Here is a 72,089-nt window from a genome sequence, read left to right on the forward strand (position 1 = left end):
TGATTCGTCAAAACATTCATATTGTGATTCTTCAGAGGACTCAATTATTTAACCGTTAACGTTATTTCTGGAGAGAGTTTTAAACGTTGCTCAAAATGTGCAAGTCAAGATACCAGTAGAACAAAGAAATAAGCGTAGTCACGAAGACGTTTTATGCTATGTTATTTATATATGTCTGCTGTTTGTTTAGACTTTTGTTTTTATTTTGGTCGATTTTCTTTCGGCAACGGTGGAGTCTTTTTTTTTTCTTCTTCGGATTATGAATTTTGATAGTCTTCTTGGTATCGTTTCCTCTTTCTTTTAAATAAAAGTTACTGAAGTTGCATTATACATGCATACTACATTAGTTATGAATTCAAAGCAAATACCATTGATGTTTCGTTTGAATATTCTTGAGCACCTATGAGTATCTTTTAAAGTAAAAATAATGTTAACGTTATTTGGCAAGAGCGTCACGTGTTTCGTCATGAAGGTCTCCCAATTACGACCTTCATAAATATAATCTCAACCTAATCGGTTTTCTTGATTGCTTACGTAGTTTCCCTATCGAAGCTTTTATTTTTTCCAATAACTGAACATGCTGCGCACATGTAAAATCCATCTCCAACTGAAGTCACATCATAGGTCGCATGCATATGTATGACCTCGGATGAACTGAGGTCAAAATGGAAATAACATGATCGATTTGATGTGTCCGAAAGATCTTTTTTTTATAAATTACCTCAGGACTGCTCAAACCTAAAACTTTGACGACGTCTTTGACAGCCAGTGATATATAACTACTAGTACTTGAATACGTGAGGTGCTTATGTCCAAAAGAAATCTGAAAAGAATAGCCAAATCTATCTAAGGTCAGCTTGACCTGAGGGAGTTGGACTTTTAAGTTAGTTTCTTAATTAATTCTCCAATCAAAGGCAAATTTTAAGAAAGGTGTTAAGACAATATTGCATCAACAAATTTTTGTTTGGGTTATTTTGAAAAATTGGACCAAACTTGCTGCTTATAGGGATTTATCATAGAATTTAGAAATTCTTGAAAATGTTAAAATCAAAAACTATACTCAAATTATAATGTCAAAATCATAACTCATACCGATTTAAGGCTAACGCTTAGTCTTGTCTGTTTTATTCTGGTGGTACTTTATCCTTGGTTTCAAAATCATTTTTTTTTTTACATTAGAAAGGTTGTTAAAATTTGTCGGACTTAAACTACGGTGTTTGTACACAACTCTTTTCCTTTTTTATCTTGACCAGTGGAATAACGAAAGATGAATAAAAGAACTTACGATTAAAATTTGTTCTATAATTCGCTTAACTTTACAATATGAGTATTATAAATTTCAAAATACGCTAGTTACGCTGGCGCAAGATTTGAAAAATGCTAGTTACGCTGGTGCAAGATTTGAAATACGATAGTTACGCTGGTGCAAGATTTGAAATACGTTAGTTACGCTAGTGCAAGATTTGAAATACGCTAGTTACGCTGGCGCAAGATTTGAAAAACGCTAGTTACGCTGGTGCAACATTTGAAATACGCTAGTTACGCTTGTGCAACATTTGAAAATAATTTGATAGAACGAGATGATATTTGGACCGATCGTAACGGGCATATTAGTTCACGTGTTGGCGTCTTTCTGAATTTACATACAGGTTTTACGTCACAAAAAGGCAAGTCACGATCTTTTCCATAAAACGATGAAAGTACAATTTAAAATGATGCTAGATTTAATATCAAAAACAATTTTAAAAGCGTCAGCTCAGTTTTAACGTACACTACAAAATTATACAAAAAGTTAACACAATAGTTAAGGAAAGTATCTCCAATCTAGATCTGTCGATGAACTTGTTCTATGACAAAAGATTTTTTTATCGAATGGAATCTACGCTTTTAATTTTTTTTATCTAACGAAGAAGAAAATGACGACGTTTATCTCATCAGTATCCTATAACAGACATGTATGAAGTTTTAAAAACACCCAGAGGGTATTAAGGTTTAAAGTCGGGGACGATATTGAGGTGTGAATTGACCGACGTCACGACTCACTCTATATAAAACAGTTAGAATTAACTTTTTCTTACTTTTGGAATAAAAATGAAAGCTTTGACAGTAGTTGTTGCTTTCATTGTAACAGTTTCTGTATGTTTCAGTTATAGTTACAAAGGTAAGAGAAATTATTTCATAACATTAATGTCGTAATAGATTTTTTATAAATAAATAAAATAAACACTTTTTAGATTCCGTGCGTTGTAATGTTGTATTATATATCATTGAAATATGAGACTTAAATAAAATATTAAATTGAATTGCTTCTAAATCTTTTTTCTGTATTAACCTTCAACATGAATGCTCAAACCTAAATTATTGACTTAAAATCAAAGGGAATTGTTCATACAAAAGTGTTTCAGCTCAAAATATTTGATTTTATGTCGACTTGTGGTTTAAATTATTTTAGATTTTTTTTAAGACTGTGGGACTTGTGTGCATCTCGTTTATACATAAACGATAACAAATATTTGAGAAAAACAAATGTCTAAAAAAAATGTGAAACATCTGACTATTAAGACTATATAACTTTTAAATATTATCTTTTGTTTTACGTATAGTACTAATACAAAAATTTACATAACAAAAAATTATGAAAATGTCGTAACTATACCTGTTGGATCAAGATTAAGAAATGGACACATGTTTATAACGATCGTGACGGCACAAATATCTTGAAAGAAATTTTGAGAAGAAGAAAAAAAAGCAGGAAAATGCTTCTCCGTGTTTGGCAGGGTTGGGACCGCCTTGACTTTTTTCCATGTTTATGTTTAGTTGATGAGAGAAATCTTAGTTTAAGTGAATATTGATATACTTAATTCTGTATTTCACTTTAACTAAGAAGGTTATTTCGAGATATGTAATGTGCTGTGTACACTGAAGGTATTTTGATGTATATAGATGATTGCTGTCTACCAGTTTTATAGGAAATTGCAGGAGCAATGCTTTTTACTTTTAAAACGTTCAGGGTTGGCACCTTCACACGTGTTTAAGCCCACCACATTCTTTATGTTCCTGCCCCAAGTCAGGAGACTGTAGTTCAGTGGTTGTCGTTGGTTCATGTCTATTATATTTGTTTTCCGAAAATTGTTTTGTTATAAATTATGTCGCTAGTTTTCTCAATTAAATTGTTTTCATGTCTAGGCCTTTTATACCCGACTATACGGTATTGGTTTTTCTCGTTGTTCAAGGCTGTACGGTTGATTTAATTGCTAACATCCACTTCATTTGATATTTGGTGCACAGTTGTCTCTTTGGGAAATATACCACATCTCCTTATTTTTATATCTGTATTTGAATTTGAAGCACACATGCAATTACCCCTATAGAAAGCATTTACCTGCTATATCATAAAGTTTTCGGCAGGTTGTATAGGGCTATCTGCACGATGATCATCGTTTTTCTGTTTTCTGTTAGGGTGAAGGTTGGCGCCTGTTAAAACGTTTAAACCCGCTGCATTTGTTTGCACCTGTCCTAACTCAGGAACCTGCTGTTCAATGGTTATAGTTTGTTGATGTGGTTCATAAGTGTTTCTCATTTCTCGTTTTATATATATATTAGACATCTTCTTATTTCTTTGTGGTATGAGTGCCAATGAGACAACTATCCACTCAAGTCACAATGTATAAAATGTTAACAATTATAGGTCAAAGTACGACCTTCAACACGGAGCCTTGTATCACACCGAACAGCAAGCTATAAAGGGCCCCAAAATGACTAGTGTAAAATTATTCGAACAGGAAAACCAACGGTCTAATCTATATTAAAACCGGTAACCCTAAGTAAACATAGCATAGACTGACATTGAAACTCCTTTATTTATGAGGATAGAACTTCAAGGTGAATTAGTAACTCTGATTTGTTTTGGAGATGTCATAGTTCTCTGGCTGATTCTGTCGAGTAAACGTAGAACAGACTGACACTGAAACTCCTTTATTTCCGAGGAGAGAAAGTGAATAAGTAGTTGTGTTTTCTTTTGGAGATCTCATAGTTCTCCGACAATGCTCATTCACTGACTTGTTTCTACAGAAATTCATTTAATGTCATTTATGATTATATTCCTTATAGCCTGATTGACCACTCAGATTCTATGATTTATTACATGTGAAAATATGTATGTAGTTATTATACAGGCCAAGAATATTATTACCTTATTTGTATCTTTTATAAAATATTTCCGTGAGCGTTAATTGATTGTGTGTCCCTTTTAATGTAAATTCAATTCAAACGAATTTAAAGAATTTTAACACTAAGGATTTAAGTGGATTTATTCATTCATTCATTACTTTTGTTACAAAAAGAGTAATTTCGACAGTATTGAAAATAATAATGCCAATTGCATAAAAAAGTATATAAATTCACACCTCATTCAAACCACTTCTGAGCTTGATAAACATTATTACTTTTTAGCTGTGACAAATCTCATTGACAATTCTACCACATTTTATTATTTTTATATAATAATTACTTTTAAGTGATTTAATTGTATTCCATAAAGGCTTTCTATGGGAAACATTGGAAACTGGATTTTTTATTGAATGTCTGAAATTCAGGAAATAAAATATTGCAAGTGGGGGTTCAAAGTTCGTGGGTGAAAGCCCATCGAGATTTCATTGAGAAATTGAATACAGTAGGTATTACTGCTCATGACAAACACAAATGGTTCAAAAGTTACTAATTTTTGTTAAATGCTCCATAAATAGCATACTAGAGTAGATACTGCAGTTTCTTGCATTTGCTGAAACGATTAAGAACAATAATTTTACTTGTGGGATGTAGCACATTATTCCATATGAAAACCCACGTTAGAATTTAGAAAAAAAAAATGTTCTCACGAGTTAAAAGCATAAAACGCGCAAACTTATTAATATATGATGCTCATTCAGTTTATGTGTGCGTTTTTTTCTTTTACGTTCTCTGTTGGTCCAGAAATGTTTTCAAAGAAATACTGAATAAGGAAAAAAAAGTAAATAAAACCAATAAGTAAAAATGATGAATCAGTATATTAAGATACATATCAAAGTAATATGACTAAAAGTAGATTTGTTAATTATGATTACTTAAGACTGAAACCCTAACAATACAATAAACCAGTCCTCTTTCACCCCTTCCATTTCCATGAAAATACAGGTATTAAGGTGGAGTTTTTAAACATATAGCATATAGCGTTTCCATTCAAGCGACAATTGGATGGAAACTGTGAGAGTATACTTATCTGCAGATATCAGGTTTTTTTTGGCCAGAAGAATCAAAGTAACTACACAATGTAGGCATCACCACTCCATTTAACCTTATGTAAAATTGTTTACCATAGTTTGAGTGAGTTTGGCGTGCTACATATCTGTAAGTTGAGAAATTATTCAATAAAGCAACTGTATTTCTAAATGCTCTATAAGGAAAACTAGGACGATTTCATCAGTTTTTTGTTAAAATTCTGATGTAATAATATTATATTTATCATTACGTAAAAATGTTCAAAAATCAATATTTATAGAAAGCAATTGTTTACTTTGAATTGTGGTATCTTTATTGAATTAGACAACAATTGCATATATATTTTGTAGATAAAAGTGTTGATGAACAAATAAAGACCACATTAAAAAGAATATATCAGGAATTTAGACATGGTGAGGTATGTATGCATTAGTCGTAAACCCAACGATTTTTATATCTTGCATTACATGATAAACTAGAGAATAAAAAGAGATAGAAAATGCTACAAACGGCGATTGTACAAAAAATAGGTATAAAGAAAACGTACTGAACTCAGTAAAAACGTATAAGGGGAAAACAAAAACACAACTACGCAGGCAGCCAAAACAAAAATAAGCAATGCACCTCCTTTTTAATTTGTTTGTTCAGACTTATTAGCATTCTAATTTTGACCTAACTTAATAACTTCTGTTAAATTGTCAAATTATTCTTTTTCTGAAATTTTATTTATTTATTGAAATATGTAAAAAATTAAAAAAATGAGAATTGAAACTGAAACACACGCGTATTTTCTTAATTTTCTACAACACAATAACCGACTAAAGCCGAGAAATAGACAACACAATAATCGACTAAAGCCTAGAAATAGACAACACAATATCCGACTGAAGCCGAGAAATAGACAACAACACAATAACCGACTAAAGCCGAGAAATAGACAACACAATAACCAACTAAAGGCGAGAAATAGACAACAACACAATAACCGACTAAAGCCGAGAAATAGACAACAACACAATAACCGTCTAAAGCCAAGAAATAGACAACACAATAACCAACTGAAGCCGAGAAATAGACAACAACACAATAACCGACTAAAGCCGAGAAATAGACAACACAATAACCAACTAAAGCCGAGAAATAGACAACAACACAATAACCGACTAAAGCCGAGAAATAGACAACACAATAACCGACTAAAGCCGAGAAATAGACAACAACACAATAACCGTCTAAAGCCAAGAAATAGACAACACAATAACCAACTGAAGCCGAGAAATAGACAACAACACAATAACCGACTAAAGCCGAGAAATAGACAACACAATAACCAACTAAAGCCGAGAAATAGACAACAACACAATAACCGACTAAAGCCGAGAAATAGACAACACAATAACCGACTAAAGCCGAGAAATAGACAACAACACAATAACCGACTAAAGCCGAGAAATAGATCAACACAATAACCAACTAAAGCCGAGAAATAGACAACAACACAATAACCGACTAAAGTCGAGAAATAGATCAAGACAATAATCGACTAAAGCCGAGAAATAGACAACACAATAACCGACTTTAGTCGAGAAATAGATCAAGACAATAATCGACTAAAGTCGAGAAATAGATCAACACAATAACCGACTAAAGTCGAGAAATAGACAACAACACAATAACCGACTAAAGCCGAGAAATAGACAACACAATAACCAACTAAAGCCGAGAAATAGACAACAACACAATAACCGACTAAAGCCGAGAAATAGACAACACAATAACCGACTAAAGCCGAGAAATAGACAACAACACAATAACCGACTAAAGCCGAGAAATAGATCAACACAATAACCAACTAAAGCCGAGAAATAGACAACAACACAATAACCGACTAAAGTCGAGAAATAGATCAAGACAATAATCGACTAAAGCCGAGAAATAGACAACACAATAACCGACTAAAGTCGAGAAATAGATCAAGACAATAACCGACTTAAGTCTAGAAATAGATCAAGACAATAATCGACTAAAGTCGAGAAATAGATCAAAACAATAACCGACTAAAGTCGAGAAATAGATCAACACAATAACCGACTAAAGCCGAGAAATAGATCAACACAATAACCGACTAAAGTCGAGAAATAGACAACACAATAACCAACTAAAGTCGAGAAATAGATCAACACAATAACCGACTAAAGTCGAGAAATAGACAACACAATAACCGACTAAAGTCGAGAAATAGATCGAGACAATAACCGACTAAAGTCGAGAAATAGACAACACAATAACCGACTAAAGTCGAGAAATAGATCGAGACAATAACCGACTAAAGTCGAGAAATAGACAACACAATAACCGACTAAAGTCGAGAAATAGATCGAGACAATAACCGACTAAAGTCGAGAAATAGACAACACAATAACCGACTAAAGTCGAGAAATAGACAACAACACAATAACCGACTAAAGTCGAGAAATAGTCAACACAATAACCGACTAAAGTCGAGAAATAGACAACAACACAATAACCGACTAAAGTCGAGAAATAGACAACACAATAACCGACTAAAGTCGAGAAATAGATCGAGACAATAACCGACTAAAGTCGAGAAATAGACAACACAATAACCGACTAAAGTCGAGAAATAGATCGAGACAATAACCGACTAAAGTCGAGAAATAGACAACACAATAACCGACTAAAGTCGAGAAATAGATCAAGACAATAACCGACTAAAGTCGAGAAATAGACAACACAATAACCGACTAAAGTCGAGAAATAGACAACAACACAATAACCGACTAAAGTCGAGAAATAGATCGAGACAATAACCGACTAAAGTCGAGAAATAGACAACACAATAACCGACTAAAGTCGAGAAATAGATCGAGACAATAACCGACTAAAGTCGAGAAATAGACAACACAATAACCGACTAAAGTCGAGAAATAGATCGAGACAATAACCGACTAAAGTCGAGAAATAGACAACAACACAATAACCGACTAAAGTCGAGAAATAGATCGAGACAATAACCGACTAAAGTCGAGAAATAGACAACACAATAACCGACTAAAGTCGAGAAATAGATCGAGACAATAACCGACTAAAGTCGAGAAATAGACAACACAATAACCGACTAAAGTCGAGAAATAGATCGAGACAATAACCGACTAAAGTCGAGAAATAGACAACACAATAACCGACTAAAGTCGAGAAATAGATCGAGACAATACAGATAAAAGAAGAAACAGGTTCAAGAAAGTAAAGGAATACAAATTACTTTTTGACAGAAAACAGTTCAGTTTACATCATTTTTTAAACGGGGCCACGTGTAGAGCAGGATCTTTTTATCCTTCTAAATAACATGAGATAACCCCCAGTCTTTGATGGGGTTCGTGTTGCTCAGTCTTTAGATTTCTATGTTGTGTATTGTATATTGGTGTTCATCTTTTTTTTTTTCCTTTTTTTTTTTCTTTTTTTTTTCTTTTTTTGCCCTGGCGTTATCAGTTTTTATCCTGCAATCGACCTTTCTACTATACTGATACAGGTGAACAGATAACACGAAGCGATAAACGTATACTAGACGTATACAGTCTCCTGGTATCCTGCTTCTGTTGCGAGCAAACGGTTATGTCAAATTACTGTTTACGTCACAGTTCAATTTGGGGTCCTCATTGCGGTCCGCGTTTAAGTCATGTATATCGATTTCTTAGAAAAACAAATTCAACAATTGGGATGGAAAAAAAATGTACAAATTTAATTGCAGGATAAAGACAATAACTGTTTAGTGTCTTTAAATATCAGCTATATTTGTACTCGGTTCGAAACAGGAGTTATAGCTCGCTGAAGCTCGCATTACACCTGTTTCTTAGCCTCGTACAAATACAGCTGATATTTAAAGACACTAAACAGTTATTGTCTATGTTTTCGACTTATGTTTTAAATGTCTGTTTGGTACAGTTTGCCTCTTCCTTAAAACTAATAGTAATTGAATCATAGTTATAGACCATATGACTGAAATTGACTGATAAAAGAATACTGCAGACGAAATTTATCCATTTCTAAACTTTATTTCAATACAAATTTTTTTTTATATAAGCCTCAATGTTTTTGACACTTTAAGGGGAACGAAAAGAGAAGAAACCATTACAGAGAAGTTTTAAAGACTCTTACAAAAGTAGGTATTTGTAAAAGTTAAAACATAAACAACATAAAAAGTAAGAAAATATCAAGGAGATATCAAATACAATAATTCGGGAAAAACAGACAACAATACTGCAAGACAAACAAGTATAATTGCATGTATGTTTCATTGGAATTCGTAATTCTTTATTTGGCTGACAACAGTCATGATGCCTTCCGTATGAAATACAACAGCTATGACTGCACATGTTTTCTGTGCATAGAAAAATAACTAAAAAGCTTGATATAACTCTTAAAATTATTATTGTAGCATTAAAATGTAATCATAAGAATTGAATGCTTGTTTTTATAATTTTATAGGGTTGTTAAAGCGTTGATAGTGTGTGCTTCGGTCAACGCTTTTTTGCACTACAATAAAATTATAATGAAAAGAAGCATAACACACCATACGGAAAACTAAAGATAGCATATAACAAAAAAAGAATTGAATTCATGTGTTCAGGAAGCATTTTCTGCTCCACTACTGGCAACCGTCGTGTTGCCAATGACGAGCAACAATTCGATGATTAATCGCAGTCAGTGATATCATAAACGAGGAAAGGAGGATGTGATTGTGGCTGAACATTGTAATTTGTAATTAGATATTCTACAACGGCCAACCAAATAATGATTTCAGCAGTAAAACTTTCGAAGAGAGGATTGTAACTTTACAATTAGTAATCCTTGTTATAATAGCTTCCTCGTAAAAAGCTACTTTTCTTAAAAAACATACGTTATGTTAATATTTAAAAATGTCAACTACCTATTTTTGCACAAATTGATAGAGATTTACTGTGGAAGTATGCTTCTTCTTTCAGTAATTCATGAATTGTCCATTCAGTCTTTCTAGTTTAAATGATAACAAGCTAATCAATCTATCGTTCTTTTTCGATCGTACGTTTGATATTTATTTTTGGTGATCAACATCAAATCTCTCTTCATTCAAAGTTTGAAACATGACTAAAATCATTTTGTTTTTTAGAAAATTGAAATTCTGTACAGGTTTGTTCTGGGTATTACATTTTTAAGTCTTCGTGTACTGTTAACAACCTTGCGTAATTAAATCTGCTGTGAAGTGGGTTTTTCTTCAATGGAGAAGGTAGTGTTTATGGCATGTACTTGGTATACTTCGATTTATTCATTCACATGTCTAAGAATGGGCTATTTAGAGCTTGATACTTGTATAAACATATCTCTATTGTTGAAGAGTGCACATTTACCTGTCTTTGTTTTTTGTGTCATTGGCTCACTATCTCATTGGCGTATACCTCACATCTACAATCATTCATATTACAATTATTTCATTCATATTCATAGTATTTAATGAGAGGATATAATTCATATAGAAAAAGATTTTGAAGAAACCAATGAATGTAATTGTTTTTGTTTTGCATACACACGCACTAGCTGAAGTGATACCTTCATCCGCAAACACAATTTGAAATGCTCTGTTGTGTAAACTGGTAGAAATTTAGAATAGAGTTTGTTTTTTCTATCATACTTTAATTTAAAGCTATTTTCCTATACTAACATTGTCTGAAAATTCAATTACAGAACTTAAAACGACAGGGTGATAGAAGATCAAATTTAAACATACAACAATTGGAAAACGAGGTAGGTGCTTATTTTCAGTGCTATTATTAATATAACATTATTACAATGATTTTGATAGTTTTGTTTCGTTCACTATTAATATCTATTTTGAGAACAGTATACAAGTATTTGCTTGAATTGCAATAAACTATTATAGAATTTACCTCTTTTATACTTAACTAGTATTTACCTCTATTACAGTTAACTAGTATTTACCTCTATTAGACAGGTGCATACTTTGCACTGAAGCAATAATGTATTCTTCACAGCTCAGTATTGATGCACTGTAACAAGTACTAGTGTGTAGTCTTACGTAAAGGAACTTATGGTGATATGGAATATAAAATCTACATGTTTATAGTTATATGTATCATCATATAATGTTCGTATGCAGCAACTGTTTAGTCCTTTGGACACAGGTGGGGATTTTGAAATCAAAACACATGACCGGAAAAATAAAAGCAAAATGTCCGGATAAAGCTCAACAAGAAAAAAAATTGAAAATATAGAAAAATAAGAAAAATTCCAAGACGCATTCAAACAAGAAATATCTAAAGGTCACTTCCCTAACAAAACCCACAAAGTCGGTCAAACCTACTACGTCAACCATTACCGCCATAAACATCAAATTGTTTATCCTGTTTAACAAAACCCACAAAGACGGTCAAACCTACTACGTCAACCATTACCGCCATGAAGATCAAATTGTTTATCCTGTTTAACAAAACCCACAAAGACGGTCAAACCTACTACCTCAACCATTACCGCCATGAAGATCAAATTGTTTATCCTGTTTAACAAAACCCACAAAGACGGTCAAACCTACTACGTCAACCATTACCGCCATAAACATCAAATTGTTTATCCTGTTTAACAAAACCCACAAAGACGGTCAAACCTACTACGTCAACCATTACCGCCATAAACATCAAATTGTTTATCCTAACCCACAAAGACGGTCAAACCTACTACCTCAACCATTACCGCCATGAATATCGAATTGTTTATCCTGTTTAACAAAACCCACAAAGACGGTCAAACCTACTACCTCAACCATTACCGCCATGAAGATCAAATTGTTTATCCTGTTTAACAAAACCCACAAAGACGGTCAAACCTACTACCTCAACCATTAGCGTCATGAAGATCAAATTGTTTATCCTGTTTAACAAAACCCACAAAGACGGTCAAACCTACTACCTCAACCATTACCGCCATGAAGATCAAATTGTTTATCCTGTTTAACAAAACCCACAAAGACGGTCAAACCTACTACCTCAACCATTACCGCCATCAACATCAAATTGTTTATCCTGTTTAACAAAACCCACAAAGACGGTCAAACCTACTACCTCAACCATTACCGCCATAAACATCAAATTGTTTATCCTGTTTAACAAAACCCACAAAGACGGTCAAACCTACTACGTCAACCATTACCGCCATGAATATCAAATTGTTTATCCTGTTTAACAAAACCCACAAAGACGGTCAAACCTACTACCTCAACCATTACCGCCATCAACATCAAATTGTTTATCCTGTTTAACAAAACCCACAAAGACGGTCAAACCTACTACCTCAACCATTACCGCCATGAACATCGAATTGTTTATCCTGTTGAACAAAACCCACAAAGACGGTCAAACCTACTACGTCAACCATTACCGCCATGAAGATCAAATTGTTTAGCCTGTTTAACAAAACCCACAAAGACGGTCAAACCTACTACCTCAACCATTACTGCCATGAACATCAAATTGTTTATCCTGTTTAACAAAACCCACAAAGACGATCAAACCTACTACCTCAACCATTACCGCCATGAAGATCAAATTGTTTAGCCTGTTTAACAAAACCCACAAAGACGGTCAAACCTACTACGTCAACCATTACCGCCATAAACATCAAATTGTTTATCCTGTTTAACAAAACCCACAAAGACGGTCAAACCTACTACGTCAACCATTACCGCCATGAAGATCAAATTGTTTATCCTGTTTAACAAAACCCACAAAGACGGTCAAACCTACTTCGTCAACCATTACCGCCATAAACATCAAATTATTTATCCTGTTTAACAAAACCCACAAAGACGGTCAAACCTACTACGTCAACCATTACCGCCATGAAGATCAAATTGTTTATCCTGTTAAACAAAACCCACAAAGACGGTCAAACCTACTACCTCAACCATTACCGCCATGAAGATCAAATTGTTTATCCTGTTTAACAAAACCCACAAAGACGGTCAAACCTACTACGTCAACCATTACCGCCATGAAGATCAAATTGTTTATCCTGTTTAACAAAACCCACAAAGACGGTCAAACCTACTACGTCAACCATTACCGCCATGAAGATCAAATTGTTTATCCTGTTTAACAAAACCCACAAAGACGGTCAAACCTACTACGTCAACCATTACCGCCATAAACATCAAATTGTTTATCCTGTTTAACAAAACCCACAAAGACGGTCAAACCTACTACCTCAACCATTACCGCCATGAACATCAAATTGTTTATCCTGTTTAACAAAACCCACAAAGACGGTCAAACCTACTACCTCAACCATTACCGCCATGAATATCGAATTGTTTATCCTGTTTAACAAAACCCACAAAGACGGTCAAACCTACTACGTCAACCATTACCGCCATGAATATCGAATTGTTTATCCTGTTTAACAAAACCCACAAAGACGGTCAAACCTACTACGTCAACCATTACCGCCATAAACATCAAATTGTTTATCCTGTTTAACAAAACCCACAAAGACGGTCAAACCTACTACGTCAACCATTACCGCCATGAAGATCAAATTGTTTATCCTGTTTAACAAAACCCACAAAGACGGTCAAACCTACTACGTCAACCATTACCGCCATGAAGATCAAATTGTTTATCCTGTTTAACAAAACCCACAAAGACGGTCAAACCTACTACGTCAACCATTACCGCCATAAACATCAAATTGTTTATCCTGTTTAACAAAACCCACAAAGACGGTCAAACCTACTACCTCAACCATTACCGCCATGAACATCAAATTGTTTATCCTGTTTAACAAAACCCACAAAGACGGTCAAACCTACTACCTCAACCATTACCGCCATGAATATCGAATTGTTTATCCTGTTTAACAAAACCCACAAAGACGGTCAAACCTACTACGTCAACCATTACCGCCATGAATATCGAATTGTTTATCCTGTTTAACAAAACCCACAAAGACGATCAAACCTACTACCTCAACCATTACCGCCATGAACATCAAATTGTTTATCCTGTTTAACAAAACCCACAAAGACGGTCAAACCTACTACCTCAACCATTACCGCCATGAATATCAAACTGTTTATCCTGTTTAACAAAACCCACAAAGACGGTCAAACCTACTACGTCAACCATTACCGCCATGAAGATCAAATTGTTTATCCTGTTTAACAAAACCCACAAAGACGGTCAAACCTACTACCTCAACCATTACCGCCATGAATATCGAATTGTTTATCCTGTTTAACAAAACCCACAAAGACGGTCAAACCTACTACGTCAACCATTACCGCCATAAACATCAAATTGTTTATCCTGTTTAACAAAACCCACAAAGACGGTCAAACCTACTACGTCAACCATTACCGCCATGAAGATCAAATTGTTTATCCTGTTTAACAAAACCCACAAAGACGGTCAAACCTACTACGTCAACCATTACCGCCATGAAGATCAAATTGTTTATCCTGTTTAACAAAACCCACAAAGACGGTCAAACCTACTACCTCAACCATTACCGCCATCAACATCAAATTGTTTATCCTGTTTAACAAAACCCACAAAGACGGTCAAACCTACTACCTCAACCATTACCGCCATGAATATCAAATTGTTTATCCTGGTTAACAAAACCCACAAAGACGGTCAAACCTACTACCTCAACCATTACCGCCATGAACATCAAATTGTTTATCCTGTTTAACAAAACCCACAAAGACGGTCAAACCTACTACGTCAACCATTACCGCCATGAATATCGAATTGTTTATCCTGTTTAACAAAACCCACAAAGACGGTCAAACCTACTACCTCAACCATTACCGCCATGAATATCAAATTGTTTATCCTGTTTAACAAAACCCACAAAGACGGTCAAACCTACTACCTCAACCATTACCGCCATGAATATCAAACTGTTTATCCTGTTTAACAAAACCCACAAAGACGGTCAAACCTACTACCTCAACCATTACCGCCATGAACATCAAATTGTTTATCCTGTTTAACAAAACCCACAAAGACGGTCAAACCTACTACGTCAACCATTACCGCCATGAACATCAAATTGTTATCCTGTTTGATATTTTTTTAATTTTTATTGCAGTATGTCGATCCGAATTCCAGATTCATGGAATTAGCTGAAAGTTTCCAAGTTCTACGAGATGGTCAGATATTATTGGTAATATAACAAATATAATACAAACAAATATAACTGTTTAGATCTTAATACGATAACAAAGTTTATCCTATATACATGCTATAACAAAACAAATTTTTTATTGGACAGTCTATATGTTAAAACAAATTATTGTTCATCGAAAATTTAGTCTTATGTATATCTTCCTTTTTTTTGTACTTTTGTAAAATTCAGTATAAAACAAAATCTTCAAGGCATATACGTTTGGAATAATATTAGTTTTCAAAATAAAGTGTATATTATATATTTTTAATTGCTTTCAAAACAAGAGACATTTACTTTAAAATTTTCCACATCAGTTTTTTTATCATAACTTTTCATATATCCAATATTCTTACATTGTAAATGATACAACGTTTGAACTTTTTTACAGGCTAATGGCATACATCCGGAAGATGGATATAAAGCCAAGGCAGATAAACAAGATAAACATATGCTGACACATCAACAAAAAGTGGAACTTGGTCTGGAATCAGAAAAGGTATATAATTGATGATAAAATCTAATCATTTTGCTTTTCAACAATAAAATGATGCCTGCTTTTTTGCCAAAAGAAATTATTTGTTTTACCAAAAAAAATTAAACCTTGGTTTTACATGAAGTAATTAAATATTTATAAGAAACCAAGAGCAAACATTTTTTAACATTTAAACTGTTCCCATGCATGCAACTTAAAAACATATCTTTTTCATTGTGATTATTAAAAAATATCTAAATCATATTTTATATTTATTTCAGCCCAGTGAAGGTCATGGTATTGTTTCACAAAGAGCATTTACGGCAGGAAATAATCTGTGGCCAGGTGGCATTGTACCTTATGAAATCAACACAACTTCACTTAGTAAGAAGTTTTTTTTATACAAGTTAATGTACGTCTCATATCTTATCTGTACTTCTGTTAGTTTTTACCAAAATCTTCTCCTCTGAAACACCCCAAGGGTAATTGGAGAATAAAAATATGATGACTCTTGGTCTTCTTTCGACCGCAGTATAACCCTCACTACAGTGATCAGTAACTAGAAGGATATATTAGTATTTTGTTAATAGAAATAGAAAGTTTTATTCTCTGTCAGGTCAAAGTAATCAACTTTTTATATACTAGTATCCAGCCACACTCTCTTTTCGTTTCAAATTAGATAAGATATTCATATTATTCGATTGGAAAATAATGACTTCAAATGCAGAAAATTGAGGCAATATAGTTTCATACTATTATTTAGCACACGAAAGAGCTATACCTGTAATCGAAGAAGCTATTAAAAGATTTAACGAAACCACATGTATACAATTTCTTCCTCATACAAAGACTCTAGAAGAAGAACTAGGGCACACTGGATGGGTTAATTTCGTAAGTAGCGGGTAAGTTTAGCTATTTATTCTAGTAAGTTCGTTCTGTAAAGCTGTACGTCAAAAGAATAAACTCATTTCTATTAACTGTATTCCACTATGTACAAAGGTGAATGTCCGGTTTGGTGGGAAACAATGATGAAAATTTTGTGTAATCAATTCTTCATAAAATTTTTAACAGAGAGCTTCATAGAATATGTGTATGTTCATTGAAAATGCGAACAATTCTTCGTGTACACATTTTGAGAATTTTTACAGATTTTCCGGCAGTTGAAACTCTTAGTCAATTTCAGCAAAGAGTACGGGCAAATAGGCCTTTATTTGACCCAAATATTAGTGCAAATTAAAAAATTACCATATACATAATCTTAAATTTGTTCTAACTATACAAAGATACAAGATGTTTAAAAAAAACATTTATAATGGTAACCATGACAACAAACCATGATTACATTTGTATGTTTTGTAAAATTTCTGGATTGTCCTTGTTTTACATCAACTTTAATGTATATTTTTGCAATACAATGAACATGTGCGCACCCAAGAAATAAACGCTCCATAAACCATATCAAATACTAGTGCCATTACAACTTTTACTGTCTTTTAAAATACAAACAAGAAGTATTAAAACCTGACCATGTAAGGCCATTGTACTTATTATGATGATCTGGATTAGTTGGTCTTACGTTCAAGGAAATCCATTTTTTTTTTATCTTCACTTGTATAATTTTTTTAACTCGTAAATGCAGTATGCAAAAAATTCGATTCTTGCAAACTCGTCCTTACTTTACTCTTATTTTGACTTTATATCTACGGGTTTTACTCCTTTCATGCTCTTTCAATTTTCAGTCTGTAAAAATTAAAAATAAGTATTTATTTTTAAAGATCCTTCTTAATTTTTTAAAAACGAAAGCTCGAATTTATGTGAAATCTGGTAGATATTTGTCTCATTGGCAATCATACCACATCTCTTTATTTTCATACTACTTAGTATATGGAATCACGATGCACTGTTAATAGTGATGTTTTTTTTCCAATTAGATCGAGTTTATCGAAAAAGCAATGAAAAAGAAAGAAAGATATATTATATAAATAACACATAGCTGAGAGGGTGATAGAGCAGATTGTTACCCCGAGAAAACATTGTCAACTGAGGTGAAGCCAAGGTTGACAATGTCTTTTCGAGGGGTAACAATCTGCTCTATCACCCTCTCAGATATGTGTTATTTAAATTATTATACTGAATGTTCTGTATATTAAATTTCAAATTCAAAGTAATAAACTATGTCGTCTTGTACATAACAATCATCCGTATTTATTAATGCGCACACTTTAGCAAGCGTCTCCGTGAAGGGTAATAGAGTATTTGCCATGGGATAAAGTAAATTGTCTCCCTCGTATTAACCAATCAAAATCTGGCATTTTGACATGAAGTACAATAATGTATATTACTGTGCAGATGTTAGCATAACTAACATAAATTTGATTTTTTCCAACATATTATTCATTACAGAGGCTGCTGGTCTTATGTTGGAAAGGTGTTTGGTGGACAGTCCATCAGTTTAGGACAGCCAGGGTGTTTATGGGTTTGTATTTTCTAACAATAAACAAAATATTGTATGCGTTTGATTTGTTCATAGTATACTAGAACACACCCGCGACATCGCGGTTACCTGACTGAATTAAAGTACCTACACCTTAATCTAAGCCTGTTTTTTAGTATTCGTATTGTCATCTGATAAATTCATGCTGATTTAAAGGTGCATAGTTTTTTTAGCTCACCTGGCCCAAAGGGCCAAGTGAGCTTTTCTCATCACTTGGCGTCCGTCGTCGTCGTCGTCGCCCGTCGTTGTCCGTCGTCGTTAACTTTTACAAAAATCTTCTCCTCTGAAACTACTTGGCCAAATTAAACCAAACTTGGCCACAATCATCTTTGGGGTATCTAGTTAAAAAAAATGTGTCCGGTGACCCGGCCAACCAACCAAGATGGCCGCCATGGCTAAAAATAGAACATAGGGGTAAAATGTAGATTTTGGCTTATATCTCTGAAACCAAAGCATTTAGAGCAAATCTGCCATGAGGTAAAATTGTTAATCAGGTCAAGATCTATCTGCCCTGAAATTTTCAGATGAATCGGACAACCCTTTGTTGGGTTGCTGCCCCTGAATTGGTTATTTTAAGGAAAATTTGCCGTTTTTGGTTATTATCTTGAATATTATTATAGATAGAGATAGACTGTAAACAGCAATAATGTTCAGCAAAGTAAGATCTACAAATAAGTCAAATGACCAAAATGGTCAGTTGACCCCTTAAGGAGTTATTGCCCTTTATAGTCAATTTTTAACCATTTTTCGTAAATTTTTGTAATCTTTTACAAAAATCTTCTCCTCTGAAACTACTAAGACAAATTTAACCAACTTGTCCACAATCATCATTAGGGTATCTTGTTTAAAAAATGTGTCCGATGACCCCACCCGCGAACCAAGATGGCCGACATGGCTAAAAAATAGTACATAGGGTAAAATGCATTTTTTGGCTCATATCTCTAAAACCAAAGCATTTAGAGCAAATCTGACGAGGATAAAATTGTTAATTAGGTCAAGATCTATCTGCCCTGAAATTTTCAGACCACTCAGGCAACCCTTTGTTGGGTTGCTGCCCCTGAATTGGTAATTTTAAGAAAATTTTGCAGCTTTTGGTTATTATCTTGAATATTATTATAGATAGAGATAAACTGTAAACAGCAATAATGTACAGCAAAGTAAAATCTACAAATAAGTCAACATGACCAAAATTGTCAATTGACCCCTTAAGGAGTTATTGCCCTTTATAGTCATTTTTTTACAATTTTCATAAATTTTGAAAATTTTTGTAAATTTTTACAAAATATTTTCCACTGTAACTACTGGGCCAAGTTCATTATAGATAGAGATAATTGTAAGCAGCAAGAATGTTCAGTAAAGTAAGATCTACAAACACATTTCAAAATCTTTCTGTTTGAACCCGACCTGGTTTTTTTACTAGTGTGTTAAATGTCATCCTTACACCAAAACCTATAGGGGTGCTCCTATGTAAGGAGGGGGATACAAAACATACATACATACATTCAACCGGAAACTACATGTGACATATACTACTGGTATCGGTATCGGATTCGACCCGAAACTTGTTAATTCTCGGTAATATCAATTATGTCGTAAACAAAAAGGCCTGGAATGGTGTAATCTTTAATCAACGCCATTGTCCTATATTAGTTATATATAAAGTTGAATTCTTTGGTTTGTCGTTTTTACGTCATGCTGGCTAACAAATTGGACCTCCTTATTTTTTTAGTTTTATAGATTTGTCAAATTTCAGTCATGAGAAAAAACCAAATATGCATAAAGTCCTCTCGTCCCCACCTTAATCAAGAAGATTTCCTTTTATATTCAATAGGGCGACAGGGGTATACTTTTAGGAAACAAAAAGTTATAATAAAATAGATTGTACAAGACTTATATATTGAGAAACGGATTTGTAAAAGTTGTTCGAAACTTGCATCCGAATCCCAAATTGTACTGTTATGTCTAATTGCACTTTTCCATTGTTACTATTTTCAATAATCAAATTCTTTTTAAACCTAACTTTATATGAAAAGCGTAACACAATGGTTTTGTTTTCGTTTCCAATTAAAAAAAGAATACAGCTCATAGGATTAAACAGATATACACAATTTATACAGTTTATATATACAGCATTAATGTCATAAACAATTTCTAACATGTAGCGGAGTTTGGCATACAATTTACATTGGTATTAACAGTACACAAGAAACAATAAAGTGTTATGAATTTTCTCTGCCTCATAAAGGTAACTACCCAGATTATTTAACTCCTTTATAGTTCTTACAGATAACAACTGAACTAGTTTGAAAGTAGATGGATTTCTATAATAATATATCTTAATATATTTACGTCTGACATTTAAATACTTATCACACTCTTTATAAAATGATATTCATCTTCGATCGCGTTTTTATCACACATAGTACAAACACGCTCATTTCTGATAATATTAAAGTATCTTCCAGTTTCTATAATGAAGACATTTAAAAATATATTGAGTACAACTGTGTGTCTAAAACAACTAGATGCATGGATTATAAAAGTAGTGTAAAATGATATGCTAAAAGGCAAAATGATTAAACATTTGGAAATGAAGGATATAAATATATGATACATATATATGTGTTTGATACTCAAGTTACTTTCAATGCATATGATTACATATATCAAGAATTTCTTTTTAATGACAAAATAAATCAATAATTTTAAATCTGCTGTATTCCAAAATTATTTCGGTAACTTAGTCTACTGTTATGATTGAAGGTTGGAGTTGCTATCCATGAAATGGGTCATGCATTAGGTGAATGGCATGAACAGAGCAGAACTGACAGAGATAACCATTTAAATATGAGGTGGGATATTCTGGGAGAGTCGACAAAGGGTGATGCAAACTATGGTAAAATGGATACACGAAACTATAACCCATATGATTATGAATCAGTTATGCAGTACGGCGCTGGGGTACGTTTGATTAATTTCATTTAAATAAAAATACATTTGTTTTTAAATTGCATGATGTTCAGAAGAAATGCAAGGCTGGTTACGTATTTTTTTCATTTTTGTGACAAATTTTGCGTAAAATCTTTGGTTTTCTGGCTTGTTTTTCTTTGTCTGCACGTTTCTCCCTTTTGTCATGATGTTTTCTGGGGTTTTATTTTCGACTTATGAATTTTTGAACAACTCCTTTGGGCAAATCTACATTTCTTTTAAATATATCATGTGTATCGTTGCTTGAACTAGAACTTGTGGCATAGAACGACGTCATCACTATCAAAAGCTTTCTTTTGGGTATCCTCTTTCAGAACTTTGGTATGCCATATCGTTTTTAAATAGAGATTGCTTCGTATTTATGTCATGAAAGTATACAGACTTATAAGTAGTTTCTATTGAAGATTCGAGTCTGCAGTATGCAGTAAATTTTTCCCCTTATGTATTTTATAAGAGTTCATTTTTTTGTTGAAAACTTTAGTTTCGAAGTCACAATATGACCACATATACTAAATACTACGTCAAAAAATTAAATTTCAGTTTAACTTTCGAATTCTGGAAAACTGGGATTTAAGCAAAACGATCACAAATTATTTAGAAAACAATACAAATGGCTAAGTTTATAGCATTAACGGTACCAATTTTACGGCACCAGATGCGCATTTCCACAATTTATGTCTTTTCGGCGATACTCGAGGCTAAAATATTTGAGAATCCAAAACCTGTTACAAACGTTGAAAAGTTAATGAAACCAAAAAGGACATAAATTATAGCCAAATCCGGACAAGAAATCAAACCTTTCCATGAGGGAGATATTTCCTTAATTTAAGATAATTTCCAAAATTTTATAACACCATGAAAATGATGAAAAATTGAGAGAAATCGTGAAAGAAATGAGTCTATATCATTTTTTTTTAAAAGTACAAATTTGTATCGATCAACAGGAAAAAAATATTGAAAAGGAATTACTTTTATCCTCGTACTGTATGTATGTATTGTGACTGATATTCATTTGATGTCGTGAAAGTTTGTAAATTTGATATCAACCATATAATTCAACAGTACAGGAATCTTAATTTTCATTTTTTTTTCAAATGTAAATGGGAAGCTCTCTTTCTGTAACAACTTATCCTATTGTCTATAATGTCTGTTTCGTCGTTTTTCGCCTTTGCCAGGTGATTTCTGTTTCTCTTCGAGTATTTGCCTCCTGGGTGTCTTCCGCCTCTCTTTTTTTTAATTCTTTTTTGTTTTTGCTTTTCAAACTTTTTTCTGAAAGTTTACATTCATGCGAAGGACGAAGATATATGTACTATTTTGATTAAATAAAATGTTTGTACAGATGATATAAAATTCAGAATGGAAATGGGGAATGTGTCAAAGAGACAACAATCCGACCAAAGAGCAAAAAACAGTCGAAGGCCACCATTAGGTCTTCAACACAGCGAGAAAATCCCGCACCCGGAGGTGGGCTTCAGCTGGCCCCTAAACAAAAATGTGTACTAATTCAGTGAAAATGGACGCCATACTAAACTCCAAAACATATAAATGAACTAAAATAGAAAAACACATACAAGACTGACAAAGGCCAGGGGCTCCTGACTTGGGACAGGCGCAAAAATGCGGCGGGGTTAAATATGTTTTGAGTAGAATAAACAAACACACATCAATACGCACAGTAAAACTCAGTTTAAAAGGAGTCCGAGTCCAATGTCAGAATAGGTAACAAAAGAAACTAAGCAAAGTGACAATGATACATAAATTAACAAAGGACTACTAGTAGTTACTGACATGCCAGCTCCAGATTTCAATTAAACTGATTGAAAGATTATGTCTTCATCATATGAAAATCAAGCACAATCCCTCCCGTTAGGTGTTTAGTATCATACCATAATAAAATATATGAGAAGAACATAACCCGTATTATGCCAACAACTGGTTTTAGAATAAATGTGTTTATTTCCGATGCAAAGACCCTACGAGTGAATCAATATTAATACCCAAATATGCCATCTTTAATGAGCTGACAACAGTATCGTAACTATATCCCTTCTGAATAAGTCTGTTTAAAGGTTTTGTAAGCTTTTGAGGTGAGTGCCGACATTTTTTGTGCTTTGTATAGCATATTATCATAAAAGATTTAATGTGAAATACCTGAACGCATAAGATGTCTGCATGTTGATATACATTTACGAATGATGTCCTTGTACCGATGATGAAATTTAGTAAACGCCTTGACTAGTCTGCCACACCGAAAACCCTGGTGGAACAACCCCTCAGTAACACATATCATAAAGGAAAATATAAAAATCAGTTGTGCCTTTCAAATTTAATACCTTTGTTGATTTTCCATTTGTCTTTTTACAGAGCGGCATGGAAGTTTTACAACCTGAATTAAAGTTCTTGACAAATTATGGTGGTGATTTATCATATTATGACATAAAAGATATAACGGATGCATACAGATGTACAGGTAGAACAACAAAGAATTATTGACATAAATTTTGAAATATATATTTCTTAGAAGAAATACATTAAGTCATAACCCGAATTTATTAGTACCGCTGCAGAGTCAAATTAAATTATTTGCTTGCCTGTTGACAAATATTTACTTGTCTCTTCTTAATTGTTCCTGTTTTACTTTCAACGCTTTTACAACCCTATAAAATTATAAAAACAAGTATTCAAATCTTATCATTACATTTTTATGCTACAACCATGAAATTAAGATTCATATCAAGCTTTTCGTTTGTTTTTCTATGCACTATATTAACACTGTCACGGATAGCACGTGCAGTCTTAGCTGTTGCATTTTATACGAAAATAAAATCTGATAAAAGCGTGCCTCCCTATTGTTGTCAGCAAATCATAATTACGGATTCTAATCAAACATACATGTAATGTAATTATTGTGTTATAAAGATACAATTTGGTAGAGAAAAAATATTCAAGACGAGTAGCTGCACAACAAGATAAAGTGATTTAATTTTATTATCCTAATGACAGATTAAAAATGTTTAATTGAAAATTACACTTATGTTAAAAAAAATTTTTCCTTTTGACAGATAAGTGCGTGAATCCACCTAAATGTCAAAATGGTGGCTTTCTGAACTTCCAATGTATTTGTAAATGTCCCGAAGGACTTGGAGGAGATACTTGTGAGTCAGTGATAAATGGGGAAGGTGAGTTTACTATGAAGGAAATGTAGGATATACAATAAAATCACCAAAAACAAAAATAAAATCTAGAGATCATCATTGTAAGACTATCAGATCTTTAGAACTGTTTGATATTCACATCTGATTCACACCACCGCTAGAGAAGGCTGTTTCCCAGTAACTCTTAAGTCCGGTTTCGATTGCTGATACAATAAATGTTGATAATATTGGAGCTTTTGGTCAGCATTTTACGGATCTAGTAATAAAGCGTTATATGTAAGGGCATTTACTTAATTTTATTATCCAGTAGAGTGACGGAAGATTCGGTCCCTTATTTTTGCTTGGAATTCCAAAGGAACAAACCTACGATTTGATCAGTATTTCCTCTTTAGAAAGTGTCGTGAGTGTATATGTTGGGTTTCCAGGCCAATTGTTAACACCTAATTTCTTAATCAAACAGTTATAAATACATGTATAGACGTGTTACTTCTATACATTATGATGGTAAGTTATATCAATTGATTAGGCATCACTTAATAATTAATTGTGTTTCAGTATGTGGTGGAATAATTGATATTAACGCAGGACAGGAAACCACTATTACAACACCCAATTATCCAGATAGTTACAAACTTGATACAAAATGTGTCTGGTTATTACGGGTAAGTAAGTTTTACTGATAATATTACGTAAAATAAATTAGAGGCAAACGTAATTTACCGATGTCTTTATCTCATAAATCCATACAAAAGCCTGACATCCACCATGAACGAAAATTTGGTTTTTAAAAATCCTGTTTATCATTAACGAATGTTGGGCGACCATGAAAATAGGAGAGGCTATATATTATCATAATACCGCAAATATTCTTTCGACCATAGAAAAGTATTATATACGATTGAAACAATTATCTAGAAAAAGAAATACGAAATACCATTGTTCATCCCAAAACACTTAATGATGCAGTTATCTCGCACCAAATCGGTTTCTTACAGGTATCACACTATGTAAATGGTGTCCTCTAAGAAATGTGCCTTCTCGTTCTCGGTGTACTGTGACTTCTATTTTTCAACACCACATAACAACAGCACATTCAGTTTGGTATGTATATAAACTCATCATAGATACCAGGATTAAACTTGTATACGCCAGACGCGCGTTTCGTCTACAAAAAGACTCATAAGTGACGCTCGAATGTATATTTGTTTTTTACATTGATTCTTCATTTTTTAATAACATGATATTTTAAAGAATTAATTTTGCAAACATTAATTGCATATTTGCATAGAAATAATTATAACATTAAAGAAATGTTTGGATGTAGTGTCTGAACATCCTATCACGTTCAAAGATTTTTGACATTTTGATTAGCAAATATTGTTACAAATTTCAAAGCATGAATTTAAAATCATTTATCTCTGAAATGAAACAAACATGAACCTTGATATTGCTGTATACTTTTACATGGAATGAATGTATTATAGTTGGTTAAGTCTGCAAGTGTTTTGTGACTTCGCGGTCATTTCATTCACGTGTACTGTGACTTCTTGTACATATCAATTGTGAATGTACTGTGACTTGTTGTTCAACAAATGTATTGTAGTTCTATTTCTTTACAAAAGTGATTATGCTTTGGTAGCTCTAGTCCTTTAAGACTTAATATCGGGTTGCACTCATTTGACCTTTATTAGTTTTACTAAGAATCTGTTGTTTGTGACATGAAGCATTTATTGTATCTGTTTAGTTTATTCTTGTTTTGTTTTGTCTTTCTTTATATTAAATTTTGCGGTACCATTGTGTCATATAAAGATATGCAGTTGAAGACTTTACTTTGGTTTTAAAGAATCAGTTTTCAAACGAAATATTTGTTTTTTTATTTTTATTTTTTGTTTTGTCTGGTCCGTTTGTTCGTCCTTGTCCGTCTTTTTTCCTATATGTAATTTTCCACATTTTCAACTACTCGCTCATCATTTTTCTTCGAATTTGAAAGATGTAAATGACTTTTAATGGGATTTTCTCCACAATCCATAACTGAAAATGGATATAGTTTATGGTGTCAGTACATACATATACAATTGGTTTATACAAAACTTGAACTGATCCCATATTCCTTCACATTTTTTAACTGTATTCCAACCCCATATTCTTGGATAGATGAAATACAGAGACATTATAATATTTGCATTGATTTAAATGTGTGTATGCTTTTTGTTTCTGGCCTTGTAAGGAGGAAATACATGACATTTGTGTGTATATTATTTAAAACGATGTCTCTAGTGCAATATAACTATAAATCAATAGTATACATCGACTGATTGACAGTTTGCTAGGTAAGGATATAGTAAAGTTTAAACTACAAACCAATATGATAACACTAAGATATGAAAACTGGTAGCTGCTGTTGTAAATTGTTACTATAACACGAAGTCACTGCACACAAAAACGTGAAGGCACAGTACACTCTAACAGATTATGAACATGAAGTCACAGTGAACTTGCAAACTAAACTGACTATGAATATTCGTTCCATGTAACAGTATACAGCAATATCATGGATCATGCTTGTTTGTTATCAAAGATAATTTATTTAAAAGAAGGATTAATTCATGCGTGTCATTTGTAACAATATTTTCTAATTTAATTGCCATTAAATATTGGAATTTTATCTTACGTTCATTTAATTCAGACAAAATGCTTTAAAATTTTATTATTGTAATATTCCAAATCTGCAATTAATAAATGCAAACTTCTTCTAAAATATATCATTTTAATTGTCATTAAATATTGGAATTTTATTTGACGTTCATTCAATTCAGACAAAATGCTTTCAAATTTTATTATTATAACAATCCAAATATGCAATTAATAAATGCAAACTTCTTCTAAAATATATCATTTCAATTGTCATTAAATATTGGAATTTTATTTGACGTTCATTCAATTCAGACAAAATGCTTTCAAATTTTATTATTATAATAATCCAAATATGCATTTAATAAATATATATCATGTTATAAAAAAATGAAGAAACATTATAAAAAACAAAATAATCATACTAAACTCAATATATCGTTGTCGTTTGTTGTTGAAAATCACAACACACCGAGAACGCTAAGGCTTATTTCATAGAGGACACCGTTTACAGAGTTGTTGGTACAGTAAAAGTACACAATAAGAAGCAATTTTAATGTAAAGTTAATCAATGTGATATAGTTGGAATTGTTACAGAACCCTCACTATATATTGGAGTATTTGTTCTAGCGTCCGAACATTAAACAATAATTTTAACAGTTAAATGTTTTAAATGTGTAGTTCATGGGAAATAAAAGTCAATGTCTTTCAAACTTTCTATTAAAGATTTTAATGTAAAAGTTAAAGCAATCAATATGTTCCGTTGCTATTTTAACTTTGAAATACTTTAACATCGCCAAAAACAATCATAAAACGAAAACAGAAGAAACAATAATAAGACGTTTTGCTTTTAAACACTATACTTTTAATTGGGAAAAAATAAAAAGGAATCCCTGGCTTTCTAAGAGTTTACAATTTTATTTGGACGGAGAAAACATCTATTACTTTACAAATTATCTTCTTTTCCATAGGCTCCAGAGAATTTACATGTCAGAGTGAATGTTGATGTCTTTCATTTGCCAGTGGTTAATAATAATAAGTGTTATCATTGGTTGGAGGTCCGGTATAACCTGGTTGGCCAAACAGGTGTAAGGTAAATATTTAATATCATTTCTATAAATTCTTGATTATAATGTAATTTTTACTTACAATTCGGAGAAGAATTTTTTAAGATCTACAGTGATATCGTTTATGCACATGAATTCTGTTCCTTCACTGTGCGTTGTATAAATATTTTTTACATTATTATATTTCACGGCATCGTTATACACATAGTGTACTATATGTTATATTCTATGGTACCCTTATACACTTATTAGTCTATATGTTACAATTTATGGAATCCTTATTCACCTAAGAGTCTATATATTATATTTTATTGAATCCTTATACATCTAAGAGTCTATATGTCACATTTTATGGAAACCTTATGCACCTAAGAGTCTATGTTACATTTTATGAAATCCTTATACGCCTCAGAGTCTATGTAACATTTTATGCAATCCTTACACGCCTAAAAGTCTATATGTTATATTTTATTGAAACCCTACAAACCTAATCGTCTACTCATATGTATTTGTCAAATTCGTTGTGTCTATTTAAGGAAATGTGGTACAACTGCCGGTGATGTGTGGACAACATCTTCGTGGGGCGAACAAAACTTAATGTTGTTGATATTTGATAGTGTTTATGGAAAGAACCATCCTGCCGATAAAGGTTTTTCTCTTAGAGCAAACACTGTCCATAAAGGTACTCTATAATTATTAAACCCCATTTAGGGTAGGCATGTTTGAATATCATTTGTAGTTTAAACTACAAACTTGTAGTAGATTTTGATGCTGGAAACCAAAATATTTGAAAATCCAAAATTTAAAAAAATGAACAGCTTATAAAAAGGACAAAATGTATAACCAAAATCAGGGGTATGAATCAGAGTTTGGTATCAGGGAGATATATATTCCTTAATTTAGATTAGTTTCCTAAATTTGGTAATAGGAAATTTAAAAAAAAATCGTATTTTCATGCCAGCACCAAAGTACTGGATACAGGTCTGATGATACCCTCGGGGACTTACAGTTAGCCAGCAGACAGGACAGTCAGTCATTACTCATTAAATAATCAATCACTGTCCAAGAAAAACACAGACTTTCTTCCGGTAGTTTTTCGTTTGCTGAAAAGTTATATATTTAAGGACGTTTTTTATATCATTTTTACATATTTGATTTATTTTGAATGTAACTGTGGTAAATATGATGAATCCCTTTTTAATCGGATGCACTGTAAGTCAATTAAATTAATTTTGTTAACTTTTGTTATCAAGTTATTGATAGTGTTTCAGTATAACAATTTAACTTTAACCTCTCTGTAAGATGTTACAGTAACTACATAACATTTACCTTATACAGTAAGAATCAACATTTGTTTAAAGCATTGCGAACTGAAATAGCATAAGAAAAATATAAACGGATGGAAAAATGAACTAACTACACAAAATCCATAATTTTTAATCCAGTTAAGAAACAACTTTCAAATACTTGACATTTTCTAGACGCCTTCAATAAAAAAATTGCTATCGTACGCCTTTTACAATCTTACTGATTCGATATTTTGCATATGAAAATGTCAAACATCTGTCTTACCGTTTACACGTTTATTACACGAAAAACAAATGAAATCATTATTATAGACAAACTATAATACAGGTTTTTTTCACAAAGGTTGCATTCCTGTTCCATGTATCAATGGAGTGTGTAAAGAATGCGAAGCAGGAGAATTTAGATGTCAATGTGATCCAGGTTTTGAAGGGACACTGTGTGATACTATGGAAGGTAAAGTTACATATGTCGATATAAGAAGATGTAGTATGAGTGCCAATGAGACAACTCTCCCTCCAAGTCACAGTTTGTAAAAGTAAACCATTATAGGTCAAAGTACGGCCTTCAACACAGAGCCTTGGCTCACACCGAACAGCAAGCTGTAAAGGGCCCCAAAAATGACTAGTGTAAAACCATTCAAACAGGAAAGCCAACGGTCTAATCTATATAAAAAATGAATTTAATCTACAAAAGAGACAAGACATCATATTGTGTGTACAACTATCTCAACAGATTTGTTATGTTTTTCCGGTGTTTGTTATTGTTTTATAGTATATCTTTATGATAAAAGTAAAGGCTTCTCCTTTACTGATTTTTTTCTGTTTGATAGCCATTCCTAGACCACTTGTCGAGATTTAAAATGAGAGAATTGAGATCTTAAAAGGATACCTTGACCCAGATACATATTCATTTGCTACATCTTCTTTATTCGCATGAACAATCTTTAGTGTATAGACTTTAGGATTTGAAAATAATATTAGGTTCAGAATTTGTTTTCAGTCTTGTCTAATTTCATATCGTATAATTGCTACTATATATTGATTTAGATTTCTTTTAGCAGCGAACATTGTTATCCATTTGGATTGTGGGTATAGCACAATAAGATCTGTGTTAAGAAAAAAGTAAAATAACAAAAATACGGAACTCCGAGGAAAATTCAAAACGGAAAGTCCGTAATCAAATGGCAAAATCAAGAGAGCATTTGGGTTCATTAGAGGGACAAACTTATGTTTATATGCAATCTGTCGGTTTTTTTTTAATAAAATTAAGAACATGTCAAGTGGAATCTTACTATAGATGTAAAGAGATATATAACCTTTGAACTGTGATACATTGAAAGATTTGGTAAAATATACATAGTATAAGAGTATAACAGCAACTACATTTTACGCGTAGAACCTCAATCGTTCATAACCTTTGCGACAAATAGCATTTTATGGAGACATTTGTCTATACATTAATGTTTGGGAATGAATTTTAACTTTTATACCGATTTTTGGAGAATTTCGATAGCCTATATTTCGGGCAAACCACATGAACCTGTATATGTTGATGATTTTCAACATGCTACATATACGAACATTGAATAATTGATAACTGTATAACGTCCAGCGGCCAATGGTTATACGTATATAGCGTTGAGTTAGACAATTTGCATACCTTTTTTTCTTAAAGCACACCTTTTAAAAGTAAAATAACAAAAAAAACGAACTCCAAGGAAAATTCAAATCGGTAAAAACCCTTATTAAGATGGCTCACCCCAATAAGGACCCCCGGTAGAATTTTTTTATTTTCACATATTTTGTAGATTTTTTTTATGCTGAATCCAAAAATGCAAAGACAAAAGGGGGTCACCAGGCTCGTTTTCCCCTCAAATGGAAGCGAAATGTGCGATTTTGACCCTATTTCCAAACTGTTCCACCCTTACAACAATAACGATTACATCAAATTCAAAGACTTTTAGAACCATGTCAGTATGATTAAAATGTAAACGTTCCCCTTGGTTGTTTTAGACTGAAAAATCCTTTTATTTTCAGATTTATGTCTAAATTTGGCATTTTCTTATTTCAGTTTAAGGCTAAAAATATTAGTTAAATCGATTTTTCGTAAAATTTCCCCGGTAGATTTTTTTTTAAAAACGGATATTTCAAAGCTATGAATTTTTCAAGCATTTTAAGGTAAAATAAAATGGGGGTCACCAGGCTTTTAAAAATGTTACGAGCTTTTGTTTAACCCCTCTACCCTATGAGGTCTGATTTCAATGCACCCCATTAATTACTTTCTTGTGAATTTTTATTGATGTCTTTAAATAAAATAATGTTTGTAATTATATCAATGAACGATAGCTAAATATAAATGTGATTAACATTTTACTGTTTGTTATAAAAAAGCGACATTTTAATTATTTTGGTGAAATACGATAATTTTGTCTGGCGCGAGTTGCTTCCCTCTAATTTGGCGCCATAATCGGACAACAGAAATTTCAGGGTCGCCATTGCTGAGCATCATACTGCACTGATAAATACGACCATGTACATGAATAACAGACATAGTGGCGAATAGACAACGACGAAGGTAGAGTCATTACATAAGAAAACATAGATTTTAATATATTAGACAGCCAAATGCTATCAGTATCACGAAAAATTCAAAGTGGGGGGTTATCTCAAAATACTCGCTACTGTAGAAAATCACTGCGGCTGAAATCTTGCATGGGCTAAATTTCTGTTCTATGTATAATCGTTATGGCTTATTTATGTGTTTACTTGACCCTTAACCTGTTAACTGGCAAGTTTTGAACATGTATTAGCCTGTTTTGAAAAAAATATCAGTGTCAAACAGTCAAAGTGGAGGGGATAGTCATTTTCAGCATCTGGGCTAACGTTAGCTTCAAATGAGTCTTGGTTTTATATCGTCATTCGTAAAATCTAATTTCGTAGCCACGTTAGGGTCAAATGGAGTAAAATATTTATCGTTAACGTCTATAATCCCCAACCTCTATTTCTCTTCCCTTTTACACATAAAATTTTCTCCCCTAACTTCTACTGCCATCTCTCTTGCTCCCAGACAATAAATGGCAAAATATATTTTCCAGATTATTCATCCACCCTCTTTTCGAATTATTGTCTTTTCACCCAAAAATTATCATGTTCGCTCCAATTCAGGTTCATCCCTAGAACATTCACACCCTGAGTCTGTTTGTACCCTTCCTTTAATCTAAATCATGCTTTTGTTAGTATAGTTCTATAACACAATAAAATAAAGATATATTAAGTTTATTTTTATTGTTTAAAAATAAAGTGACTCACACGAGATCAAAGGGTTTTTCTATTTACAATCTTCATAAGATTTACTTCTACCAAATTAGTTACTTTTATTTTCACTTCAGACCAGGCTTACTAACGGACATGTACATGATACCCCTTTTTCTCGCTTCCTGATCCCTCATTCCCATGTTCCCTTACCCCTGTCCACCTGCTCAAGGGGTTCGATTGTTTCATTTGTTTTTTTGAGAATATGAATGCCTAATTTGTAAACATTTTATTGATGGATTCGTCTTGATCACAATTTGTTTACAATTAAACCCATCTCTCTTTGGTATAAAAAATTTCATAACGTCAAGTATCAGGTTAAAACATACACGTAGGGCTTATCTTGTTTACCAAATAACACATACATTTGAGTTGAAAAATGCATTATTGTTTTGTGCTTAGTATTTTTAAATACAAAATGTGTGTATCCCATATTCCAAACAAGGTACAAGACACCTCAGCATAATTTGGTTGGCGAGGAGTACAAATGTAGCTCAGCTGCATTTCAGAATTTTTAGGCAGAGAAATAACTTGTCCCTGGCAGCGAAACAGCATGCCCTGAAAAATCTGTATTTAACATATAAAAACAAAATCACTATTTACACTGACTGTGCATGTAATTTTATTTTGTTTGCTCATTATTGTTGCCACAAATACTTCATTTTTTTACGCCGTAGCAGATGGGGGCATTAAGTTTTACCCTTGTCTGTCTGTACGTACGTCCCAAAATTGGTTTCCGTTCTCTAACTTCAGTTTGCCTCAACCAAATGTTATGAAACTTATACAAAATGCTTATTACCAACAAACACAGATCAAATTTGAATTTTTTTTGGTGGTGTCCGGTTACTTTTACTGTTCTAGAACTATGCCCCTTTACAAATGGAAAAATTGCTGAATTTTTTGTTTCCATTCTCTAACTTTAGTTTGCCTCATCCAAATGTTATGAAACTTATACACATTACTTATTTCAACAAAACTCAGATCAAGTAAAAAGTTGGGTAGTGTCACTCTTACTGTTCTGTAGTTATGTTCCTTTATAACTTTATATGCAAGCGGGGGCATCATCTGTGTCCCATGGACACATTCCCCATTTATTTAAAATATGAATTAGATTGTGCTTTTAAATGTCAATCATGGTTGATTTTCTGACAGAATTACTCTGACATTTAATTTCAGGCTTCAAGTACATGTAAGAGAGTGATTTGTTGTGAAAGATCCTGGAATGTTAAACTTTACTTGGAAACTTTTGGCAAAGTACTGACAGAATTTACAGGAGAAGCCACTATCATCTTGTCTTGCAATTGGGAACTATTTGTAAAGTGCTGAAACTAAAGAACAACCAACATTAGAAGCCAAGATCAACAATACTTGGAACTACATGTATAATCAAAGTACTGTCAAAATCCATATGAGAGAACCCAAGATCACCTACACTTGGTGTCTATATGCAATGTGTTGTCAGAATCCACTTAAGAAGCCAAGATCAACTATAATTTGGAACTACATGCTTTAGTGCTGTCAAAATCCATTAAAAAAAATCCAAGATCAAAGGGACCTTCTTTACCTACCTGTCCCAATGATGAATACAGATTATTGAGTCTTATTAAAAAAACACTGAAGATTAATATTGATATAAAAATAATGAAAAAAGAGAGCTGATCAGCTAATGATTGTACATGTACATGATGTATACATGTCAACAATCACTAGTTAGTATATTGAAATTAACACTGCAAATAAATGTTTTATAAATTTGATCTCATAGACATTTGAGGAATAAAAATAAAAAACGTTTCAAAAAATGAATTTTAATAGAGCTGAATTAATTATTTTTTTGCTGTCTGTAGTGAATTTTGCTGCAAACACAATTCATGATATGCAAACTGCAATATATGCAGTTGTCTTTAATACAGAAGGTAGCTATGAGATTTGAAAATTTTGGAAATCATAATACCAAGTGGCAGTTGTGGTAAATGCACATGCCTTTGCCTCATCTTTTACCTCACCAACCCCTGACCTAAATGGCCACTTGAATTATTTTACATCATTTGGCATTTGTTTTCAATCCATATGCTATTCAGTTTCTATTTCAAAAGTTATATTTTCTGGATAAAAGGAGAAATAAAATATAGTTTTGTTCAATGAGACAGAAACCAAACAAAAAAACAAAGGAATTGTATATTGTCAGAGAAAACTTGTGTCTCATTATTAACTGACAACATTTTTACCTACTGTAATTTCAGAAATTATTGCGTGCATTTATTATTGTGATTTTTGACGAATGGACTAAATTGCGAGTTTAATTATTGTGATTACAAAAAAAATCTGCATAAAGATCTATATTTCAGTTTTCAGAATGCAAGTTCTTATTATTGTGATATTCACCCTGTCGCATTATTTGCATTAATAAAAACCTCACAATAATTTCTGAATTTACAGTATCACAATGATCCAGATTAATATTTTTGTAAATTTAGATATGCACTCATGATACAGATCGCTACAAAGATCTCAACCTCATTTCATGGATCAGTGATCAAGTTAAAGTTACCTGATTAGGGTTGTTTATCAGATACTGTTAGCAATAGGTCATTTGTCAATGTCATGTTTTTGTGTTTTTGTCTGTTTTTTCTAATGCTAAAAGTGCATGTAGTAGATAAACTATATGTATGCAATGATTCACAAATGTAAGGAGTACATGTCTGTCTGGCAGTTGTCATTGACCACATTTGCAAGGTTCATTGGTCAATGGTAAGTCCTCTTTTAACATGCTACATTGTGTAATCAATAGGTTATTATATTTGGTGTATGGTATGATTAATAAATGTATATATTGAAATATTAAGTAAAAAGATGTGATATGATTGTAAATGAGACACTCCACAAGAGACCAAATAACACAGAAATAAACAACTGAATGTAACCATACGACCTTCGACAATGAGCAAAACCTATACTACATAGTTGGGTATAAAAGGCCTCCAAATGACAAATGTACAATTTAAAACAATTTAAATGAGAAAACTAGCGGCATGATTTATGTACAAAATAATGAATGAAAAACAAATATGCCTGTCTTGCAGGGTCTATCTGAACTTAACCTCATGTTGATGGTTTTGTCTGTTACTGGCATACTATGTATATGTTTCAAAATATTTGGTTGATGGGGTGATTGTAACAGAGGCGGATTTAGGGGGAGGGCCCATTGGTTGATTATATAGGGAATCACTGAAGCATGACTGGAGCAGGCCTCTCTTAGGCAGTTACCCCTCCTACCCCTTTCATGAAAAATTTTGGTTCCGCCACTGTGTAAGGCTGGCTTGGATTGGTTTATCTGATCATTTTCATGATCATTGATAATATTAATTTTTTCTGATACTTGAAGTAAAACTTTATCTTTAGGAATATCAACATAAAGCAGGTGAGAAATTTCAGCTTGTGCACTCTTGTTAACACAAAAATTATATGGACTGCTGCCACTAGAAAATGAATCGACAATGCATGCTTGGTATGGACAAAGTTCCTCCTTTTTACCCTGCGAAGCTGCGTGTTTATTTCGGGGGGTGGGAGGGCACTTCCTATATTCAAGGTGATAGGACGTGCCGCTGGAATAGGTCACCTTTTCAAGCTTGAAAATATGTGAATAGGTCGGGAAAAACTATCAAAAATATATGATGAGGTCAATAAAGTTTCAATAACTTCTTCGTCTGTCATCTTTCTTGGTGTTCCCGGGTGTGATTTTATCAACCAAGTTTTCTCTTTTAACACTTTGGTATTCTAGTCTTACATTACCCAAGCATTGTAGGGAAAAGGTTACATTTTTACCTACGCAATATATGAAAAGTTATACATTTTTGAAATATAAATTATATGAAAAAGGTGGGCCAAAGCGGCACCCCCTAAGTATTGAAGTGCCCCCTCCCCCAGAGGTATTTATACGTCCAGCTGTATGAACACCCTGTCATAGCAAGGGATTATATGTCATATTAGGGAAGTCATATTTCTATACCCTACGATATGAAAATAAGGAGACGTGGTATGATTGCCAATGAGACAACTATCCACCAAAGTTCAAATTTAAAAGTCAATATTAAAAAAAAACATCTCCATATTATCATCATAGGCCGATAATTACGTTTCTTTGCAGCTAGCAGGTGGGTCAAACCATTATTTTAGTTTTTACGCTGATATTTCCTCTAACTTGTTTTTCCTTTTTTTTTAATGCGAACTCTGTTGGCATATTGAAAGATACAACAGAAAATAGAAGATTAACAAATATCGAAATAAGTAAAAGGAAATTATCATAAATAGAAAACATTGGCCCCGAGGTCTCATGTTATAGGACTAGAGTTCCAAAAATCATAGAATCATGATACGAGAAAAATTTTTAGATATGTTCGTGCCTATTATTTGATAAAGTATATATATAAATCTTCAAATAAAAATGTTATGTGTGACTGTCAAGTATTTAGTCTTTGTTTGAAAATTGTAATGTCCAAAAATTTTTTGGGAAAATAAAAAATGCTTAACTATTATAAAAAATTTGCAGTGTTAAAATATTTTACATACTCCGGAATTGTTATGTTCAAAAATTTTTGGCAAATAAAAAATACGTAACTATTATCAAAATTTTGCAGTGGGAAAATATTTCACATACTCCGGAATAAGATCCTACCAATACTTGGAAATGAAGATATTTCAAGTAAAAAAGAGATTTATGACAGTAACAAAATGTTATAAATGACGCAAAACGGATAAAACGGTTAAAAGCTCATTAGAGCTTATGTTGACTCTATTTGTATACTTTGCCGACTGTAAAAAAGCTTATTTATTATTATTTATTTATTTATTATTTATAGCGTGCAGACGAACCCCGATGCCTTTATACTTGCTTGATAAATTTTGCAAAGATTGGTGTCTCAATGTGAATACTAATAAGACAAAGGTTCTGATTTTCAACAAGGCAGGCAGACATGTAAAACAGATATTTACATTTCAGATTATAAATCTGGAATGTGTTTCAAAATACAAATACCTAGGTTTATATTTAAGCTCATCTGGTTCATTCAGTTATGCTCAAAATGAACTATACAAAAAATCCTTGAAAGCTTATTTCAAATTAAGGAAAGATCTTTTATCACTTAATCCTGATGTAAAAACAAGTATTCATGTTTTTGACCACACTGTAAAACCTATTTTATTATATGGTAGCGAAATATGGGGGATGTTTAATTCTCTTTCCTCTAAATGTAAGAAGGAAGATATATCTATTGAAAAATTATATTCAGGTTTACCCTGTGAGAAATTTCATATAAAATTTTGTAAATTTATACTTTGGGTACGCAAGAAAACAACAAATGCTACAGTGTTATCTGAACTTGGAAGATTTCCAATATATTTTAATATTATAAAAGGAATGTTATTTTACTGGTATAGATTAGAGAAATTAGGCAATAATTTTCCTCTATTAAAAGAGGCATATACACAATCAAAGACACTACATCACATGAATATAACATCATGGTATGGTTCAATAAATGTTATTTTTAAAATACTTGGTATTGACTATACATATGCCATAAATGCTCCATTTTGTGAATCCTTATACAAATTTAAGAAATATATACAAACCAAGCTATCAATATTGTTTATAAGCTGTTGGAAAAAACAAATAGATAAATTTTCAGACAGTAAACTGAAAACCTACCTTTTATATAAAACAAATTTTGGTTTTGAAAAATATCTAACATTGATCAAGAATTTTGAACTTAGAAGAAGTTTTACTAAATTACGTGTATCTTCTCATAGATTACAAATAGAGTTAGGTAGATATCAAGGTATTCCCCGAATTAACAGAATATGTAATAAATGTTCTTCCAATACTGTCGAAGATGAGGCCCATTTTCTATTTGATTGTAACAAATTTGAGGATGATAGAAATTGTATGTTAGCTAGTATTGCAAAATATAATTCTTATTTTTATCATATGAGCAGTGAAAGCAAAATTATCTGGTTATTTAGTGTAGAAAATGTTGAGTTACTTAAAATAATATGTAATTTTATATACAAACATCTTCCTTAGTGAAGATTAGTTAAAGGAAATCTATGTGTGTATATACATTTGATTGGACATAGAAAATTATATTCATCTGAATATCACAAACATACTAGCCGATTAAAAAAAAAATAATTGTTAGAATATATTATTTATTCAAATGTTCTCTTATATCCTTGAGGCATCGTCCCCTGGTATCAACTGCATTCAAGTTACCTATGATGCTTCCTTGTTTGCTTTTGATACAGGTAGGAAAGAGACATTTACACACATTTTACATACCTATGGCCCATAAGGTATCGCCCCCTGGTGTCAGCTGCCTTTAGGAAACCATAATACTTTCCTATTTGCTGCTTACACAGGATGAGTCATGGACATACTTAATTTCTACTTTCTTTTTGGCTAATTATTATATGTTTAATTGATCCAACTTTTTGGGTACTATACATATATGGATATCTATTTTTCTTTTTCTTTTTGGGCTGCTTGTTTGTTATCTATATCAACCACATTTGCAATAAAATGCATTAGTATTAAAAAAAACATACTATAGATTCTTTGTCTACGTATTCTTTAAGAACTTAAAATAGTTCTCGTTAAACTTTTTTTTTATCTCATTGTTTGTATTGTATTATGAAAAATTATTGATGTTGTAATGTTTATGCCCTTTGGGGCCCATAATTGGAAATAAAATATCTTATCTTATACTATAGCATACTATATGGGTTTTACTTGTTTTTGAAAGCCGTAAGGTGACATGCAGTTGTTTACATCGCTACCCTTTGTTTACGGTTAAACATTGCGTCATTAGCAACATATTTTCATATATATACTAATACATCTAAAAGACATCTTTTGGTATATTCAACCAGTATTTAAATGAAAATAGGGTGCGAACGGATCCAAGGGGCGAACGTGTAGGGTGAGAATGTGTTTTTGGAGCGAACGCACCAGATACTGTCGTACATGTCAATATTTATATTTTATTTTTTTTTAAATGTTATGCTTTAATATATCATGTATAATTCTGTCCTTTTTATATGAAAAATGAGCAAACCACTCTGTAGTTCTGACCGTACGTATTTCCTGTTTTGTAGAACGTTTTGCATGGTTTGTTGACATCGGGAAAGGGTGCTTTCATACACGCCCGCGTTCCAATGTCGTCAAAACTATTTTTGAGAAAACCCCTCAAAGCGACCGTTTCCAAGGCGCTCGTCGTTAGAAACATGCGTTAAAATATGCGCACTGTTAAAGGGCCGAGCCACCTTAAATGGCAAAATCAAATTTCAAACACATCAAACGAATGGAAAACAACTGTCACATTCCTTTTAACAGTCCTTTCAATATGTTGTTAAGACGAGATCGTTCGTGTCGTTTACATAAGGTTTATTTCTATTTTCACTCCTGGTTTCTTTAAAACAAAATACGAAACGGACCATAATCCGAATTTCCAAGTTGATACGAGACTTTTTGAATGCCAATAAATATTTTGTTTAAATTTCACGACCCTATTGGCAAATACAACAGGCGAGCAAATACAGCAATTATTTATTGTTACTATTTTATCAAAATTAATTAAGGCCTAATGCAAATGTATAAAGTTGAATAAACCAATCCCTTAAACGAAGTGTATTATAATTTTATTTCAGCTTCAGCACAACTTGAGTGCTCGTTTGAACGTTCCAGCAAATGTTTTCTGAGAAATACAAAAGAGGACGATTTTGACTGGATAACATATTCGGTGAGTAAATGTGTTCTCATTTAATAAGTATCATGGCAATTTTATGTGGGGAACTTATATTTTTAGACATATATCTGCTGATTACTAAACTGAAAAGCAATCAAACGAAAATCTTACCAGAAGTCTGAAAGACGGGTTGGTACGCATAACGTTATGTTTTCTAATGTGGAATAACTACAAAATTATTGTATTGAATTATATAGATGTTACATACTACACATAGTCTAGATGTATAACAAATTTTCTTAGGTATAAAGTTAAACAATAAAAAAACCGAACTCCAAGGAATATACGAAATGGAAAGTCCTTAATCAAATGGCAAAATCAAAAGCTCAAACACATCAAACTAATTGAAAACAACTGTCATATTTCTGACTTGGCACAGGAATTTCCTATGTAGAAAATGGTGGATTTAACCTGGTTTTAAAGCTAGCTTGAAGTTGGTATATTGCTACTAAAGTGGTAACCAACTTAAGTATCTTAACGAAAAAGGTTGCACTTTGAATACGGATGTTGCAAACGTTGATGTGCATGAATATACTTTTCCTTCAGGGCCAAACACCTTCTGATATAACAGGACCAGATGGAGCACTCACAGGAGATAACTACATATATGCTGAAGGGTCATCTCCTAGAACCACGGGACAAAAAGCTATACTTGAATCAGACATTCACTTCCCAGGTAAATATTTGTTTTCAAATACACTGGATGTTAAGATGAGTTTGAAGATGTCAGGATGGGTAATCTTTAAATGGAAGCAGGCAGGTCAATATCATTTGCAAAGTATAAACACATATAAGAGAGCAACGGTGCATCTAGAAATTGAACAAAACCTTAACAATGAAGTAATGCTAACAAAACATTCAGGCTGAAATAAAATGATTAGAATTTTAAATATTCTTCTAATTTTCATATTTTACAAGATTTGTTTTTATATGTGAAGGAGATTTCAATATTTTATACGTTTTAATTTATCCTAATTTTTTCAATTTAACAGCGGGAGATTACTGCTTAACACTTAATTACAACATGTTTGGTGCTGATGTGGGATCGCTAAGTGTTTCTGTAAATGATTCTCAAGGCGATCGTCAGTTATGGACATTATCTGGAAATCAAGGAGCAAGCTGGAGAACAGCTAATGTGTATATACTAGCAGAAAGTGGTTTTAAGGTAAGAGAAAACATGTTTGATATAAATGTTCATGTTTAAGTACAAACAAATGGTTTTGCCTGACAAATATTCATAAATTGTATATATAGTTATGCTTTGAACATATTGAAAGAATAGATTTTAACATTAATTAAGATTCTTAACGAGAATTGCAATCCCACCCAAGGAGTGTTTCTCAACAAAATGAGTATAAGACATATATACAATAAATGTGACAATGTTCAATAGAAACGTAATTAACACATAAAAACACGAACACACGCTCCAATCTTACTAGTACATGAAAATGATTTAGCATTAGCAAACATATCCCTGTATCATTGTTTTTTAAATGGAAGATAACTAACTATAAGATTTGGATGTTTTTCTTGTTTTTTTACCTAAATGTTTGTTTCTTTTCAATTTTACTGTTGTGTGGTAAGATGGGCAGTTTGAACTCGTATAGGTTTTTACTCCCTACTCTCCCAAGCTGTCTTTATTAAGATAAGAAGATATGGTTCTATTGCCAATGAGACAACTCTCTCCACCAGAGGCCACATGACATAGAAGTTAACAACTATATGTCAACGTACAACCTTCTAAAAGAAGCAAAACCCATACCATATAGTCAGCTATAAAAGGCCCCGAGATGACAAATATAAAACAATTCAAACGAGAAAAACGGCCTTATTTTTGTAAAATGCACATACATAATGTGGCGGGGTTAAACATGGAAGCGGGCGCCCAACCCTCCCCTAACCTGGGACAGTGGTGTAACAGTACAACATATGAACAAACTAAAAAAATCAGTTAAAAAGGGCTTAACTCATCAGATCGATACAAAGCAGAAAAACAATCCCGGGCGTGGCAGGGTGTTTATACATCCTTTCAACACAAAGACACTAAGTACAGATCTGAGAGTTTTTTTCGTTTGAATTATTTTACATTTGTCATTCCGGGGCCTTTAATAGTTAGGAATCCGACAAGATAGGATACTGACATCAAACTTGCCATGTATCGTAACCAATAGTGATTGATATCGTTTTATTCACATTAATAGTTTGAATAGTATAGAGACATACAAGAGGTATGTACATTGCTAAACAGTTAAGTTTTGTACTTGTTTATTATGTAAGTTTATTCGATACTGTTAAACAAAGCCCCTCTCTTAATTTGTTATTTATACTTCTGTTTGTATTACTAGATCCGTATTGAAGGAGTACGAGGCAGTAACTGGGAAAGTGATATAGCTTTAGATGATTTAAAAATTTCCCCTGGATTATGCGGTAAGCAAAATAAAACATCTATCAAAATATGAATAGAACTTTCCTTTTTTATTTAAAAGAAAATATATAGTAATTAGTCCAAGTAATTATGACCTCGTCACAGCATTAATTAAAAATAGCCTTTCAATACCGTCATAATCATGATAATTATTTGGACCAGTATTGTGAAAATAATTGTTAATTTTTGGATCTCGTTCCATTTAATTGTTTGAATTTCAAGATTAAATATACGTCACAAAAATACGTCACTGTTTGTGGTGTCCTGTGTTGTCGTAAATGGAAGATTTCCGATGTTATTCTGCGGTTTACGTGCTACTTATGTACTCTTATATTATTTATTTATGCGTTTCTCTGTGCTGGGTGTTCTTGCGTTTGTTTGTATTGTATTCCTATTACGTAGTGTTGTCATTTTAGTGATATTTGTTAACATTGCCATATAAGCGGGAGTTTTGGCTAGCCATAAAACAGGTTCAACCAACCATTTTTTCTTAAAATATCCTGTACCAAGTCAGGAATATGGCAGTTGTTATCAAATAGTCCATTTTTACGTATGTTGGCGTTTGTTTTTGTTGCACTTCAGTGTTTCTGTTGTTCCGTTATTTTCCTCTTATAGTTGATGTGTTTCCTCGGTTTTAGTTTGTTACCCGGATTTGTTTTCTCTCAATCGATTTATGACTTTTGAACAGTGGTATACTACTGTTGCCTTTAAAAACAGAACATAGATGAAGAAAGATAAATATAAATTTATCATACAAGAACGCGTTTACTACTCAAGCAGCCTTGTAGAAAAATATATACAATTGAATGAGTAGGTCCTGCACAGGGATAAATGGCAGGTGGTAGATTTGGGTATGTTTAGATAGGACCGAAATTTTGTCTTGTCACAAGCCGAGAAGTCCAGCCCGCGAAATATGTTTATATCCTAGTCAATCCTTAAAATACTGGATATCTATCATAAGAAAATTTCTTTTTTAGTACATTAATTTTGAAGTGTCGCGTTAGAAGTATTGACCCTCATGTAAATAAAATTTGAGTGAATATTTATTCTAAAATATGATGGATAAATGTGTGTTTGACATTTCAGAGGATCCAAAACCATTAGATTGTATATCAAGTATTAAAGGTACAGATTACACTGGCACCGTCAACACTACAGTAGGTGGACTAACGTGTCAAAGATGGGACTCTAGTAGTCCGATTAAGCATTCTTATCATGATTATGATGATCACGAAAATTATTGCCGTAATATACGAGGAGACGAAAATATGGTGTGGTGCTACACCACAGACCCTGGTACGACGTGGGATTTTTGTAATGTCCAACGTTGTGGTAAGGGAACTGTAAATTAGTTGTTTATATTCAAAAATTAATATTTTCATTATAATACATAAACCCGTATAACGACCATTAACAGGATTTCACTATACTGAAACAGCCAACACTATCATATGTGATTTTCTGGATTTAAAATGGGACTCAGTTAGACCTTCTAAATCCTGTCATATGAAAATCAAGAAAACTGTCGTAATGAACGATGATTTGGAAGCATGGTGCATAGTTTTATATTAAGGATTCGGATAACATTTGGGATATATTCGTTGTCCAAAGGTGTGGTACGTTATTATAAAAAAGAAGATGTGGTGTGATTGCCAATGAGACAACTCTTCACAACAGACCAAATGACACAGAAGTTAACAACTTAAGGTCACCGTACGGCTTTCAACAATGAGCAAAGCTCATACAGCATAGTCAGCTATAAAAGACCCTGAAATTACAAATGTAAAACAATTCAAACGAGAAAACTAACTGCCTAATTTATGTACAAATAAAATGAACGAAAAACAAATATTTCACATAGCAACAAACAACAACCACTGAATTACAGGCTCCAAAATATGTGTAAAGTGGGGACTGAAATGGGGTTTCAGTACCTTCAAATTATTAGGTATCACTTTCTGTGTTGATTTAGATAGAATGTTAAATCTAAACTATGCTCCTCGAATACAAGAAATAGAAAAAATATTACAAAAATGGTCAAAACAGTCACTTACCCCGTTTGGTAAAATAACAATTATAAAGTCACTAATTATATCAAAATTAAATCATCTGTTCCTGTCCATCCCAGGTCCAGATGATAATATGATACGTCAACTTAATAGTAAAATTTATTCATTCATTTGGGATGATAAGCCTGACAAGATAAAGCGGGATCTTCTATGCCAAGAATACTTTAGAGGGGGCCTAAAAATGATTAATTTGAGACATTTTATACAAGGGTTAAAACTTACTTGGGTTAGAAGATTATTTAAGTCAAAATCCAAATGGATCCAATTATTTACCTCCACCCAAAATATAAATTTTACAGAGTTGGCTTATTTTGGAATTATTAAAAAATCAAAAAACAAATTTTGGGATGAAGTTTTTCATGCCTGGAAAATTATGTCAAAACTCAGACATCCATTTCATTTTGAGGAAGTCATTTCGACATCTATATGGCATAACGAACATATTAAAATTGATAACGTCAGCGTTTACTATAAAAATTGGTCACATCATGGGGTATGGACTGTAAATGACCTGTTAGATGAACATGGAAATATATTAACATATGAAAATTTTGAAATTATGTATAATTTCAAACCCATGTTTCTACAGTTTTATGGGCTTATATTAGCACTAAAAAAATGGCTACAAGCCATTGGAATCAACACCGAAAGAGAGAAAAAACATCAGGCTATTATACCTTTCAACATTAATATTTTCTTTAAGTCCGAAAAGGGCTCAAAGGACATGTATACTATTTTAAATCAAGGAACTTTACCTATAGATTTTGTAGCAGAAAAAAAATGGGAAGGTATTCTTAATAAAGTTATAGAAAATTGGAAAAAAATACACTTGTGTGTTACCAAGGTTTCAAAAAATACTAGGTTATGTTGGTTTCAATATAGAATTATTCATTATATCTTAGGGACTAATGCTCTACTCTTTAAAATGAAACTTGTTAACTGTAATTTGTGTACATTTTGCAAGGAAGAGCTTGAAACTATAGAACATTTACTTTGGGGTTGTCATATTGTAGCCGACATTTGGCACAATCTAAATTCTTGGATTTTCGATATAGTTCATATAGAAATTCCACTAAATTTGAATATTGTCATTTTTGGCCTCTATGAAAATTATAAATTGAATTTTATTAAAAATAAAGTTATCTTACTGACAAAGTATTTCATTTACAGATGTAAGATGCAAGATATAAAACCTCATATTAAAGGTCTTCAAAATTACATAAAAGAAAACTTGATTTTAGAGAAACATATCTCTTCAAAATATTTAAGTATGGAAGAACACAACTTGTACTGGAACCCCTGGGCTAAGATCATTAATTAAATTTAAATTAGGTTAATGTATATACATATGTGTATATATATGAGTATTTGAAAGAACTTGTATACTGGTAGTTATACCATATGCTTGCTCTACTATTACTATTATTACTATATTAATGAAAATGTTATTACTATACTTCATTCATAGATTTCATAGTGTTAGTCCATAGAATGCTTATCATGCTTATTTATTTCACTTGCTTGATTATTGTACCACAAGATAAATATATGTTGATACCTGTAAATTCATGAAGAAAAATAATAAATTATAAAAAAAGAATTACAGGCTCCTGACTTGGGACAGGCACATACATACAGAATGTAGCGGGGTTAAACATGTTAGCGGGATCCCAACCCTACCCCTAACCTGGGACAGTGATGTTACAGTACAACATAAGAACGAACTATCAAAATCAGTTGAAAAAGGCTTAACTCATCAGATGGATACAAATAGAAATACATCTAACAAAAACACAGAGTGGACGTGGCCGGGTACGTGTACATCCCAACAACAAAAGGACACAAAGTACAGATCTGAGAGTACTCGCAGTTACTGACAGCTAGTTCAAAGCCATTAACAACTAATAAAAAAAAATCATGCATCTAAGACTAAATTATCAATCAGTACACATCCAACATCAAATGGATTTAGTGTAAAAACGTCATAAACAGTCAGAGAAAAACATATTCACGAAAGTTTGAACCTTATATTATCTGCATTCCTTTCTATATAAATAATACGTAAATATCAATTATATTCATTGGAATATTAAAAGAAATTATAAGCGCTAAATTTTCAAAGTGAGGAACGTAACAGATGTATGGGAATTGAACTTTATGATCTTGAAAATTCATAACAGAAAAACTAGATACTATTTTTTTACTTTCGCAACAAATGTTTTATTTCGGGTAATCAACCCCTGGGAAAGACCCAATTTTGTGCACAATAGCATTGGAAAACAGTTTTGAATGAAGCAGCAAGTTATAAGGGGAGATATTTTTCAGATATTATTCTTTGTTATATTGCTAAAAAGCAGATAGACAACTTCTGTTCTATTAGGCTCTTTAGATAATATCTGATATTTTTCATCACACTTTTTAAAAATAGTTTGGTCAAAAAGGGGGAAGATAGCTAAAACAAAATTTCGAAATGTATCTTCGTACTTACGACATGTTGATAAATAAAAGATAATGCAGGATTTAAGCCAAAGGAACATTCAAACTCATAAGTCCAAGACAAAAAGACAACGCCTTGCCAAAAAAATGTTGAGGAGTAAGATCTATACACGTAGCGTGCTAGCGCTATTGTTTAAAATTAAAAATGTTTTAGAAAAAATGCTTCATATTTTGTATATGAAGATTTATGTTACCATTTAAATATGATACATAATTTTAATATAAGAATAAGCCAGAAAATCATGCGAAATCAAAGAAATACATTGTCAATAAGATGTCATTTGCTTGATGCAACCTATATAATGCAGGCTCAGATTGGTAGTATTTTATATAAAGATTATTATGGTACTGAAAATGATACCCAAAATGGATTTGATCATTTGTAAAATTTCTTTCTTTTTTTTACAGACATAGAAGAATGTATAAGGTCTCAGAATGGTTATGATTATATGGGAACCAAAAAAACTACAGAACAGGGATTGACTTGTAAAGATGGTACGTTTTGTACGGCTAGCGCAAATTCACCGGCACCTTTTTGCTACGTCGATGACCCTGACACCCGATGGGATTCATGTATCATACCTAAATGCAGTAAGTTTAAAGGGGGAACACAAGATAGCATCAACCTTATTTCTCGCATACAGTCTATATATATAATACAGTTAATTGATGATATATATATATGGTCATGACAAAATAAATTGATCAAGTAGTATTAACCGTTTAATCATTGTCAGGAGTAATTTCATCCAGGGGAAAATTAATTGGTCAACGTGAACAACTACAATAAGTGCAAATTGAACAAACTTACAACGAACCTGGCGAGGGCATTACCAGCCTGGCAGCAAGTGTTTTACTTACATAAATAAGATACAGAAGTAGTTTACCAATATTAAAACTTATAAATAATTAAGACGAAACAAATCATGGTAAAAAAACAGAAACTGAGGTATTTCATTGAACTCAAAATGGACTATAATTGAGATTTTTTGGGGAAAAAGAAACCCATATTAATTGTTCCAATTAAGTTTATCAATCAGTTGAACTCGTGTTCTTTTGATAGATTTTTCTCATGATTTTGATATTGATTTAGGTGTATTACTCTTCAAATTTAAAAGTATTAGATTTCCATATTCCGCTTTCGACAACCATCGACATGAAAATACAAATCAAAATGCACAAATGGCGCATCGATATATTGTTGATGTCCTATCACTGAATAACCCATATTTCAGTCCGTACTTGCATCTCATATATCCCAGGAAACTTGAAATTAAGTATACTACTGATACTAGAAGGACTGCTTCATACTTTAATCTTTTCCTCAATTTTGTCACAGATGGACGACTTCAAACTAAAATCTATGACAAACGGGATGATTTCAACTTCCCAATTATCAATTTCCCATTTCTCAGCAGTAACATACCCTCTGCTCCGTCGTATTGTGTTTACATATCTCAATTGATACGTTATGCTCGTGCATGTTCACACTATACCGACTTCATATACAGAAGCTGCTTCAATAGAGTTGAAGAGGAAAGATTAAAAATGACACTCCGTAAATTTAATGGACACCATCACGAATTGGTTGATCTATACGATGTGTCTGTGTCTAAACTAACGACATTTTTACCAAGTCTTATATTGTAGTTTACCGTCTACGTCGTGTTTCTGCTAAGTACCGAACGTGACCTATTCCTGAATATGACTGTTTTGCCGAGTGTGAATTCGCATTGCTATATGACGTGTCTCGGTATTTATACGTCAAACATTCATGTATTTAGTTATGATGTTTCTTTTGTATGTTGGTTTGATATTGTGTTATGTCTAATCGTTTTTGGTTTGGATTCTGTATTTTCGTAACATTTCACATATGTCTTATTTTTCAGCATAGTCTAGTTAATTTCCATTTTCTATGGATACGGTATTGTGTTAGTCCAAATAAGTATGACGTTGTCACAGCATATATTTAAAGTAACCTTTTGAGGCCGTCATGATTATGATAATTATTTGGACTAGTATTGTGAAAATAATTATGAATTTTTGGAACTCTTTCCATATAATTGTATGAATTTCAATATTATATGTACGTCACAAAAAAACGTCACTGTTTGTGGTGTCCTGTGCTGTCGTTAATGGGACATGTCCGTTGTTATTCTGTGGTTAACATGTTGTAATATGCTATTACATTATTTATTTATGCATTTATCTGTGCTGAGTGTTCTTTCGTTTATTTGTACTGTATTCCTGTAACGTAGTGTTGTCACTTTAGCGATATTTTTTAACATTGCCATATAAGCGGGAGGTATGGCTAGCCATAAAACCAGGTTCAACCCCACAATTTTGTCAGGAATATGTTATCAAATAGTCCGTTTCTATGTATGTTTGCGTTTGTTTTTGTTGCAGTTCAGTGTTTCTGTTGTTCCGTTGTTTTCCTCTTATAGTTGATGTGTTTCCCTCGGTTTTAGTTTGTAACCTGGATTTGTTTTTCTCTGAATCGATTTATGACTTTTGAACCGCGGTATACTACTGTTGCCTTTATTTGGCATTTCTTTTGCTAAACATAGCTTTCGATATTGCATAATTTCGGATCTCCAATATGTGGTTTGAGATATATAGTGCGTATGTAATGCATCAAATTAACTTTGATGTCTTATAATTTTGTATCATTGTAAGATTGGTTAGGTAATACAAATACACTAATAGCTATTTTTAAAAGATAGTGGCAGCTGGACAGCAAATTGGGACTAACATTATGGTAATTGTAAAAGTCGATGTATTTGATTTTAAAGCAACTCAGCCAGACGAATGCATAAAGACATCACTAGGAAAGGATTATTTTGGTAAAGTCAGTACAACCAAGTCAGGAAAGACTTGCCAAGCTTGGAGTAAACAGGAACCACATAAGCATGGATTTTGGGCTATGAATGATGAGAGCAATTATTGTAGGAACCCGGACGGAGAGCCAGCTCCATGGTGTTATACAACTGATAGTGAGACACGATATGAAATGTGCGATATTCCATTTTGTCGTAAGTTGTAGATGTTTTTTCTTCTTTTTTTCTTTTGATTACACTGAATGACATGATGATTTGTTCATGACAAAAACTATTTGGGTTATATAAGACAATCATATCGAATATACTAAATATTAATTTTTTCCTAAAACCAAACACTCTCCATGCAAATGATCTTAAATGGTATATCAAATGATTAACAAAATAATATCATAGAATCCACTAGCTTCTTTTATGAATCACAAGTCAATTAAGACTAACATCTTTGTCGTTACTTTGCCTGAAATGATTGAAACACATTTACTTTTTAATGCTAATTAATTGTTAAATACAAATATTTTCTCTCTTTCATATTCACCGTTGCATATGAATAATCAATTGATTAACGAAGAACATTTCTTCTGAAATTTAAAAATATGGATTAATCAAAACTTAGAAAGCAATCCATTATCATCATTTCATCGGAATTCATTAATATATATTGACTAATTACACTAATGTCCAACATTCTTGATATTTTCTTTCTTCAGTCCTTGAGTGGTGATTACATCATACACCATTACAACATCTAACCGTATACCCCATTCCCATACTCATTTCCCATTTTAATCATTCACAATTCGCAACATTCAAAATAATCCATAATGTGATCTGTTTGAGGAAATCGCAAATTTCAATGTATCTTTTATAAAACACAATTTGGTTCAAAAACTTTTCTTAAGCACTATACACTATTTCCCGGCGCCAAATTTCTTTTTTGTTTCCTTTGTGGTGATTCCTACCATGATATTCAACATTCAAATTGCGTATATCTATCAGACAACATCATTTTTTTAAAAACAAACTTATTGCTTATAGCTTTCAAAGCTCGTGCATTAAAGAAAAAAATGCTAAATTGCCATATAAGAGGATGTTCAGGCTAGCCATAAAACCCACCATTTTTTCTTAAAATATCATGTACCAAGTCAGAAATATGGCAGTTCCTATCAAATATAAAAAAGAAGATGTGGTGTGATTGTCAATGAGACAACTCTTCACTAGAGACTAAATGACACAGAAATTACCAACTAAAGGTCACCGTACGGCCTTCAACAATGAGCAAAGCCCATACCGCATAGTCAGCTATAAAAGGCCCCGAAAGGAAAATGTAAAACAATTCAAACGAGAAATCTAACGGGCAAATTTATGTACCAAAAAAATGAACGAAAAACAAATATTTAATACAGCAACAAACAACAACCACTGAATTACAGGCTCCTGTCTTGGGACAAGCACATACATACAGAATGTAGCGGTGTTAAACATGTTAGCGGGATCCCAACCCTCCCCCTAACCTGGGACAGTGATGTAACAGTACAACATAAGAACGAACTATCAAAATCAGTTGAAAAAGGCTTAACTCATCAGATGGATACAAATAGAAATACATCTAACAAAAACACAGAGTGGACGTGGCCGGGTACTTGTACATCCCAACAACAAGTAGACACAAAGTACAGATCTGAGAGTACTCGCAGTTACTGACAGCTAGTTCAAAGCAAATAACAACTAATAAAAAAAATCATGCGTCTAAGACTAAATTATCAATCATTATATAGATATAAGAAGATGTGGTATGAGTGCCAATGAGACAACTCTCCATCCAAGTCAAAATTTAAAAAAGTAAACCATTAAAGGTCAAAGTACGGTCTTCAACACGGAGCCTTGGCTCACACCGAACAGTAAGCTATAAAGGGCCCCAAAAAGTGTAAAGTCCGTGTCTATGTATGTTTGTTTTTGTTTTTGTTGTAGTTCATTGTTTTTTGTTGTTCCGTTGTTTTCCTCTTATAGTTGTTTTGTTTCCCTCAGTTTTGGTTTGTGATCCGGATTTATTTTCGCTTATTCGATTTATGAATATCGAACAGCATTATACTGCTGTTGCCTTTATCTAAACTAAAGATATTTTCCACATTATGTCAAAAAGAAATATGTTACATCGTTTTGGGTAGGAATGTTGCTCATGTTCAATTTTATTCAAAGTTTTTTTTAAATATCTGTGTAAGATGGTTACTCCACGTTGGTTATCCATTACGTTGCAATTTTAAAGACGCAACAGTGTCATCACAAACAACAAGAATTTAGCATACCATCCTATGCATTCACCTATAAGGAGGACATTATGACTATGCAGTATGGGCTTTGTTCATTGTTGAAGGCCGTACGGTGACCTATAGTTGTTAATTTTTGTGTCATTTGGTCTATTGTGGAGAGTTGTCTCATTGGCAATCATACCACATCTTCTTTTTTATATTATATTTAACGATTGATCAAATTGCTAGTTTTGTCATTACAGCAGCTTAATGATTGGCTCCTTTTAAAATCTCACAAAAAGGGATTAACAAATAAAAACTCTGTTTATTTTCAGAGGACTTAGTCTGCAGATCTAACCCATGTGAAAATAAGGGAATCTGTGCGGAGGTAGCTGGAGGATTTAAATGTAAATGTCCCTACGGGTATACAGGAGATACCTGCAGCACTAGAGGTAAATATTCATATTTCTATAAAGTTTAGGCGCATATGAGTTAGATTAAACTGGAGAAGAATTTCGTTTCATAACAGGATTATTTCCAAATTTAATTCTACATGCGAAGTGTTAAGGCCATTGGAAAACGCATGTACATTAAATTCACAAGCAGACAAGTGATAATGTAATCAACAGAAAATTAACATTTAAAGAAATGGAATTTATGATTCAATCTATGTGAACTTGTAAGATTGTAAGTTATACAGTTTGATGTCTGTGTCTGTTGAAATAGATTATAAAGATGAGTATATTATAAACAAAGAAAAACGCAATTAGAAAAACAATCTTGTCATACATCATATGCCTTACAGTTGGTAAGTTTGGAACCTCAAAAAATAAGTGCCTTGAATATTACAAATATAAAGCAACGAAAAAACTTGGGTTTAAATGAATTTTGTTTGTTTGGCTATGGCACCACTGCAATAAATTAGTTTACCAAAAATAACGTACCGAACTCCAAGGTAAATTCAAAAAGTGGAAATCCACAAAAACTGACAAAATCAAAAGTTTGACTTTATCTACCTACGGAATGAATGGAAAATAGAACTGCACTACCGTGTAAGAAAACATGTTTTCTTTTTCATGAATATTTTGAGATTACGTTTGAAAAAGCATTCCGAACATTACAAAAATTAAGCAAGGAAGAAATTATTTTAAATAAAAATAACTCTTATACAAATTTCGTCAGTCCGAAGTGCTTTTGTTGATTTTCTGTCATCAGGAACACATTAATGGTTTGATAATACAACGACGATTAATATTTTCTTATTAAACTACCTGAAAATAATACGAAGCTTCAATGTATATGTGCATACGAGTGCGAGCACAGGAATGTTCTTCGAATGTTCTGACTAAATCTAAGAATGCATCAGGATAAGTAGTAACTTATAATTGAGTGGTGACCGTATAGTGTATTCTTTATACTAGATGTTCTGTAATATAGACACATGGTGAGATACTGATGATCTATATCTTAAGTTAATTGAATGTTAAATACTAAGGTAAACATCTTCATTACATTCCTTGCCTCTTGGTTAACAGTATTAAAGAACAATTGGTTTGAATTGTATACATCAAGCCTGGGTAAATGGTCATCTGGCATCTTGGTTTGTCTGATGATGGGTTTGTAACATGTAAGACGTTTTGAATTTTCCTTGGAGTTCGTTGTTTTTATTATTTTACTTTTTATATATTATTAAGTGCAACATAGATGCATATACAACTAAGTTACACACTTAAACCTAAAATTTTGAAAACATTTTTACCATGATATTTGACTGTTGTATTTTTGCAGACAAAAGTGTGGAGGATTGCAAGAGGTCAATCGCAGGTACTGAGTATAAAGGAATGATAAACACCACCATCAGTAACAGGACCTGTCAGAGGTGGGATTTGGATACTCCTCATGATCACAACTATAATAATGTAAATGCAGAGAACTATTGTCGTAATCCAGACAATGAACCGGAACCTTGGTGTTATACTACTGACCCTGATAAGCGATGGGAATCTTGTGATATTCCATTTTGTAGTAAGTAGCTTATAACCAATAATGGTGATTCCTTCAAAAAGAATTACCACAACAATGTAAGGTCATATTTTCCTGATCTTCATTTTAGACCAATGGCATAATTCATAATAAATAACACTTCATAGATTTGGTGCGTAACAATTTTCTAGATTTGTGGGACTATTAAGCTTATGATACCTTGTAGATTTTAAAATTTTGTCAGATTAAAATTTGATAAGAATTTATAATTCAAATCAATCCAGTACATTTGGGGACTAAAAGTCAACCGGCAGCGGTATCGCCGCAGTTGTAGTTACCTACTCGTATCAAACTGTGTTCTGTGATAGAAAACACATGTGTTTGTAGGATAACCTTTATCAGGTACACTTTAGACGAAAACTTTATAAAGACAACACCATTAAATTATCTCCAAGAACATTAAAAACAAGATATGATTAAATTCGATTCAACAAAAAACCACAAAATTGATTTTTGGGGTTTCGTTCTGTTTTTTTATTGAAATTTGAAGTGAACAGGGTGAAAAATGATCTTTTCGTATATTTACTTTGTTTTTTAAAATGTTGAATTATTCGAAAGGTGTTTCTACTCCCAGGCATAGATTATCTTAGCAGTATTTGACACAACTTTTCGGAATTCTCGGTTTATAATGCTTTTCAACGTCGTATTTGATTTGGCTTCCAACTATTTTTTATTCGAGCGCCACTGATGTGTTTTATGAAGATGAAACGTGCGTATCTGGCGTTCCAAATTATAAGTCTGATATATTTGACGATAGTTTAAAAAATTTCCTTATTGTATATGTTTGTCACATTCCAGCAACTCCAGCACAAGAATGTGTAAGTTCCCTTTATGGCGATGACTACTTTGGAACTGTCCGCCAGACAAAGAATGGAATTCCATGTCAGAAATGGAGTGAATTGACCCCGCATTCACATTCATACAATACGAAACTAAAGGACCAGGATAACTATTGTAGGAACCCCACAGCACCTGGGGACAATTTCCCATGGTGCTACACTATAGACCCAGATGTCAGATGGGATTTTTGTGATATACCTAGATGTTAAGTGTACTACGATTGAACTTATTGTAAATTGAATCGATATATTGTTCCATTTAAATGATTTAAAATACTAGTACATGTTTTTGACTTCTATATGAAATAAACACTACTTGCAACTTTTTATTGGTTTTATATCACAGAAATTATATACAAACAGGTAGTCTATACGAAGAATTCCAATGTGGTCGGTACTATAATTAAGAATATAAATGACACTAGATAAATGATTATCAGAAAAGAATAGCACAAAATGGTTATTCCCAGCGAGAAAACAGTCGTAAAAATTGCATTTTCTTGTTTATTTTCACAATTTGCACTGTGAACTGATAAATTACATGAATTCATTCTTTGAGTCACTTTAGTTAATCTAACATCAATTTGATTACTTTCTTTGTTCATTTAACACTCATCAAAGACTCTCGATTCTAAACGATGGGAAGGCTAACAGAGTTTAAGAGATTTAAAACCGAAAACATTCAAGTTGTCGCTCCTTATTTGGCTACGGACATCCATGCCTGGGGTACAACAAACTTAGTTACCTCGTATTGGAGTGTTCAGAGTTAATTGGTCCAAAGAAAAAGAAAATAACTAGTCCTAACCTAATTTCGTTTTTTTTAATACCAATGTTTTTCTGTTTGACCTGTGAGATATTTACCGACTATAATACTGCATTTATTATATTTGCGCCAATTTCGTTTGATTATTTACGGTTCAAAAGTGCAATATAATTGGCAATTTGTAAAACATGTATAAGGAAAACAAGACATAATCTTTTTTCTTACAATGATACCATTCTGTTTGTTAATTGAAATAGAGTCTTTTTAAAAAGGGAAGACATGAAACAATAATTTTGCCCTACTCAGATTGGAAATTGTAAGTCTTTAACATAAACGTGGAAATATGGCTTATCAACTGATTATAAAGAGATAAATATTGTCAGGTTCTTGATTTCTTGTGGCAAGGAAAAGGACGATAAACGTTTTATGGTTCCAAAATATCACTCGAATGAATCTCTCGAGGTTACTTTATGAAAAAAATAAGGACAATTTAAAATTTCTATATATCTACTATAAACAAATAAATGTGCTTAAATAGATATTATGAAAACTACAAAAGCAAAAAGTAAAAATCAGGTCGACAATACTGACAATACTGTCTAACTCTGTTTAAAACTGGAAAATATGCCTTTACTTAGAATGCTTAGATTTTGTATTTGCCCTGTGTTTTAGTCACATCTCAACGTCACGCAGTTAATTTCAGTTTTTTAGAGTGCTTAGACTGCACTTCATATTGTCTACGTGTACCGTTATTGTAATACTCCTTCTATACTACACTTTCTGTCTCTTTTACTTTTCTCCATTTTTATATATGAACAAAAATGATACTAAGAAACGGAAAAATACTAAAAACGTCTCAGCTTCACGAATATCAACATGCTTTATAAACCGCACTTTTTGCATGTAGGACCAACAGGTTGTGAATTTTCTAAACGAATTTAACATCTATACGGCTTCCGCAGACCTAACAAATTCAAAACTACACCAGCTTTTAGGAAAAACAAACACATTATTAATTTTATTAAATCGAATCCATCGAAACCGTCAAAAAACAACAAGGACAATTACGTAAACAATTTGGAGATTCCCGTAAAATTTGCTGTCTTGAGTTACACGACTACAGAATTGGGTTGCTCAAAACGTTGGATAGTGTTAGCCAGTGGTTAAACTGCTTATCCACTGGTTAAGTTTAAACCAATGTATTATTTCTATTGCTTAAAATTATCCAGTGGATAAAACGCGCTATCCGCACGATAAATTTTAGCCGGTACTTTTTGGTTGGTTAAGTATTAGTCATTGGTTAAAAACGGCATTTACAATGGGTTTTTTAAATTCATATTTTGAAATTTTAGATAACTCTTTATATTAGTCATATGGTATTTTGAAGCCCATGGAAATTTTATCTCGGTGTAAATTTTCACCCCTCCACTTAAAAAAAAGAAAATTCTGCACTTTACTTCGATCGTACGTCATACACAGTAAACACTCACTTGTGGCGTTTTACATGGTGATTATGAAGGCAATAATTAATATATGTATATGTCAATCTATAAAGCCTTGTTATCCGACGGCTGGAGACCGGAGGGATTCCTTATCCTTACACGTCGTATCCCGAATTCTTACTTTGACGATCTTCATTCAAACTTTGACAAGTGAGTAGATTTTACAAATGTCAAAGTTGCCGTTTTGGGCGTTTTGCATATTCCCGTTAAATGCATGTGCTAATATGAACCAGAAGGTCAAGGTTGGCCATATCGTGCATTCTTATTGCAAAAAAAAATACATCATGCTCCTTGTATGCAGTTGTCAATATGGACGGGTATAAGACGGACGACATTTTGAGTCAGGCTTTGGATTTGGCAGAAGAGAGTGAAGATAACGCAATATTTATAACTCAAAGTACTTACATGTATCAGTTAAATGAAGGTTATCATAAATGTATTTTACATGCTACGGTTTTATCCAAAGGTTAGCTCCCCCCTTCTCAACATTAGACAAACTTTTATATTCGAACATACTGAGGGATAGGTGTGTCTGGATTAGAAACCCGACGACTGGACATGCTTAAAATACAAAAATACAGATTGCATATGTAGGACCCCCCCCCCCCTTTTATTGGGGCCATCCAGGGGGAGTTTCTGGGTTGGAACTCCTCTTTTTTGACGATCTTGAATGGGGACATATGGTTGGAAACCCCCTTTATCCTGGGTTGAAACCCGCTTTAAAAATTGGCTGGACCCGCCCCTGGGAGCCATCATTTGTCTTCAACAATCTTAACATTAATATTTATATAATGATTAAGACTTAGTCCAAATGAATACTATAATATATTTATGTTTTTAATTTAAAGTAAAAGTTCTATACGTGTATGTTCTTTAAGTCATTGCCGTATGGGATTAAAATTTTTGTTTCAAGCAAAGGAGTATTTAAATGATTTTTCTTTAATTCAAAATAGATGCTAAATATTTTTTTCGCTATTGGAATTTCCTGAAATATGTTTTGTTTAATATGTCTTGAAACAACTTGTAGTGAACACTATTAGTAATTTCTTTTGATCATGCTATTAAAAAAAAGTTCTATTGTTATGAATAACAATGGACTATGTTTTCGGGATGTAGAAGCAGGGGTTTCCAGAAACCCCGATCGTCACACCCTGTGGTCAAAATCCATTGTTATTCGTAACAATAGATCTATTCAATTAACACTTGCTTCAGAAATAGAAACTATGAAGTATAGCAATAGAATTGGGGTGGAAATATATATACACTACCACGGACGTATATAAAATTGCGATTACCAGTCCAGAAATTAAGAAAACATAGCTTGTTGTTCTCACCTGGGGCTGTTCAACTGTATTTTTATATCTGAAGGAATATTTGTGATTTTTTATATTAATCAAATCATGTCAATAAGATGGACTCTTTTTGTGTATAATTTTAAAAGTTTCTATAGCTATTGCTCGTAATCTTCTGACTTTAAGAGATGGAAGTTTTGACTTGTGTAAAAGATCTTCATAGGAGCTATTATAATCCTCATAAACAAATCTCAAGGCTCTCTCTTGGATTTTTTTCATCTTAACTGTGTTTTTTTTCATCAATATACGACAGCCGGCACGGGCACAGAACCGTACAAATGCAGCACCGGAATACGTCTCCAGAACCATTCAAAAATCATGCGCAGCACTTGTTAGCTAATTACCGACAAACAATTGTGACCTGAATGTACACCAATAATCACGACATATATATTGATCTAATCAGAGACATATATTAGATGCGACTGTCATATAAGTGAGAGGTTTAGCTAGCTATTAAAACAGGTTCAATCCACCATTTTCTACATAAGAAAATGCCTGTACCAAGTCAGGATTATGAAGTTATTATCCATTCGTTTGATGTGTTTGAGCTTTTGATTTTGCCATTTGATTATGACTTATATCTAGAAATTTACTATGAGGGTCGGTTGAAAACAAAACTTTACGACAAAAGAGATGATTTCAGCTTCCCAATTGTGCCATCACGAGTTGGTTGACCGTTATGGAATATCCGTTTCACAGATTATATCGGATATGTTCCTTATGTCGTAACTACAATCCCGTTCCCTTTTCACGAATGTGACCTACCGAATTACACTATTTACCCCTATTTGTGACATTTTTACCTTTTGTTTTTGTCCACACATCTTTGTCAATATAATGGAATTTGATGCGACTGTCATACGAGTGAGAGGTTTAGCTAGCTTTAAAACCAGGTTCAATCCACCATTTTCTACATAAGAAAATGCCTGTTCCAAGTCAGGAATATGACAGTTGTTATCCATTCGTTTGATGTGTTTGAACTTTTGATTTTGCCATTTGATTGGGGACTTTCCTTTTTGAATTTTCCTCGGAGTTCAGTATTTTTGTGATTTTACTTTTTACTACAACCAAGACGATGTCAAGTTTCTTCCTAGAAGAAACTTTACTGCTGGTGGATTATTGCCCGAGGGCATCATTAACTTGGTAGCTTTATGCATGATGAAAACAAATAATACAAAGAACAAACCGGCTGGGACGTCGCCCAGGTTCCAAGGTCCTCTTTTGCTTCACGGAACACTGTAGCATTTGATTTGTGTGTTCCACGGAATATCCTCCGGGATACCCCTGATTTGACGTACGTTCAGCCAGAAGGTAATTACTACTTTAAAAATTCAGATACTTTTCATAAATTAAAGCCATGTTGCGTTAATATTTTCGACTGTTTGAATACACCTTCTACAAGTGAATCAACACCTATCATTTCTTCTTGTAAACACAAAAAAGGAAAAAGGAGCACGTGTAACACATGTAATATGTTAATCACGACTCCTGATTTTACCAGTAATTTAACAGGAAAAACGTATTATACTAAATCTTTCGAGCCTCTGGACTGTTCCACGGGCAATGTCGTGTACGGAATTGAATATACTTTGTGTGGACTACTTTATATTGGTGAAACTCGACAAACTTTGTGTAAAAGGATGAATCAACACCGGTCTGATAATAAATATTTGCAATTCAGGGTTCTTTATAACCATTTTAATCAACCGGACCATGATCCTTCTTCATCTATGAAAGTACACATCATCGAGAAAATTTATCACCACACAAATAGCCCTGTACTTAGTACTCCTTTCCGAAAAGATAGAGAACATTTTTGGAAAGGGAACTAGGTACTGCAATGCCATATGGTTGCAATGATAATGTCAAAGGAGTAGAAAATTTGTCAAGTCCAGCCTGCAGTGATGTTAATGTAATGAGTTTATTTAATACTACCTTACGAAACCAACGTAGTCATGGGCAAAAACGTTACCATCGGCCTAATGTAAAAAAAGTCTTCCAAATCTAGATCGCCCTCTGGGAGCTTTGATGACCTTCTTTCTCATCTTCATCATCCGCTAGGGTTACATTTCATTAGAATTATTCTTTTTTCACTGCCTGTTAATTTTCTAAAATGTTTGAGAGATTATGCACTTGACAAAGGATGCAAACACCGGTACATTGCCGGCTCATTTGCATGTTCCACTAAAGAATTGTCCATTATATTGACTAAAATTCTGTCCGCAGTGAAAGAGGGTCTTCAGAAATACTGTGAAACTGTTTACTCGCGTAGTGGTATTAACCATATGTGGATTTTTAAAAACTCTAAAGAACTTCTGGATAATTTTAAATCTCGGTCTTTTTCTGAAATTAGTTCTATCAAAAGTTTTGATTTTTCAACCTTGTATACCACCATTCCCCATGTGAAATTGAAAAACCGTCTAAAAGAAATAATCCACAATGCTTTTCATCATAAAAATGGTAGCATACGCTATAAATTTATTACTTTGGGATACCATAAGGCATATTTTGTTAATAGTGAACAAAAGGGTAAAACATGCTACACAGAGGAACAAGTGATCAGTATGCTGGAGTTTCTTATTGACAACATATTTGTTGAATTTGGAGGTAGAATTTTTCAACAAATTGTCGGCATTCCTATGGGAACGAACTGTGCGCCTCTCCTTGCCGACCTCTTCTTATTTTCATATGAATCGGAGTTCCTTCAGACACTTGTCAAAAACAAGAAGATCAAAGAAGCCAGGTTATTTAATTTCACTTTCAGATATATTGATGATGTTCTTTCCATTAACAATCCGAACTTTTCTGATTGGGTTCCATTAATATATCCACCAGAACTAGAAATTAAAGAAACAACAGACACGGCTTCCTCCGCCTCATTTTAGACTTATACCTCGATTTGACATACACAGTCATCTCAGTACCAGAATCTATGACAAACGAGACGATTTTAATTTTGAAATTATCAATTTCCCCCACCTTAGTATCAATATACCAACTTCACCTGCATATGGGATATACATTTCCCAACTTATTCGGTATTCAAGAGCTTGCAGCTCCTACTCAGACTTTGTAAAACGTCACCAGTGTCTGAGCAGAAAGTTGATGAACAAGGGGTATGTCAAAGAACGTCTTGTCCTTTTTCTAAAAAAGTTCATCGGAAGGTACCAAGAACTTGTTGATAAATATTCCGTATCAACTTCACAAATAATACACGATGGTCTTGAAGTATAGATTTTGCGTACTGACGTTGTTTATCATCTTAATAACGTGTTATAGTATTCTTTTATTTGTCTTTATTAATATTACTTTTACTGTTAAGTCTGTTTTTTGAGATATCCATTTGACGTGCCTCTGTGCATATGTATCCCGTCATACTTTGAACGACAAAATTATCTTATTTATTAATATTACTTTTACTGTTAAGTCTGTTTTTGTGATATACATTTGACGGGACTCTGTACTTATGTATCCCGTCATAATTTGAACCACAAAATTATTTTATTTATTAATATTACTTTTACTGTTAAGTCTGTTTTTTGTGATATCCATTTTACGTGACTCTGTATTTATGTATCTCTTCATACTTTGAACGACAAAATTATTGTATGTCTACCTGTGCGAATTTCAAACGCGATTTTACGCCAGTACTTAAACCTTCCATCCTTTATGGGTGGATTTTACATAGATAAATAAAATCGTATAATATAAGCTAATTGAGGATTTTAAATTTGATGTATGCCTTTTTGTGCTTCTTCGTTACATTTGTTTGTTTTTATAGTGATTAAGATGATAACACAATGTTGACTGCTGTAACCCTATTTTTGACATTTTTACCTATTGTGTCTGTTTGTTTTGTTCACGCATCGTTGTCAATATAATGGAATTTGATGCGACTGTCACATAAGTGAGAAGTTTATCTAGCTATAAAACCAGGTTCAATCCACTATTTTCTACATAAGAAAATGCCTGTACCAAGTCAGGAATATGACAGTTGTTATCCATTCGTTTGATGTGTTTGAGCTTTTGATTTTGCCATTTGATTATGACTTATATCTTGAAATTTACTATGAGGGTCAGTTGAAAACAAAACTTTACGACAAAAGAGATGATTTCAGCTTCCCAATTGTGAATTTTCATTTTTAAACCAAGAGTTCCAAATGGTGAAGTTGAAATCATCACTTTGTAAATGCTACGGACGCCATAACGAGTTGGTTGACCGTTATGGAATATCCGTTTCACAGATGATATCGGATATGTTCCTTATGTCGTAACTACAATCCCGTTCCCTTTTCGCGAATGTGACCTACCGAATTAGACTATTTACCTCTATTTGTGACATTTTTACCTATAGTTTTTGTTCACACATTGTTGTCAATATAATGGAATTTAATGCGACTGTCATACGAGTGAGAGGTTTAGCTAGCTTTAAAACCAGGTTTAATACACCATTTTCTACATAAGAAAATGCCTGTACCAAGTCAGGAATATGACAGTTGTTATCAAATCGTTTGATGTGTTTGAACTTTTGATTTTGCCATTTGATTGGGGACTTTCCTTTTTGAATTTTCCTCGGAGTTCAGTATTTTTGTGATTTTACTTTTTATATCTGAGACAACTATAACACAGTAGTCTTAGATTATATACACTTTTAGTTTGTATATATGTCTCTGATTTAATGATAAAATATAGACCTTAAAGACTTCATTAATTGCATGTTAGCCGGTGTTTTGGGTTCAGTACGTAAAATTTAATGTTTTGAGATGCGTCCTTAATTAGATAACTTTATATTTTATTATCTTTGTCAGTTATATATTAGAAACATTTGTTATATAGACTTCATGATCTATTGGTCCCAAGAGACATATTTTAATTTGATTTTATGTGCTAGATAGTGTATCCTACAATAAAATATGAATATTATACAATTGGTTTAATTCTTAATCTTTGGTTTATTTTCTTTCTAAATATTTTTGTTCGAATTTACACGTACAATTTTTCTTCTAATACACTTGTTTTCTTCAATATGGAATATGGAGTCCAAGATAAACAAATTAAAACATTTATGTCACATTATACAGCTGTTATAAGGGAAAACATTTGCTTCTCGATACATTTGTGCGTCTATCCATTTTTGCTTAATGTTAGGAAATGGATTTTAAGGCAATCAAAGACCAGTATATTTATCAATTAAAATATTTTTTCATTAACTCATTACTTGACTTGAAAAATGATCGAGTATGTGAAAACTGACAATATATAGAGCATCGCAACCGCTGAATTTTCACTTCAAAAATAAGTAAAAAAAATGGTTGGTTATAAGGAGGTAACAATTTATAATAATGAAGATTGGATTTGACTTATATTATTAGGGAGCTACCATTTGATTTTTATGGGGGCAGGACAGAGATTACAACAAAAATAAAATGCAGGACACAATTTTTCATCCATTGGTTCTGAGAAGGTACCGACAAAAAGTTTAATTAAAAGATTTGGTTCTGACAAGGTATTGGTTTTTTTTTACTGTAAATAAAGGTTGGTTCTGATGAGGTACCAACATAAAGTTTACATAAAAAATTTAGTTCTAACCAGGTATTGTTGTTTTTACTGTAAAAAAACGGTTGGTTCTGAAGAGGTGCCGACATAAAGTTAAATGAGAAAATTTAGTTCTGATTAGGTATTGTTGTTTTTACTGTAATTAATGGTTGATTCTGAGGAGGTACCGACATTCAGTTTACTTTGAAAATTTGTTCTAAGAAGGGATTGTTGTTTCAACTGTATAAAATAGATGATTCTGGGAATGTACAGCCATAAAAGTTACATTTAAAATTAAGTTCTGACAAGGTATGGTTGTTTTTACTGTAAATAAAGGTTGGTTTTGAGGAGGTTCCAACATAAGTTTACTTAGAAAATTTAGTTCTGACCAGGTATTGTTGTTTTTACTGTAAATAACGGATGTTTGGTTTTGAGGAGGTACCGACATTCACTTTACTGAGAAAATTTGGTTCTGATAAGGTATTCAAGTTTTTACTGTTAATTTAGATTGGTTCTGAGGAGGTACCGACATTCAGTTTACTTAGAAAATTTAGTTCTGACAAGGCATGGTTGTTTTGATTGTAAATAAAGGTTAGTTCTGGGAAGGTACAAACAAAAAATTTACTTAGAAAACTTAAATTTAACAAGGTATTGTTGTTTTTACTGTAAATAGAGGTTGGTTCTGAGGAGGTACCGACATAAAGTTTACCGCAAAAATGTTTTTCTGACAAGGTATTGTTGTTTTACTGTAAATAATGGTTGGTTTTGAGGAGGTTCCAACATAAGTTTACTTAGAAAATTTAGTTCTGACCAGGTATTGTTGTTTTTACTGTAAATAACGGATGTTTGGTTTTGAGGAGGTACCGACATTCACTTTACTGAGAAAATTTGGTTCTGATAAGGTATTCAAGTTTTTACTGTTAATTTAGATTGGTTCTGAGGAGGTACCGACATTCAGTTTACTTAGAAAATTTAGTTCTGACAAGGCATGGTTGTTTTTATTGTAAATAAAGGTTAGTTCTGGGTAGGTACAAACAAAAAATTTACTTAGAAAACTTAATTTTAACAAGGTATTGTTGTTTTTACTGTAAATAACGGATGGTTCTCTGGAGGTACCGACATAAAAAATACTTAAAAAATTTGGTTATCACAAGGCATTGTTGTTTTTACTGTAAATGAGGTTGGTTCTGAGGAGGTTCCAACATAAAGTTTACTTAGAAAATTTAGTTCTGACAAGGTATTGTTGTTTTTATTGTAAATAAAGGTTGGATCTGGGGAGGTACCAATATAAAATTTACAAAGAAAATTTAGTTCTGACAAGGTATTGTTGTTTTTACTGTAAATAACGGATGATTCTCTGGAGGTACCGAAATAAAATTTACTTACAAAATTTGGTTCTGACAAGGTATTGTTATTTTTACTGTAAATAGAGGTTGGTTCTGAGGAGGTACCGACATAAAGTTTACCGCAAAAATGTTTTTTTTTCTGACAAGGTATTGTTGTTTTACTGTAAATAATGGTTGGTTCTGAGGAGGTACCGACATTCAGTTTACTCAGAAAATTTAGTTCTAACCAGGTATGGTTGTTTTTACTGTAAATAAATGTTGGTTCTGAGGATGTACCGACATAAAGTTTAGATATAAAATTTGGTTCTGACAAGGTATTAATTGTTGTTTTACTGTAAATAACGGTTGGTTCTGAGGGGGTACCGAGATAAAGTTTATTTATAAAATTTGTTCTGAGAAGGGATTGTTGTTTCAACTGTATACAACGGCTGGTTCTGAGAATGTACAGTTATAAACGTTACATTTAAAATTTGGTTCTGACAAGGTATTAATGTTTTTACTGTAAAAAAAAGTTGGTTCTGAAGAGGTACCGACATTCACTTTACTGAGAAAATTTGGTTCTGATAAGGTATTGAAATTTTTACTGTAAGTAAAGGTTGGTTCTGAGGAGGTACCGACATTCAGTTTACTTAGAAAATTAAGTTTTGACAAGGCATGGTTGTTTTTATTCTAAATAAAGGTTGTATATGGGGAGATACCAACATAAAATTTACTTAGAAAATTTAGTTCTGACAAGGTATTGTTGTTTTTACTGTAAATAACGGATGCTTCTATGGAGGTACCGACATAAAAATTACTTTCAAAATTTGGTTCTGACAAGGTATTGTTGTTTTTACTGTAAAAAAAACGGTTGGTTCTGAAGAAGTGCCGACATAAAGTTTAATGAGAAAATTTAGTTTTGATTAGGTATTGTTGTTTTTACTGTAAATAATGGTTGATTCTGCGGAGGTACCGACATTCAGTTTACTTTGAAAATTTGTTCTAAGAAGGGATTGTTGTTTCAACTGTATAAAATGGATGGTTCTGGGAATGTACAGCCATAAAAGTTACATTTAAAATTAAGTTCTGACAAGGTATGGTTGTTTTTACTGTAAATAAAGGTTGGTTTTGAGGAGGTTCCAACATAAGTTTACTTAGAAAATTTAGTTCTGACCAGGTATTGTTGTTTTTACTGTAAATAACGGATGTTTGGTTTTGAGGAGGTACCGACATTCACTTTACTGAGAAAATTTGGTTCTGATAAGGTATTCAAGTTTTTACTGTTAATTTAGATTGGTTCTGAGGAGGTACCGACATTCAGTTTACTTAGAAAATTTAGTTCTGACAAAGCATGGTTGTTTTTATTGTAAATAAAGGTTAGTTCTGGGTAGGTACAAACAAAAAATTTACTTAGAAAACTTAATTTTAACAAGGTATTGTTGTTTTTACTGTAAATAACGGATGGTTCTCTGGAGGTACCGACATAAAAAATACTTAAAAAATTTGGTTATGACAAGGCATTGTTGTTTTTACTGTAAATGAGGTTGGTTCTGAGGAGGTTCCAACATAAAGTTTACTTAGAAAATTTAGTTCTGACAAGGTATTGTTGTTTTTACTGTAAATAACGGATGATTCTCTGGAGGTACCGACATAAAATTTACTTACAAAATTTGGTTCTGACAAGGTATTGTTATTTTTACTGTAAATAGAGGTTGGTTCTGAGGAGGTATCGACATAAAGTTTACCGCAAAAATGTTTTTCTGACAAGGTATTGTTGTTTTACTGTAAATAATGGTTGGTTCTGAGGAGGTACCGACATTCAGTTTACTCAGAAAATTTAGTTCCAACCAGGTATGGTTGTTTTTACTGTAAATAAAGGTTGGTTCTGAGGATGTACCGACATAAAGTTTAGATATAAAATTTGGTTCTGACAAGGTATTAATTGTTGTTTTACTGTAAATAACGGTAGGTTCTGAGGAGGTACCGAGGTAAAGTTTACTTATAAAATTTGTTCTGAGAAGGGATTGTTGTTTCAACTGTATACAACGGCTGGTTCTGAGAATGTACAGTTATAAAAGTTACATTTAAAATTTGGTTCTGACAAGGTATTAATGTTTTTACTGTAAAACAAAAAAGTTGGTTCTGAAGAGGTACCGACATTCACTTTACTGAGAAAATTTGGTTCTGATAAGGTATTGAAGTTTTTACTGTAAGTAAAGGTTGGTTCTGAGGAGGTACCGACATTCAGTTTACTTAGAAAATTAAGTTCTGACAAGGCATGGTTGTTTTTATTCTAAATAAAGGTTGTATATGGGGAGGTACCAACATAAAATTTACTTAGAAAATTTAGTTCTGACAAGGTATTGTTGTTTTTACTGTAAATAACGGATGGTTCTCTGGAGGTACCGACATAAAAAATACTTACAAAATTTGGTTCTGACAAGGTATTGTTGTTTTTACTGTAAATGAGGTTGGTTCTGAGGAGTATCGACATAAAGTTTACTTATCATTTTTTTCTGAGAAGGGATTGTTGTTTCAACTGTATATAACGGCTGGTTCTGAGAATGTACAGTCATAAAAGTTGCATTATAAATTTAGTTCTGGCAAGGTATGGTTTTCTATCTTGAAAAAAAGGTTGGTTATGAGGAGGTAGCTACATAAAGTTTACTGAAAAAAATTGTTCTCACAAGGTATTGTTGTTTTTACTGTAAATAACGGTTGGGTCTGAGGATGAACCGACATTCAGTTTACTTTAAAAATATGGTTCTGGCAAGATATTGTTGTTTTTAATGTAAATAACGGTTGGTTCTGAGGAGGTACCTAAACTTAGTTTACTTAGAACATTAGTTCTGATAAGGTATTGTTGTTTTTATTGTAAATAAAGGTTGGCTCTGAGGAAGTACCGACATAAAGTTTACTTAAAAAAATTTGGTTCTGACAAGGTATTAATGTTTTTATTGTAAATTACGGTTGGTTTTGAGGATTTACCGACACTCAGTTTACTTAGGAAATTTAGTTCTGACAAGGTATGGTTGTTTTTATTGTAAATAAAGGTTGGTTCTGAGGAGGTTCCAACATGAAATTTACTTAGAAAATTTAGTTCTGACAAGGTATTGTTGTTTCAACTCTATAGATCGGCTGGTTCTGAGAATGTACAGTCATAAAAGTTACATTTAAAATTTGGTTCTGACAAGGTATTAATGTTTTTACTGTAAAAAAAAGGGTGGTTCTGAGGAGGTACCGACATTCACTTTACTGAGAAAATTTGGTTCTGATAAGGTATTGAAGTTTTTACTGTAAATAAAGGTTGGTTCTTTGGAGGTACCGACATTTAGTTTAATTAGAAAATTTAGTTCTGACAAGGCGTGGTTTGTTTTTATTGTAAATAAAGGTTGGTTCTGAGGAGGTACCAACATGAAATTTACTTAGAAAATTTAGTTCTGACAAGGTATTGTTGTTTATACTGTAAATAAGGGATGGTTCTCTGGAGGTACCGACATAAAAATTACTAAAACAATTTGGTTCTGACCAGGTATATTGTTATTTTTACTGTAAATAGAGGTTGGTTCTGAGGAGGTACCGACACTTAGTTTACTTAGACCATTAGTTCTGATAAGGTATTGTTGTTTTTACTGTAAATAAAGGTTGGCTCTGAGGAGATACCGACATAAAGTTTACTTAAAAAAATTTGGTTCTGACAAGGTATTAATGTTTTTACTGTAAATTACGGTTGGTTCTGAGGATTAACCGACACTCAGTTTACTTAGGAAATTTAGTTCTGACAAGGTATGGTTGTTTTTATTGTAAATAAAGGTTGGTTCTGAGGAGGTACCAACATAAAATTTACTTAAAAATTTAGTTCTGACAAGGTATTGTTGTTTCAAATCTATATATCGGCTGGTTCTGAGAATGTACAGTCATAAAAGTTACATTTAAAATTTGGGTCTGACAAGGCATTAATGATTTTACTGTAAATTAAGGATGGTTCTGAGGAGGTACCAACATAAACTTTACCGAGAAATTTGGTATTTACAAGGTATTGTTGTTTTCCCTGAAAATAAAGGTTGGTTCTGAGGAGGTACCGACATAAAGTTTACTTAGGAAATTTAGTTCTGACAAGGTATGGTTGTTTTTACTATAAATAACGGTTGGTTCTGAGGAGGTACCGACACTCAGTTTATTTAGAAAATTTAGTTCGGACAAGGTATTAATGTTTTTACTGTAAATTCAGGTTGGTTCTGAGGAGGTACCGACATTCAGTTTACTTAGAAAATTTAGTTCTGGCCAAGTATTGTTGTTTTTACTGTAAATAAAGGTTGGTTCTAAGGAGATACCAACATAAAGTTAACTTATAACATTTAGTTCTGACCAGGTATTGTTGTTTTTACTGTAAATAACGGTTGGTTCTGAGGAAGTATCGACATTCAATTTACTTTGAAAATTTGGTTCTGGTCAGGTATTGTTGTTTTTACTGTAAATTAAGGTTGGTTCTGAGGAAGTACCGACATAAAGTTTACTTACAAAATTTGGTTCAGACAAGGTATTTATGTTTCACTTTAAGGTTAAGGTTGGTTCTGAGGAGGTACCGACATTCAGTTTACTTAGAAAATTTAGTTCTGACCAGGTATTGTTGTTTTTACTATAAATAACGGTTGGTTCTGAGGAGGTACCGACATAAAGTTTACTTAGAAAATTTAGTTCTGACCAGGTGTTGTTGTTTTTATTGTGAATAACGGTTGGTTCTGAGGAGGTAACGACATAAAGTTTATTTAAGAAATTTGGTCCTGACAAGGTATGGTTGTTTTTACTGTAAATAATGCCTAATTACATCTTCAAATGTCCAAATTATAATGAAATTCGAAGGTATACTATCAATAACGTGACAGTCTCTAGTATTAACCTTAAGATTATCTTATATTGGGACAGCTTAAAGTTTGATAAGGACAATATGCAAATATTTCATAAAGTTTCTTAATATATAAATAAAACAAACGTTTTGGAAGTTGACCTTGTATATGTTTTTATTAGTTATATATATTAATGTCAAATCGAGTGGACTGTCCGTAATCGACTATAATCAGACATGTGTGGTGGTTCCAGTGACTATTTAACTGCTTCGTTGTTTTGGGTTTTTTTTTTCTTTTTTTGGGATATTTATTAAAATTTATTATATGTTACCTTAAACTGAATATACTGTTGGCTAGTCATATTGTTTGTTAAATAGATGCATTTTGTTCAGGAGACGGATTCATTAAAGTTTTTACAAACTTGTTTCCGAATCCCATATCTGAATTTTATGTAAAATTGTAAGAACTTCATTGTTATAATTTTTCATTAAAAAATACTGTTTAAACTAATCTACCGGTTGGGGTCCCGTTACTCTGGAGCAATATGAATACAGCCAAAAATTTATAAATCGATAGTGGGTTTGCTTCCGTCAATCCTAATGTGTTAAAATTTAATTGGTATTTACATGATGATCGGTTCTCATAAATTTCTGTGATGATACTAAATAATGACGAACGGACAGACGTACTATGTTATACCATAATATGTATTGACGGGTGTAAAAGATCAAAGTGCTGGATAGCACCTCTGGAAAGTTTGCAACTATAGATATGTATTATTTCAAATAGGTTATAGATGTGTATTATTTCAAATATGTATTTAATCACAGCTTTGATGTTTTTAACTAAACATTTGTCTCGTCAGCAATTATCAAAAATCACTTTTTTCATATGTTTGTCATAGAAAATTTTTGACATTTTCTATTGCAACCTTGAACTGTAGATCTAAAATAATCAAGTATACAGAAAGCTCTGTTAATTTCTTTATGTGCCCATGCCATGTCAAGGGTCTAATAATTTAATATTTTTCTACTGGTTTATGTCCTTCATATTTGTTTTTAGTAAAATGTTTTGTTAC

General features: G+C 32.6%; 1 protein-coding gene across 1 annotated transcript; it reads left to right on the top strand.

Moving 5' to 3' along the window:
- Positions 1-15,441: 15,441 nt before the first annotated feature.
- On the top strand, positions 15,442-56,011 carry LOC127733370 (neurogenic locus notch homolog protein 1-like). Its single transcript, XM_052242740.1, has 22 exons — positions 15,442-15,492; positions 15,884-15,991; positions 16,249-16,351; positions 16,731-16,869; positions 18,371-18,443; positions 21,225-21,422; positions 23,814-23,919; positions 24,512-24,628; positions 25,160-25,266; positions 28,207-28,328; positions 28,839-28,984; positions 29,953-30,063; positions 40,626-40,717; positions 41,270-41,399; positions 41,716-41,888; positions 43,072-43,153; positions 44,238-44,483; positions 48,125-48,307; positions 50,509-50,748; positions 53,138-53,254; positions 54,591-54,827; positions 55,644-56,011. The coding sequence occupies exons 1-22, from the start codon at positions 15,442-15,444 to the stop codon at positions 55,892-55,894; spliced, it is 3,132 nt and encodes a 1,043-aa protein (XP_052098700.1). The 3' UTR covers positions 55,895-56,011.
- The last annotated feature ends 16,078 nt before the right edge of the window (positions 56,012-72,089 follow it).

The sequence above is a fragment of the Mytilus californianus genome, unplaced genomic scaffold (assembly GCF_021869535.1).
Source record: "Mytilus californianus isolate M0D057914Y unplaced genomic scaffold, xbMytCali1.0.p SCAF_3, whole genome shotgun sequence".
Taxonomy (NCBI): domain Eukaryota; kingdom Metazoa; phylum Mollusca; class Bivalvia; order Mytilida; family Mytilidae; genus Mytilus; species Mytilus californianus.

What these genes read in the sequence shown, in the direction of transcription:
- LOC127733370 (XM_052242740.1), top strand. Translation starts at nt 15,442, where the DNA reads ATGGAATTAGCTGAAAGTTTCCAAGTTCTACGAGATGGTCAGATATTA. An exon ending in AATTTCCCCTGGATTATGCG is followed by an intron (nt 43,154 to 44,237) that starts GTAAGCAAAATA and finishes TTGACATTTCAG; the next exon opens with AGGATCCAAAACCATTAGAT. An exon ending in TTGTAATGTCCAACGTTGTG is followed by an intron (nt 44,484 to 48,124) that starts GTAAGGGAACTG and finishes TTTTTTTTACAG; the next exon opens with ACATAGAAGAATGTATAAGG.